This window comes from Cottoperca gobio, chromosome 3 (genome assembly GCF_900634415.1).
Source record: "Cottoperca gobio chromosome 3, fCotGob3.1, whole genome shotgun sequence".
Lineage (NCBI taxonomy): Eukaryota > Metazoa > Chordata > Actinopteri > Perciformes > Bovichtidae > Cottoperca > Cottoperca gobio.
Window position 1 is genome coordinate 22074512 of NC_041357.1, and position 71786 is coordinate 22146297.

General features: G+C 39.1%; 6 protein-coding genes across 10 annotated transcripts; 2 read left to right on the top strand and 4 right to left on the bottom strand.

Moving 5' to 3' along the window:
- Positions 1–9749: 9749 nt before the first annotated feature.
- Positions 9750–14678, bottom strand: LOC115024443 (protein phosphatase 1 regulatory subunit 3E). Its single transcript, XM_029455990.1, has one exon. It carries the CDS (start codon positions 14345–14347, stop codon positions 13424–13426), a length of 924 nt encoding a protein of 307 aa, XP_029311850.1. The 5' UTR covers positions 14348–14678; the 3' UTR covers positions 9750–13423.
- A 200-nt stretch (positions 14679–14878) lies between these two features.
- On the top strand, positions 14879–18139 carry LOC115024428 (uncharacterized). 3 transcript variants are annotated; one of them, XM_029455967.1, is made up of 3 exons: positions 14879–15336; positions 16031–16258; positions 16551–18139. In XM_029455967.1, exons 2-3 carry the CDS (start codon positions 16064–16066, stop codon positions 17400–17402), a joined length of 1047 nt encoding a protein of 348 aa, XP_029311827.1. In that variant the 5' UTR covers positions 14879–15336; positions 16031–16063; the 3' UTR covers positions 17403–18139. The 3 variants fall into 3 exon arrangements, with proteins under 3 accessions (XP_029311827.1, XP_029311835.1, XP_029311819.1); XM_029455975.1 differs by having other exon boundaries at positions 14879–15252; XM_029455959.1 differs by lacking the exon at positions 14879–15336 and having other exon boundaries at positions 15557–16258.
- A 406-nt stretch (positions 18140–18545) lies between these two features.
- On the bottom strand, positions 18546–26323 carry atmin (ATM interactor). Its single transcript, XM_029455945.1, has 4 exons — positions 25960–26323; positions 23509–23634; positions 22578–22777; positions 18546–22449 (listed from the first exon to the last, which is right to left on the bottom strand). Exons 1-4 carry the CDS (start codon positions 26188–26190, stop codon positions 20682–20684), a joined length of 2325 nt encoding a protein of 774 aa, XP_029311805.1. The 5' UTR covers positions 26191–26323; the 3' UTR covers positions 18546–20681.
- A 755-nt stretch (positions 26324–27078) lies between these two features.
- cenpn (centromere protein N) lies at positions 27079–30693 on the bottom strand. Of its 2 annotated transcripts, none has more exons than XM_029425505.1 (10): positions 30362–30693; positions 30068–30113; positions 29885–29944; positions 29482–29555; positions 29191–29364; positions 28999–29100; positions 28352–28406; positions 28080–28189; positions 27778–27901; positions 27079–27439 (listed from the first exon to the last, which is right to left on the bottom strand). In XM_029425505.1, exons 1-10 carry the CDS (start codon positions 30530–30532, stop codon positions 27369–27371), a joined length of 987 nt encoding a protein of 328 aa, XP_029281365.1. In that variant the 5' UTR covers positions 30533–30693; the 3' UTR covers positions 27079–27368. The 2 variants fall into 2 exon arrangements, with proteins under 2 accessions (XP_029281365.1, XP_029281357.1); XM_029425497.1 differs by having other exon boundaries at positions 27079–27490; positions 30362–30688.
- Positions 30694–31250: 557 nt separating this feature from the next.
- On the top strand, positions 31251–33769 carry cmc2 (C-x(9)-C motif containing 2). 2 transcript variants are annotated; one of them, XM_029455175.1, is made up of 5 exons: positions 31251–31593; positions 31878–31954; positions 32564–32634; positions 32719–32790; positions 32888–33769. In XM_029455175.1, the coding sequence occupies exons 2-5, from the start codon at positions 31918–31920 to the stop codon at positions 32969–32971; spliced, it is 264 nt and encodes an 87-aa protein (XP_029311035.1). In that variant the 5' UTR covers positions 31251–31593; positions 31878–31917; the 3' UTR covers positions 32972–33769. The 2 variants fall into 2 exon arrangements, with proteins under 2 accessions (XP_029311035.1, XP_029311043.1); XM_029455183.1 differs by lacking the exon at positions 31878–31954 and having other exon boundaries at positions 31257–31593; positions 32512–32634.
- A 2285-nt stretch (positions 33770–36054) lies between these two features.
- cdyl (chromodomain protein, Y-like) lies at positions 36055–59327 on the bottom strand. The gene is made up of 7 exons (XM_029454452.1): positions 59149–59327; positions 48258–48864; positions 43812–44029; positions 38652–38824; positions 38351–38561; positions 38059–38202; positions 36055–37968 (listed from the first exon to the last, which is right to left on the bottom strand). Exons 1-7 carry the CDS (start codon positions 59170–59172, stop codon positions 37810–37812), a joined length of 1536 nt encoding a protein of 511 aa, XP_029310312.1. The 5' UTR covers positions 59173–59327; the 3' UTR covers positions 36055–37809.
- Positions 59328–71786: the final 12459 nt, after the last annotated feature.

Genomic DNA, 71786 nt, shown 5'->3' on the forward strand with positions numbered 1-71786 from the left:
CACACACACTAGAGCTGTTCTCATCTACAGGGTAATCGTATGCAGTCACTCACTGTAGATAAGTATGTATTACATACTTTCCACTGTGTTGTAATCAATCAATTCATGACTGTGGAGCTATTTTTGCAGTCAGCAAACACAAATCACCCAATTTTTTTAAAGCTGGTATATGGTACAATGAAACAATAACAAATATTTTGGTTTGGTTCAATGACTGAATAAGTAAGCTCTACTACAACGGAAACTGGAAACATCATTTCAGCTAGACAGCCTACAAATGTAAAATTACATGAAATGAATGCTACATGAATGCTTATCCAAACTCTTTCCCCCATTGAATGAATACATCAATAATAAGCAGCCCAGCCCTGGTCTATAAATATGAAGAATAAAAACAGTTTTTGGCAGGCTGTATGAGCTAACACTGCATGCACTCATACCAAGTCACAACCACTGTTTCTTTCTCATTCGTGTGTGTTACAATAAAACATAAATGCAAAATGCACCTGTTACCACATGCCGAGGCCTCAAATACAATATAGCTCACATGCACCCCTTTGGGGATTGCTATCCACACAAGTAAAAAAACATGCACGTACACATTAGGCAATGTCAGGAGGACATCAATACAAAGACAGAGCACACTGACGTCAGTGCAGCAGCGCTTTTCATATTTCACCCTTTTCCAGTCTGTCAAGTTTGAATGAGGTCATTATCGCTTCAACACATTGCAAATGTCTGGTGATGATTGAGATGAATGAGGAATATATCTCATTATTTAAATCCTAGAATTAATGGTTTAACATCTACCATTTTAAACTTTCCTGCAAAGGGTCTGTTCCAGTAATGGGATGGAGTATTGTTGGTAATTTAGTCTGTCTGTCTGCTGTCTGCTGTCTGATGTGTGTGTTGTTGAAATCCTTCCCTCTGGATCTCTCTCTGCTGCCCCGAGGCTTCCCAGCTGAAACAACACTGAGTAGAGGACATTTAAGAGCCCTGCTCTATCCTCTCTCACACACTCACACAGCACCGCCAAAATCATAAGCCTTCCACTTATCTCTTGCCAAAACCTCTTCCTCATGGCACGGAAGTGTCGGCTATGTTTGACAGCTGCTGTGATGAATAAGCGGAGATTTTTTAACTTCATTGTATGTATTAACCTCTCTACTGCTCTTTTGAAAAAGAAATACAGATAGATCCACCGGTGAGGTTAATCTGCTGGTATGACCACATATATTCACCTGACACATAATCGGGAAGATCAAGGTCTCACCTATGATCGAGTAGCAGGTCACCATGTCAACAGTCAAGTCTTTAGACAGATGAAACCAAATGAGTCAGAGGGAGACGGGGAAAGAAATAAGCAAATCTGGTGAAAAGACGTGCAGTCTACTCGCTGTTGCTGATGGACACATAAACATGTCCGCATGTCAGTGTGAAGTGACAAGGTTACTCTCACACACACAAACACACACGCGCACACACACACACACACACACACACACACACACACACACACACACACACACACACACACACACACACACACACACACGCACACACACACACACACACGCACACACACGGACCGTAGAGAAGAGACCAGATGGAGTGTGAGAGGGTGAGAGGGGAGAGAGATTGTGTCCTTCAGACAGATGGAGACGGTGATGCTGTTTCTGATGACGGGGCCTCAGAGACAGGAGCAACCGCCCGTGCCTCTCTGCAGCCAGAAGGCTCATATTCTGGGCTTTGTTCCCTGTAATCTGCTAACCTGTGGAGCATCCGCACAGATGAGACACATTCAGAGGGTTGTGAGCAAGAACACAAGACTTCCAATGGGGCACCAACAAAGCCTCTTTCATTAACCTGCCTTGCCTGAGGATTTACACCATTTTATAAAGGATTTGGCTGTGTGTGTGTGTGTGTGTGTGTGTGTGTGTGTGTGTGTGTGTGTGTGTGTGTGTGTGTGTGTGTGTGTGTGTGTGTGTGTGTGTGTGTGTGTGTGCGCGTGTGTGTGTGTGCGCGCGCACGCGTGTGTGTGTGTGTGTGTGTGTGTGCGGTACGGTGTGTTGAACAGCAAATGTGGCTTTTGTAACGTCAACAGCATTGTAGGACTAAAGACAGTTATTAACAATAAGGCCTTAAATCATCAAGACTCAAGGTTTTACATGAGAGCAGATTATGAATTGAATTATGAAAATACTTTCTCACTGCTGTTACTGATGAGTTCTAAAACAAAATCTTTTTCCTGCAGCTCTTGAAGTAACGTAAGGTTATACAGACAATATTGTTTTCACATGTTTGCACAACAGAGGGCAGCAGAGAGTGAGCTCCAAACCTCAGGAGTAGAAGTCACCATATGCAGAGTCTCGGTGCACACATGCATGAAGTGCATCAGTTTGGTTCATCACACACAAACACTTTCTCCTTCACGTGTGCATGCGCTTAAATAACCCTAAAAAAACACATGACACTGTCGTTCTGCAGATGCTCCACAGTCCTGACGTGTCCTAAAGATGGGGTTTAAGCACATGCACGCATACACACACACACACACACACACACACACACACACACACACAAACACACACACACACACACACACACACACACACACACACACACACACACACACACACACACACACAAAACAAAACATAGTTGTATATACTGTGCGTGTCATGTGTTTATGAAATTGTTCTTTTTTCTGCTATGAGTACAAACATACATACATATCAGTCATTCAGTGAGTAAGTAAGTTCTCTTCTATAACTCTTAATTCTTAACTAATAATGAGTCTTTATCTGGACACATTGCAAAAAGCTTTTGCATTTTCAAAAAGGTTTAGAATATGATTTTAAAAAATCGAAAACGTTAAATTTAAATGTTGAGCTTGATTCTGAGTCCATTCTTAATACATTAAAATGATTGCATTTACCGTAAAATATGTGAGGTTATTCAAATGCTTTTATCTTGAGAAGTGATTTCATTGGATGCCATTGACTAAGCTAATGGACCAGCTAGAACTACACACCTACACACAGACTACACCCAGGCACGTACATGGGTGGATAGATGGATAGGTGTTCATGAGTGAGGAGGCTGTATCAGCGGCTGAGCTAAGGGTCACTGGTGAAGGATGACTACAGCAGGTCCAGTCACACATTCGCTCCATGTGACCTGTCACCGTCTGTAGGAGAGAGTCAGAGAGTCATAAGAGAGTGCTGTGGGATAGAAGCCAGACACACAAAGAGGTGTGTGAGAGTTCAGCAACATAATTATTTCATGAGACCTGTTGTGAGTGCTCTGCAGTGGACCCGAAGGCGACAGGGCTTATAGAGAAGTAGCCACAAGGGTGAAAATGATCCGATTCAGGTTACCATAAGGGAGACACACAGGGAGGGCAACCTAAATATACACACAGCATTCCCTACACAATGTATGTATGTGTATGCATAAATAAACTCGCAGGATTTTCATGTTCACGCATGACCGCTGCTCGTGCCTGGTACATCTCCAGTGCCCATCTGCTGGGGGAAACGCCCCCTAACAAGCTAACAAATATTTGTCCTGACAGCAGTCACGTTTTGCTGAATCACTCACGCACCCTGTGCTGCTCCTGAACAGCAGGCAGGGTTTTTATTTGGAAATAAGGGCGGGAGTGTGAGTCAGTGATGTCATTCCTGGTGACAAAGTGGCCATGGCACCCCTGCAGGGGTGACAATGGTTAGGCGGAGTATTGAGGTGCTTATATTGAGCATATACAGAGACACTCAGTGAGAGACAGGCTGGCATCTTTGTCTCCTCTTACACACTGATACATCCTATCTAAGCAATGTTGAGTATTGTTTAGGGTGACCTTCTCCATTGCTGCTGAGTGCATTCTCTCTTTCACTCTCCATGGTGGACCCCTATTCCCTTACAAACACACACACATGCACACACAGTGTATCTGTGTGAAGCAGACGGCTAATCTAATTGAATGGTTTTACCCACACAGTCCCGGGGGACTAAAGTCTGTCCCAGCATGCATTGGGTGCAACTACGACTACCTGAAAAATGTCATGCCAACAAACCAGTAAACAACTCAACAAACTCCGACATTCTAATATTCTAATATAAGCTTCTATAAAGACTATTTCATTCACTCTGCACTATTCCTTCATTCATGGCATCATCTCAGCCACACCTCTTGTCCATTCATATATTTGTCTGTTTCTTGAAATATAAGAAGTACCTCCTTCCTATCATCCGTTCAAGTAAGCCCAATGCTACCGCTCCTTTAAATTATATCCAACATCCAACCACCACCTTCCACCACTGTCCACATATATTCGGTCGGTGGTTGCTTTTCATGGTTTTGGCCTCTGAGATCCAACTGAGAGAAATCCTAATGATACAGCACCCACTGTGCTTTCAGCTTTGTAGCAACAATCATGGGCCGGCCCTTTGCTGTTTGACATGACAATAACGTGTGCAGTAGGTAAATAAATAGTTTTCTGTGTTTAGAGTGGAAGACCTTGACTGGCATACAGAGTGCCCTGACCTCAACCCCATCTAACACCTTTGTAGAGAACAGGAACACTGAGTGCAGGCCAGGCCTTATCACTCAACCTCAGTGCCAAACATCACCAATGCTCTTGTGCCTGAATGGGAGCAAATTCCTGAAGCCAGATTCTTGTGGAAGGCCTTCCCAGGACACTGCTATAGCAGCATAATAATTGGTTTAGGTAAGAGATGTTCAACAATTACATATGGGTAATTGTTTGATATTCCACATATAGGCCATGTAGTATTTTATCATTGAGCTATATCTGTAAACTGACCGGTAAACATTTACTAAATGTTCTGTACCATTGTGGGTACTTTATACACTTCTACCACCAATGTGCCACTTATAACTGACTCTGTCAAACATGTATTTGTCACCAGAATTTTCCAACAGTATTGGCTGAAGCGAGAATTCTTCCAATGTCCTCAATAACTCACCTGACGGACAGACAGGCCATTTTTAGAGTGGCAGTGGCAGACCTGTCAGCTGGGAACTGATGATGCTAAATGTTCCGCTGATTATCTCCTCTCACCACATGGTCCTTCTGTATATGTGTGTGCACCCACTCGTGAGTATGCTTTTTATCTACCACCAAGGTATCCTTTCTGTTTATCCTTCTTAGGCCAGACTGACATGATCCACAGCTGGAGAGAGTGTGCAAGCAATCTGGATCAGTACATTATTTATGAGTGTGCCTGTGGCCCAGAGTTCTTCCCTGGTGCCACTGCAAGAAATTTACTGTGTCTGCAGTGGTCTGAATGCACATTGCTTGGAATATCAGATACAGTGTAGAAGAACAGTGAGAGCATAGAGTTCGAGTGAGGAAGGACAGTGAGCTGTGAGGTGAGAGCGAGAAGGAGAAGAGAGCAATGAACAGAATGGGCCAAGAACCATTTCATGTATTGGAGAGCTTCAGCAAATGTATACGATGAGAAGCACATAAGAAACTGAACCGCATATAAAATCCAAAAGAAATGAGAGAATGAAGAGTGGAAGAAAAAGAAAGGCATTAAACATTTAAAATGAGGAAGGAAATACAATGCTTATGTAATCCTTTTGTTTTATTTAGCGTAAGAGTCACTGGTGCAATTACTCCTGCTGTTGACACAAAGCGTTGGTGTTTTCTTACACAAGGCATGGTCTCCAGATCAGCAGCATATACAGTCATTGATGGTGGAGAGGACTGTCTACACAGCTCCTTGGATACACATGTCCCACACAATGTACAAGATAACTACTCTTCAAGATACCTTTCAGTTGTTCAATATCGGGCGTTTACCATTTATTGCATATTAAATTGCAGAACAGAATATTGGATAGCATGAGTGCTCTTGCAGACCTGTGCAAACATTTCATGAACTAATATACAAAATATACAGCACATTTTACTAGTTAATGCTTCATAAAGTAAGTAGGTTGTTAGTTATGTAAACAGGCAATAACCTAACTGATTCTTTTGGACCCTTGGGGGCATTGGATACAAGTTGTGAACACGACATTGACACATCATCACTTTGTAAGGTTAAATGGCAAACGTGTTAGCACACAGTTACTAATGTACACATATAGCCATTACAGAGCAACATTATCATTCATGTGGAGTTGTTCTGGCCACCTGATGAAATCCAATACTCACTCTTGTTTAGCTTCACTTTTGGTTGCTACCAACTCCAGAGGGGACATATCTGGCCCTGCCACTATGTTCACCAGCTAGTCCCTAACTGTGTCTGTCTACTGAAAAGATTGTGTACAAAGGTTTTTAAGAGGTTTTTTCTGTTGTTGCTGAAAACAGCTTTCTGCTGCAGCTGAAAATGCCACTGTGAGTGAACTAGAACTAAACTTGAGCTGAAGCTTGCTATAAAGCAGAGGGGAGCTGCAGATTCAGGTGACGTATTCATGTAGGCTCAACACTACAGTTGTTATCCTTCACACAGTCACGTCGTTTTCCCATTTAATTTGACATTGCTATTAAAAACAGTGATTATAGCCGCTTTAAGCAGAAGTAATATTGAAGTATTCTTTGATGTTTCCAAGCATTGCTGCAACATTAAGAAAATCTCCACAGCATTAGCAAAGCACGCCCGTAACGACACATGGGTCAATTCTTTGTTTCTAGGGAGGAAGCTATGAATCACACGGTATGTGACTTTGGCACATGGCCATTGTTTAGTTGTGAAAGCATTTCCTATGAAACCTCTTTAACCTGTTCCCTTTACCATGTCTAAATATGGTGTGTGAGGAAACATTTTTCTGTCTCATAAACAAGTATTTCAAGATAGTGGAAACGTCCACTGAGAGCTCCAAGTCAGGAAAGCTTCCCACAGATACAGATGCACCCAATGTAGTAGGATTGTTCGGTTATTTGTCCGTGTGCTTATGTTAGTTAGTTTGTCTACCTTTACCTAACAGGTTTACGGTTGAACTACGGTACTAATAGGGTTTCACATGAATGGGACAAAAAGCTAAACCTGGATCTTCTGTAGTCAGCTGCACTTCTTGGGTTGCCACCTCCATCAATGTTTCATGATCCTGTATCTCTATGTGAACTGTTATACAACTCTAAAAACAACGTGCACGTGCGATCTAGAGACAAATCCATGAGACAAATTCACATGAGATACGCACGTGCAGCTTTTGGACCTTTCATGTGTGAAATGTTTGGGCTCATGAGGTCTTTTCATAAATATTTCACACAATTCCAGGAAAAGACATGAAAATGCATTAGCATTAGTTTGCAGCAACACAATTATGTACAAGCTTAAGTACAGGGAAAGACGATGACAAAGGTGGGAAGCTGGCAGTTTGACAAAGATTCAGTCTGACTCCTGCCACATCTGATTTTCACCTCTTTGTGAATGAGTGAATGTGTGTGCATATTGGGAAAGAATGTGTTTTGAGATATGGGAGAAAGTTCCGTTTTAACAAGAGGTTTTGGGGAAATCAACATGATGGTTAATTTACCCTTAGGAATATAAAGAGGAAGAATGTAAAAGAAACAGCTGCCGTCAAAGGAATAAAAAAAGTAATCTCGGTGAGCTGTGCGAGCAGACGCTTCAACACAACAACACTCATTTTGCAAAGTTGTAAAAGACCATTTAGCCAATTAATTATTCAGGCCCAGTGCTCACTGAAATGACTTTATAGCTGTATCCTACACTTCAGCCCTGCATGGCTGCTGAGTCAGGATTAATCTCATGGCATAGCCTTTCTCTAAATGCCTCGCATGAATTTTTCAAACTAGAAACCATGAACCCCATTCGTGTGCGTCGACTTGACCACGTTATTAGAGCCGTAGGACACACTTTGGATGAGGACGTGAGAGGCTACAAAGGTGGGATGAAAATGGCTGCGTGGATGCAGTGTAATAAAGCCAGGCGCCTGAGGGAGACAACAATCAAAACGTCATCGTCACATGAATACAGCAGTTATATAAGCAGCTGTTGTTACACAGCATAACAATGTTTCCTGATTACCACAGCTTTGGTTTGTACACAGACAAGCATGCAACACGTACACTTCGGCAATGTAAATGGAGTGATTGGATACACATGCCAAAAGGCAACTTTGCTGTAAAATTCTTAGTTGATATTTAATGCATCTTACAAATAGTCAAATACAAATCCAGACAAGACAAATGTGCCACGTTGCATTTAAATCAAACTGTGCATGTCTTAATTGCTTTACGTCGGATATTTTAATCTCTCTTTATCTGTATTCTGGGGAATGATGTGATTTTCCGCTTCAAGCTTGCTGCTGAGTCGCTCTAATCGTAGAAACAAATTGGGATCTCACAGCAGGTTTTTATTGACTGGCCATATGGATTCACACTGACTGGTTACTAAAAGCATTGAGCTGACATGCAGAGCAAATCAAACGGTCAGGATGCCTTCAACACAACTATAAGTAAGCAAAGTTGAACTCAACTTCCTCTGACTGTAGGTCTACACAGCTCAGTCATCACTGCTTTAGGTTAACCGGAAGATTAAGCAGGATCGTGTTTCTAATCTGACACAGAGGCTTCAACCGATACAACAGCTACACAACATACAGACAAAGCTTTAAATGCAGCACATGTTCATTGTGTTAGTTTTCCAAATACAAAACCTTCAGTAGGAGAACTTACTTCCCATCAATCAAGAACGCATTAAATTATAGTGCAATTATCAGCCATTTAATTCCTTTAATGAAAAAATTGGAGGCTTTGTCGATGGGCTCTAGAGACTGTGGTTTTTATCTAATTACACGCCAGTGCGCTCATTATTTATCATATGAGAACGACTCGTGCTATTTAGAGAGAGCTGGTGTGCTATGTGAAGAGATTGTATATTATTGATTGTATTTTGGTATTTGTGACTACAACCGTTAACAGCTCAGAAAGTGATTGAAATAGAACAAAACCACTAATAAACTATAAACCTTAGGGGATATACTCCACATATTAGTTTCCATGTCATGTAATGTCGATGTATTGAAGTGAAAGAAAAATTGACTCTTCACTTTAAGTCTTTAACAGCTGATGAGAGAAAAGCTCAAATCAGCAGCTGCATTAAATGGATTTACAGTTAAATAGCTGCTCTCACTCTTTGTGCCTTTAGGACATTCTTATGTTTCCAAGGAGGTGTAACCTAAAGTGATAAAGGTTAAACATACTATGTCATCATGATCTTTTAGATACTGCGTATTGCACATTTGCTCAGCTCTCCTGCACTTCTTCCTGCTTCAAGCTACAACCTCCCCCCCCTTCCATAAACAGAAGGGGGCGTGGTGTCAGACCGTTATCAATTCAAGGACATGTCCGCAGCCATGTCTACAATGGCGGTGGCTACAGCCCACTGCAGTGTGATGCTTTAAGAATGGGGGTCAGCAGAAGTCCTCTGCACACACTGCACATAGCCTATATACTGTAATATATATATATATATATACATTATATATATGTGTAATATATATTTTATATATATATATATATGTAATAAATATTATATATATATGTAATTAATAGTATATATATATTATATATTATATTATATATATTATTATATTATATATAATATAAAATAAAATAACAGAAACTGTGGAGTTTTACTAGACTCTAAGAGGTGTGATTTTGGAACAACTGATTATACTATTAAGCAGATAGAAATAAAATAGAGGCTACAGAGATAACGTTGGGCGATTTTGAAGTACTGGCACAGTATTCAGTTTCCATCACAAATGCCTTTATTAACCATTGCTTTTAACAAAATATAGGTTACAATTAAAAACTAAACGTAAAAACAAATGTATGTTACTGCTGTACATGCAAACATGGTTAATGTTAAGGTTTACTGCAAAAGACAAATTAAAAGACAGCACACAATATAGATTAACACAGTCCGATGACATGTTACAAAACAGGAGGGGTTGCATAGGATTCACCAAACCAAAGAAAATCACTGAAATAAGTGGTATGCCATACAATGGTTATAAATAAGACAGATGTGATTCAGGCTTTCCACAGTGAGAGAAAAGAGCCGTAAAACGTGACAAAGAATGGAAACGTCTTGGTTAGTAGCTATTCACAGGAGATTATTTCATTCACAATATACAGTGACTTTCAACCCTGACCCTTTCCTTACTCTCACTCAAAGTGCATTAGACCTGCTTTGACAGAGTCTGCTCCGTACCAACTACAATCATAAGTCGTTCATGCCAAAAGTTATCAAACTCCAATGTGCATTTTGGGGCAACTTTCTTGCCCAGATATGTCCCTTTGTCATTGTCTAAAATCCACACATTTCTTCTTAACAAACAAGCACCTGCATTCTTCCATCTTTGCTCCCTATCTCTAAGTATACTCATATTTTAGTAAGGCAGGGTACACGTCTCGGTGTGCACATAATGTTTCCGAAGTATTCATTTCATTGCTCACATTTTGGTACATATTTCAGGGAAATTCTGCAATATCTTACTGATCGAATCACTTTCAGACAAATGATCACAGTTAGTTTTATTAATAATTTAACAAGCAGCCTTATTTTTAAATGATATTGAAGAAAGGTTTGATGATTAAATCTAATATTAAGTGTGCTTTAGGAATTTGTTGAGTTTGAGCTCATATGTTATTCTCCAACTACACAGGATCATCAGTTACCATTCACATCCCTCCATTCTGCTTTTAACATGTTTCAAAATACACACAACGAAGAACAGTAAGAGGAAGACATTCAATATGAAACATTAACACATTTACATACATATCTACGTATATATCAGTGAGTTCTGATGTGAAATGTTATGTATACATTGAGGTGAAACGCTACTCAAACCAGAAGCCCTTCGTTTTCTTTATGGTAGGGATGCACCAATCACAACAGCAGATAAAACGGAGCACTGGTATCTTACGGTGTCCACACTTTTGGAAACCACAGATTCACATGTGATGGAAAATAAAGAAAGCATCATATTCAGAGAGTCATTTACGTCAAGCGATCTCAAACTGTACATTGTTCCCTTAACAGAGCGCATCTTGTCAGGACTTACTAAAACCCAATTTTAAAAACACCATCTGTGTTGGCAGTGACTAATTGGTATTGATACATCTCTCAGTTCCCCCATCAGCCTCGATAATTAATGCTTTCTGGTATTGCACTGCATGAATGCTTGAACAAAGTTTACACAGGCCAAAGCAGACAATATGCAAATACTCACCGATTAAAAAAACATAACAAACAGTAAGCTCTGGCGTGGCCAGACCTTTTATATCCACAGTGTATTTAAATGAACAAGTGATAAAATGCAGGTCTGTATATGTGATAACAGTAGAGAAAGCAAATATAACTCAGTGCTGGCCATTTCCCCCTTCAGCAAAACTAATCTAACAACATCAGGTATAGCATTGAACATCCCATCAGGTTTATAGACAAACATTACTGATGGACAGTGGAACTGCTCCAAAAAACTAAGTGGTTACAGGAAGAGTCTTTATCCACATCCCAACCTGATGGCCTCATTAAATGGAGAGCTTCCCTCTGATGCCATGATGATGTAAACACAGGACAGACAGAGTGATGTTCAGATTACAGTCAGAGCACTGGAATTAAAAGCATTTCGACTTTTGTTCCTCTACTTTCTGAACTGGAGTCTCAACGTTCTACATGGCCTAAAAACATTGATAATGTAAACTCTTACCCTAACCCTAACCCTAACCCTAACCCATACACCTAAAATGAAGCATGTTGAATATTTGCATTGTAAGTCAACTCATTTGCATATGACATGCAAGCCCGTTTGCCACAAAGTACATGATCACAAATGGTCAGGAGCAGGTATGGAAGACGAACCCGCAAGAAAGTTAAGGATGATTTTTGGAGAGAGCAGACCGGTTGTCAAACATCAATCAAGGCTTATGGTTTGGAAATGAAGTAATCGGACAACAGTTTGCCATCTAAGGATGGAAATATCCGACAGTAAGGTGGTTCAAACCATTTGGGGTGTAAGGAGCAGCACTATTCTTGCACAGTGGTGACCTTTACAGCCGGTTAAACACAGTGTGCAATAGTTACTTTGTCCATAGACAACACTGCTCTATGAAAAACAGATTTACATGGTACAATCAAGAACGTTAGAAATGAATACATATTGTGTTTTGAATCTGCAAATGTGCAATAATACTTTTCTGTTAGAATGTATAGGTTAGAAAATAATTACTGTGAAAATAACATCTGTTTTAAAAGGATCAACCTGAAGAAGAAGAAGAAGAAGAAGAAGAAGAAGAAGAAGAAGAAGAAGAAGAAGAAGAAGAAGAAGAAGAAGAAGAAGGTCTGTAAGTATTCTGAGGTAAATTTAACATTGCTACTAGATGTATTGTCCTTGGTGGTACAAAAACCACCCTCAAGGTGTTCATTCCTTTCACAGTACAGAATGAGATCATCATAACATTTATGATTTGATGGAATATTCATGATGCTTTTGTAATTTGGGAAAAAATCTGGGAAGTTTTTGATTTTCGAATTTGGCAAAAAGAAATATACAATAGGTGCAAATATGGTTTGCTAATGACTTAGTATGGTGTCCCTGAATTGAAAACCTACAGATATATGGACACTAACTAATTCCCAGTGCCTAATGGGCCTGATTTTAAAATGTAATCAAATGCATTTTGTATATTCAAGCATAATGAAGAACATAATGCACAATATTCAATGCACAACTTCCCACATCATGGCTTAAAATAAGGCATTACAGCATGACAGTGGGGAATTATACATTGAAATGTTTAATAAAATAACCTTCCACACCTTTCTGTCTGTCAACTCAGTAAAACATTGTGTGTTTCTCCCAGCCTGCAGGAGAATACTAGAGAAATATGCTACAATAAGTTTGCTTGACATCCATATCAGCCAAAGGTCAGATGCTTTCTGCCTCCCATCAAGCCGATAGTTTTGCATGCATGCAAAACAAACTGATAATTTAAACATCTCCGTGCCAAATCATTTTGCAGCATCTCTTGAAATAACCAGTGTTGTTTGGAGTCGACATTGCCTGGCACGTTTTCCGTGGCACGTGTTTCTAAATTACATAACGTGAACATGCCCTCTCAAAGGGCACCAAGCTGTACAGGGAGCCCTGACATCAAGGCAAATTATCTCAGAACATCCCTCACCAGGCACCTATCAAAGGCGCATACTGTAGACTTCGCCACTCAATCTGTTAACACAGCGGGACAAATATTTGAATTATTGTGGTGACATTTTCAGTGTCACAGCATGTAGCTGGCAATGGCTGAAACAAAAAAAAAAATCTTTAACAAGCTACAGTCATACTTAAGGTACCCGAGGATCAGTTACGCGCAAATGTACGCACACGGTATGCTACTGCAGACGACACAGCTCAGATAAAATGAATCCATCCATTCTCCCATTCCCGCGGTGGGGACATCTTGAGCCGGTGACGCCGCACTTTGTAGTTGTTCCCATTATTATTGTCCCAGAACTCTTGCCCGCCGACGCAGTATTTAATTGCAAACTGAAATGTGCCACCGGTGTCGAGGTAAGTAGGCATGACGATCTTGAAACAGAACTTATCAGTGTCACTGTTGCTTGATTCGGGAACATAGGACGCCAGACTGTCCATAAATGTTATCCAGTTGTTTAGAGAATACCGCAAAGAGACGCTCTTTTCGAAAGCCAGATTCAACACGCGCACAAACCCTGAAAGGTTAAATTCATCTGCCTCAACGGTCTCTAACAAGACTTTTACCTCCCTCACTTTCAGCTCAAAGTCGGGTAGGGTGCCTGGGTTGGTGAACTGCAACTCCATAAACACAGGCTGCGCAGGGGTACGTGGGAACTTTGTGTCCAAATGATTAAGGTGGAGATGGCCTTTGGGTAATTTGGCCAATATGCGCTCAGGCACCTCTGGCTCATCTGTATCATTGAAATGCTTCACAGAAATAAGCTCCAGACCCAGGGAGTCGGCGAACCGGACCTTCTTCTGACTGGTTGGACTTCTGCTGCGGGAGATCTCTAACTTTGCTCTCTCTGTAGGTGTTGGCAGAGACTTGCATCTCCGACGCAGATTTGGACTCTGTGGAGGCTTCAGGGAGATCTCCCTGCCCCGGGGTCTCTCTTCTACCACGGGGCTCTCGGTGGTTTCACAAATACCGTTGGTCATCTCAAAATCTTCCCCATCATCAAGCCGAGGGTTTGCCTCTGCCAGGCTTCCGAAGAGCCCGGCTATGCAGCTGTAGTTCCTCGGCAGGCAATTCTTTGGGGGCAACATGATCACGACAGGACGCACAGGATCTGCTTCCATAAAACGCAGCAGTTCCTGCACTGCAGAGCCGAGGTGGTCGTGATGGGGAAGACCGGCGTGTCGAGAGATGGAGCCGTCAGGTGTCAGTGTCCCCCTCGCGGATAGGTGCTCCGGCTGCGTCAGAGATTGACACTGTGCAGCTCTAGACCAATAAACCAAGTCTCTGATGTTCGTGCGCCAACAAAGTGCGCGTTTAGCTCCAGCAGATCACTTTAAATGAAGTGCGTGAAGAATATATTCCACCACTGTGTAGTCGTTGCAAAAAGAATACAAATAGAATACTTTCCTCTCGGCAGCGACCATCGTCAACCGACGTGATGAACATGCAGTGTCCTCTCACAGCTGACGTGCATCCTGCGTGGAGCACAGTTTGACGTCTACTGTAGCTCTACGTGCAGAAGTGAACGTTGCAACTAACCAACATGGTTTCCTCCTTCACAAATAACCGGGTTAACTTCCTCCTTCTTTTTTTTTTTTACATTGTGACATCATAATGACAGGTTAGCCCACATAAAATAAATAAACTGACACATTTAATTAAATGTGGGCATTTTTCTGTGACGCAATTTGACAGTTTGGCTCATTCATACCAGCAACATCCAATCACAGGTCTCGATTCTCTTCTGTTGTACTGTAGAGGATTCTACCACCGGATTACCGGGGGGTACTGTGTAGTTGAAGATTTATTGCATAAGAGGGAAGCAATAATTCATCGGACTGGGCTGTATCAGCAGCGCGTGCAGCCCTCCCCTCTTCTACGTCACATCTTCCCCCGTGCAGCCTCTACGGGTTGCTATGACGACGGTGTTGCAGCTCGTCCCTGAAGGCTGAACTCAGCGCCTCTACACTTCTGTTTGGGAAAACTCTGTCGACCAGAAAGATCACAACGATAGGTAGCAGCAGATGTGAGTGAATGGTGCTTTCTGATATGGAAATAGTGATTCAAAGCCATTTAAAATGCAACAAGGACGACAGATTGCTCCCTTTTGGTGAGTGAAGTCTGGCGTAACGTTAGTTTACAAGGTTTCTAACGTTTAAAACAAAACAAGATGATATGATTAAGTTGACTTTATAGAAATCAATGTTGCTAATAATTACAGGCAGTGGTGGTAACTAAGTACATTTACTCAAGTACTGTACTTAAGTACACTTTGATGTAGGCTACTTGTTAACTTAATACTTCTACTCCACTACAATTCAGAAGCAAATATTGTACTTATACTCCATTACGTTTATTAGATAACTTTAATTACTTTGATTCCCTAAGATTCAGATTCAGATTAATAGTACACAATATAATCAGCAAATCATTTGTCATATATTATAGGTTAAAATAAACTTTATTGATCCCTTGGTGAATTTCATAAGCTTTCCGGCAGTATATATAGTAAAAGAAAAAGCTGCAACATTAAAGTGATGAACACATTAATGCATCAATAATTATAATTAAATACTATAACAAATTCTTCTGAAATGGGCCATTGTGCAAAATGACTACTTTAACTTGTTGTACTTTAAGTATATTTTACTTAAGTAAGATTTTGAATGCAGGACTTGTAACAAAGTATATCTACACTGTAGTATTACTACTTTTACTGAAGTAAAATATTTGAGTACTTCCTCCACCACTTATTACAGGTTATTTTGGTTTACTTTTATTTTTATTTTTTTCATTCTTTCTAGATATCACCATGAAGCACATTTGTTAACTACATAATGTCAACCTTAAAAGAAGTGGATGACACAGCTGTGAACGGATCAGACGAGGAGCTTCCGACATGGGGGGAAACAGTTGGAGAGCAGACACCAGAGAGGAGACATGCTGATGCCCTTTTAGCTTTTAGTGAGGAAGCCTCCATGAAAGAACGGGAGCCCTTTGAGTATCATTGTTACTCTGGTTGGGAAGAAGCTGTACGTATCTTCTTACTGCAAACCTTTGTTTCACTGCCTGCCTTTATCTGATTTAGTAAAGTGAGTTATACCAACAGTCCATGTTGATTCTAAGTAAGTGCCTTCTATCACAGTTTCTATTAAGACTTTCAAATGAGAAGAACTACTTCAATGTTTACTTATATTTCCAAGTGTTGATATAACCCTTATCTATGTAGTATTGTTCTCCTGCTTTTGGTATGTAATCTACCAATATTAGCATCATTTCAAAACAGTTGTTTTCATATTAACATTATATTTCATTTGAAAACAGGTCCGTGGTTGGGCCAGAGTTGCTCCGATGAGCTGCATACTGTTGAATGATAAGAAGTACAGGAAACCAAAGCATAAGGAGGCCGACAACCCAACCCTCTTGTATGCGGAGCGAGCGATCCCTGTTGCAGACATCTCAGCCAACATAGCAGAGCACCAGTGTGAGTCTCACGTGAGCCCCCATAACATCTTTAAGAAACCCATGCCATTAAACCAGCAAACAAACCATGAGACGGGATCCTGGAGCAACGCTGCTGCGGAATTGGCTGCCCTCAATGTAATGCAGAAAACCATGTCTAATCTGTTACTCAAAGACAAGACAGAGGAGGTGGAAGGGACGCTCAGAGAGACCCCTTTGCAGTCTCACTATGCCCTCTCAAAATACTTGGAGATCAGGCCGACTAAGCCTCAGAAACACAGGCACAGGCCCAATAATATGATGGTTCCCATTACAAACTTGACATTTCTACCACCAATTCTACCAGCACATCTGAATCCTCAGAAAGTCTGTGGCCACTCCTGCAGCGGCAAGAAGGCTCCTCAAGGAGAAACCATGGAGGAAAACTGTTTGATGTTTGATAAGAAGAGCGGGACAAGAGGAACTAGAGTGGACTCTATCGCTAACCCAGAACTTCCAACTTACTCTGCAGCCCTGAGCTCCAAGTACCGGACATGTCAGCATAACCCCTACTTGTTCTCGGCTGCGAGTGTCTCTACACAAGTACCGGCGTCTTCCAAACCTGACACAGTGCACGGCACTAGCTACTCAACGGGCAAGAGCCTCACGCAGGACCTCCACTCCAGCACTGCAGCAGGTGCACAAGCTCATACGCAGCACAGCAAGACTGTGTGAATGTAGTATGCAATTATTTTAAACTCTCAAGTTCAACCAAGTAAAAAAAACAACCTGTTTTATCTTATTTTGTATCATGCATGTCTCAACCTCACTGCATTATACAATGTTTCCATCAAAACAGTTGGAAAAATAAATCAAAGTATGAGATGTTCATACAAGTAACTTATTGCAGAGCATGCATGTATGTAGAACATACTAAACATAATAACAATAGAGTAAGCAGAACATTTAAATGTTAAGCTCTTTAAGTCATTTGGGCCTTTATTTTTGTTCTGACCAGTTCCCACAAGTGCTTCTTCAGCTGTTCTAGTTACCTAGCAACGGTGCAACGACCTCATACGAAGCATGGCAGCGCGCCTGCCTCACACTTCCTACTGTTTGAACCTCGGCCACAAGCTACAGCTCGGTCAGCGTTGCACTGTAACCTGCGACTCTACGTGATGATGTAAACCGTTGCCAAACTGCATTTGCTGTCAAATTTAATTGTATACAACTTTAGTTTTTATATCAGTCAGTGGATAATGTTTCCTGGTGATTGTGGATGGAATTTGGGTTATGCAATATACAAGGGATATCAGAGAAACAAAATGCTAACTTCAATTATACTGCATGTCATGTTGATCTTCAAAGGCCAGCCAACATTATTTACAACTGGGATGATCTTGTTACTTTGCTTTATTATACTGTACTACCTCTTTGTTTAGCTTCCCTGTAAAATAAAAAATGATCCATGATCTGCTTAGTGGGATTGTTGCATAATCAAAAGAGCTGCAGTGTTAGACTTAGACCAAACCTGAATGTGCGTGTAAAAGAGAACGCTTCGGTAGATCTTATAAGGAGTTGATATATCCAGCACAAGCCGGGATTCAGCAAGATGCAAAGTGCATCAGGGTTAAAAGATTAAAGACAATTATTTTATAGTCGTTTTCTTTTCATTTAAAATCAGCTCTCAGTTTAGTACAGGGGAACAAAATGTATTGCACATTGAAGAAGACATCACCGAAACATCTGTGCATTTTTATTCCACTATGCTCAACTGAGAGCAATCGTGGTTACACACCTGTTTTTAGTATTGGTTGAGTGCAATGTCTTTATTTCTTCCACTTTTGTTCTATAATAACAAGGACAAGGAGCACAATATACAGTTTCCAGCAGTTTATTAAGAACATCTGTAGTGTAATCTTCAACAATTAATCAAGGCAACCATTAACTCTACACACATAGGCAACAGAATCTCAAATTCTGCTAAAACAAATATTTTATGATGGAAAAATATCTGCATGCACTCCCTACAGAGACAATAAAGCACTGTAACTGACACTGGAGACCGACGAGGCTTCTACATTTTTCCGTTTAAAGCAAGGCATTCCCCCGTGCCACTAAACCAGCAGGGAGCAAGCTGTATTTGAATTCAAGAAACACAAACTAGAAGAACTAATCTCAATACAAGACATTTTGAGATTTAGTAAGGGGTTAAAAATCCTTATTAACACAAGGAAATTATCCTTAAAATGTTTGGTGTGTGCAAATAATAGAGCATGTTATACTTGGGCACTGTGTCATGTTCTGTACATTCTTCAGTTTCTACAAATATCTATAAACTGTAACAGTATTAAGCAACAGTCAATAAAAATAGTCAGATGTCGTCAAACAAATTTGATTCAATAAAATGCTGCACAGCATTATTATTATTATTATTATTATTATTATATTTGACAGAACACACATCTTTCCATAGAAACTATGGAGAACAATTGGAGACAGTCCAGTATTTCATGCAAACATAATGTATATACCGATACAGAATGGATTAAACATGCAAAGCAACTTCTTTGTTCATTTTCCAAAACATATTCTAGTGTAATTCTGATGATTAATTGTTTTTAAAAGCAGCAAATTGTAACAGAACTAAAGCGAATACTTGGGTTAAGGCACCGACGTAACACACTGAACAAATAATCAAGGCCTATAGCTCTATAGTCTGCGCGTGGTGCCTGTGGGGTGATTTTCCGTACAACAATATAACACAATCAAAACATTAAGTTTAGTTGCTTGGTGAAGAAGAGATTTAATAATAATAATAATAATTCATTAATAAATTAAAATACTGCTTCCGATTGTGATTGAAAACCTGATGATTTAAACGGAAGATATTCAACAGGACAAGATCCGGCGCTGAATACGTACAATAGCTCTGTGCTAATGTGTTTCTGTACAGTAACACAGTACTGCTTCTGTATACTCTTACACCCAGCTAATGAATAAGTCAGAGACAATGACAGCCTCTTCTGCTTACTGACTTGACCCGACTGCTTAGCTACAGAGGCCCAGACACAAAAGTGTTTACGCAACATCAAACTTCACAATCACAACTCAATGAAAGGTGCATAACAATAAAAGATAAAACAATTAGTTGTTTACTTGAGCCACATAAGCAACGGTACGTTTCAGAATACAGCCTAATGGCTATAAGCGATGCCTTGTTCACTGTTGAAGGCTTTATGGGTTTGTATTATGGAAAACATAAAGCAGACTTCTGAGTTCTCAATGGTCAGGTTTTCCAATAAGCGGGCAAAGCTTTCAGGCTGCTATTCAGATTTTATAGTCTCGCCGACGCCGACGCTGACGAGGCAACATCAACGAGGCAGCCATCAGACGCACAAGCTGAGAATAGATATTTGATTTTTCTGTGCTGCTGACCAAGTGAAGGCTTCATGCACATTACCAAACCTATACGTAAACTAAATGCACAATGTCCTTTGATGTACAGCTGAGATTAAATTGTTTTCATGCAGTATATGCACATCTGAAAGCGGTCATAACTATTTTATAAGCCAGTTATTAGACGGCCACGCACAGGTACGGTTGTCATCCTTTTTGAAGTGCATATCTAACATTTTTAAACCGCAAGACCAAACAGTAAGACCATAGAGTGAAAACCAGTGCGAGTGGTTATGCACTGAAAAATAGAAGTACACTGACATTTTAGACAAGACACATACAATATGTTACTTTGTGTGCAAATAAATATGTAAACTGTCACAGGAGCTAATAAATCATGCCCGTTGAGCTAATAAAGTGCAGGAGAGCTGTCAGGATATAAACCTGGAAAGGTTCTGGACAAGATGTCTACAGTGGAATGTTCAAAGACATTTTCGCAGACTTCTTACTGCTAAGACTGTGGTCCGCTGGAGGACAGCGTAGACTGATTCCTCTTACAGGAACAGGCAGGCATGAGAGACCTGTACTGCAGAAGCAGCTTCACTAAAGAAGGCTTCAGCTGTTGGGTTTCTCGGGGTGCTGAAGGAGAGCGCAGAGCTCCTCACACGTCTGGGTTTCCACAGAGCTGAAATGGGACTCCATATTCCACGCCAGGTCTGCTGACAAGAAGTCATCCATGACAGTTTGTGTTTCGTTGCTCGTTAGGAAGAGGTGTCCCAGGCTTTCGTCCTGGCTGGTCACAGTCTGTGTCTCCGTGCTGTTCAGCAGCCTCGCATGCTCGCCCTGACTCACGGGAGTCGGAGCAGAGAGACTTGTGGAAAATGATGGGAGATCTGTCTGTGTTTCTGTATCCGAAGACTCGGTGCTCATGGAAAAGCTTGAATGTCGTAGGATGCTGCTCAGGGGCATGTGGCTGCCGGCGTTCAGCAGGAAATTGAGGTCAGTCTGAGTTTGAGTATCGAACAGCTCCAGGTCGCTGGCTTGACTTCGACTTGGTCCGTCACTTTGGTCCAGTTCATCCATCAGGAGGAAGTCTGTCTGGGTCTGGATGTCCAGAGACTCCAGTGGCGTGTCACCCCCCAGTCCTCCCAGCTCACTCTCCTCCGTCTGTGTCTGGATGTGCACAGCATTGAGAAACTCTTCAAAGTCAAAGTCAATGCCATTGTGTTGCTCCTGAACAGATCCCAGACCTGACCCACAACCTGCGGAGGCTACTGTGAGCACCTGATGGCCTGACATGCTGTCAGACAGAATATTTTCTAGGTCATTTAACAAGGTCATTGTTTGGGTCTGGTTATCTGCCATGTTGTTTGAGTTGAGCTCATCTGTCTGCACCCCGAAACACATACCAACAGCTGACTTTGAGTCCTCATATAGACTGCTTCCTGCAGCGGTGAGGGTGTCATCCATCTCCAGAGCAGTCTGAGTGGAGACACTGAGGGAGTCACTGTCGAATAGGTCGGAGCACATGATAGCCTGGTCCTGAGCCTTCTCCTCTGATTGTGGCAAGGCAACATATGTCTGTGTCTGCCTGGTTTTGTATGGAGGCATAGATGAGGAGGAGCAAGGATTTTGATTCATGCACTGGCTGTCTGTCTGAGCTCCAATAGAGGATGTGACTCTGGAACGGAAGGAGAATGTCTGGGTTTCAACACTGACTGGCAGGAGCACTTGGGCACTCACGCTGATATCGGTTTGGGAGCAGGACGACACCGAGGACTCACCCACAGAGCACAATGCCATTCCCTCCCCAACTCCCAATCCTGTGGGCATTTTGGACAAGTACGATTTGTCCGTCTGAATGTTGGTTGAGGTGCTTCTTCCCCGTTGCCCTGCCAGGTTGGCTGAGTCATCTGTGCCTAAGGGGTTCAGACTGACCTGTACCCCTGTGCTAATGGGCCTCAGGCTAGAGCGAGAAGTAGGCATGCTATCCTTGAAACACAAACTCTTAGCATCAAGTTGGGGAACCACAGCTCCAGTGGTTTGAGGCAGCAGGTGAAGGGTGCTGACGGAGCCATGGCTGTCTACTGCCAGCACCACAGACCTCAGAGCCCCGCTTTCTGTAGAAGGAAGGAGGACAGGCAGGTGGGCCAGGTGCATCACAGGAACACTGACCAAAGCCATCTTAGGCTTTGGTAGGAGCAACTTCTGGAGGCTCCTACGGGGGTTGGAGTCTGGGATGTGAACAGTTGTATCAGAAGTGAGAGCGGTCTCTGTCAGCTCTTTACTAAAAGGTATGATCTGACAGGTTGACTCGTTGGTCCTAACCTTTTCAGAGTCACTCAACAGTTTCTCCATCTTTCGCTTTTTTACTGGCGGAATTCTGTAAAGAAACAAAACAGATACAGAGAGAGCCAGCCAAATTAATATTAATCTTTAGCCAATGCTGAAGGAAAATGTCATAACAAATCAATCTGGGCCATGCAGGATTGAACATGATTGAACACATGCCTGTGTTCTGTAGGAATCTCATGACCTGTCCTGTAGATGTGCGAGAGTAGAGCAGCTCTACTAGCATAGGGGCAGCCACATGTACAGTGGTAGGTCTTCCCACAGTCTTCTATGTGCCTCTTGAGGTCCCACTCTGTACTGTAGCCATTGTTGCACTTAAAACACTTGTGTTTCTTCTCTGCATGCATCTTCATGAAGTGCTACAAGGAAACAGATACAAGAGCAAAGAATATATTGAATACAATTGTTTTAAACCTTTTTTTTTTTTTTTTAAGTTGGCTTGATTTTTTTCAAGAGGCGCTAAAGATCTATCGGTATTATTAAGTACAAGTAGGCTAACAAATAATGCAATCAGTATTTAGCAATGATCAAGACATGGCAGTAGAAAAGTGTTTGGGTATAGACAAAATACCAATATTACATAATTCCTGTAAAATCGACTTTTGTACCATATTTGGTCGAAGAAGTATTGGGATATTTGAATATAAATATATATATAAATATAAATATAAATATAATATATATATATATATATATATATATATATATATATATAAAATAGTATTGGATTGTAATTATTGATGCATTAATGTGTTCATCACTTTAATGTTGAAGCTGGTAAAGGCAGAGATCATTTGTAATGACTTTATATACTGCTGTGTAGCTTAATCTATAATAGAACAATATAGATTAAATAAAATAATCTGAATCTGTAAAATAAATAAAGCTGTCAGACAAATGGAGTAAGAATGTAGAAAGTAGCACAACATAAAAACACTTAAGTAAAGTACAAGTACCTCAAAATTATACAGTACTTTCCAACACTGGTACCAAATAATACATTGTGAGCTATTTCACAGAACTGAGACCTCACAATTTTACTCCATTGATTGCAGGGACAGGATTACAGATGATGGGAGGAAAGGCTTACTTGTTTAACCAGGGAGAACTGAGAGAAGGGTCTGTTCGGCCCCCTGGGACAACCCTCAATTGGACAGCAGTACAGTTTCTGAGAGCCCTTCATGTCCTTTCTGATAGTAGGATTGACAATACCATCCTGAGGGTGACAAAGAGAGAGGACAAAGCAGATACATATTTGAATTTGGGTGTTTATATCAAACACTTGGCTTACAGTGAGTGTTAAACAATTCCTTGATCACCATACATACAGGCCACCAACAGAAAGGCCTGTAGTGCCTTTCTGCTGGTGGTGGTGGTGGTGGTGATGATGTCCTAGTGGTCTGGCTTCACAATCAGAACAGTTGTGAGTTCAATAACAGGGCCGCCAACATTGTGCCCCTGAGCAAGGTACTTAACCCGTAGTTGCTGCAGGGAGACTGTCCCTGTACTTAGTTCACTGTAAGTTGCTCTGGATAAGAGCGTCTGCTAAATGACCTGTAATGAAATCCCTATGAGTCATTTCAAGAGATTGAGCAAAGTTTTAAATTGGCAATCTAACAGGTTTAACTTGTGACTCACAATCAAGTTTTAGCGGATAAACTGGAGTTTAACTTGACCTACAATATTTCTTACAGTAACTGTTCTCAAAGGCACTCAATGCTAACTACACTGTACACCTAAAACTCCAAAATGTTGTCTTTTTGTACCAATTCTTATTCATTTTTCACTATTATGACAGCTGAAAATAAAAGTGATGGTTGCACATTACCTTTCTTTCCTTCCTCAGTGTAGGTAAATATGAGTGTATTAACAAAATATTATTCAAGAAACCACATTTCCAGACTGCTTTGCATAACTGACATAAGACAGACTTGCTAAAGCAGCTGTCACCACATTGTATAACATTATATATAAGTCAATGGATCGCAAACTACTCATAACAGAAATCAGCACCCGTTTTGAATATACGCTGCATAGTTTAAACAGAGAAAAACATCAGGCTCCTTTATGGCCATTATTACTGCAGCCTTCCAGAGGCCAAGGTCACCTCCATCCATCGGCAAGTCAAGATGCACCGTCTTTGCCACAATAGGTTCAGTCCACAGCCTTTTAAGTGGCCATTGCCTTGCTTGTGTCCTTCTTCTGGGAGACGGTTCAATACAGTGGTAAATCAGAGTAATAGTCTAATTATGCTTCTCCTTGTAGCCAAGGTCAGCGATATAGCTAAGACATCTTAAAGCCAAGCCCAACACGGTCATATTAAACTTATGAAAGGAGTCTGAACTGGGCTAAGAGGACGAGTTCAAAGGAAATGCTTTAGATTTCACGACAAGTAAGAAAACGGGTAGTGAGCAATCAGCAAATATACATTACTTTTGTGCAATGATGCAGTAGAGCTACTGATGTGTTAAAGTGGACGTAATAAAAACAGATATGGTGCTTCACATCATGCCTCATTCTTGCAGTCGGACTTCATGAATAATGCAGAGGAAGCATAGAGTGAGCTTTTGCAGCATACCAACCAAACAATCAATATCATTACTACTGCTGACAGAGGTTTTACATAGCTGTGGATTAGAAATAACATGCTGCTCTTTTTTTTTTCTTCCTCTCTTTAAACCCCTTGAAGGCACAATCTATGACGCAAGTGTGGCTGAGCAATGAAAACAATGAAAACACAGGATTGGAATCTGCCTTTACTCTCAAAGTGACTCAAATTTTCACATATACCTGATAGTAGTACATCACATGTCTTACAGCTGGACCTACTGCATGAACTACTTCTAATTATCATATTCACCTATTTTAAAACACAGTGCAGTGGACAAAAAGGCAGCCTTTCCCAGCAAAGAACTCCATTCATGGATCGGGTCAAAATCAGACTTTGGTACAATTGCGTTGACTGCCTCCACTTTGCTGACTCCTAAGTATTTGGTATTAAGATTGTATATTAGACTCAGACAATCAATTGTGCTCGACTCTTACCTATTAACTTAACATGATAAACAGGTTAACGTAACTAACGTAAAACCAAGCAATCATCAAATTCCTGTCCACAACTACACACACCACCAAACAACGAAATATAAGGGTGTAATGTTAACTAGACCTGTATCGAAAATAACTGTAGTAACCTTATGTTAAGCATCTTCACGTGCGATCCAAATCAATAATTGATAACATACGGTAGCTAGTTACAATGTAGCTAGCTCGCTAACCGCAAATGTAACCGTTACGTACGGAGCTTCACTCGCAGAATAAACAAGGAAACTTTTACCTAACGTTCACGATAAAGTCGTGTTTGCTAAGCATCACAACTGTGTGTTATGTTAGCTAAAATTAAGTTGTTATGGATGACTTGCGTTTTCCAGTTTGTTGACTGCGTTTTTCACGATAATGAGTTAGCCAAGTTAGCATTGTAGTTACGTGAACGGCTAACGTTAAAGTATATGAACACTAGACAGGTTTAGTAAGCGTTTACCTTTATTCTGTGTGATTTAACAAGATGCATGTTCAATGCAGGTGTGTTGGGGAGAATCTTGCCACATCCTTCCACGGTGCAGAGGATGTTCGTCCTTACTTCTTTGGTCAGCTCCGTGATGGTAGGTTTTATTATTTCCCGTGACTGCGACAGAGACTCTTCATGACATTTCGGACTGTCTTTAGTAGCGTTATCTCTGTTATTCGCCTTACTTGTCGCAGAGTCAGCCATGTTTCTATGTTGACAGTCTTGCGTTCGGCACTGAGCTTCAGCAGCAGCATTGAATGAACATTGTCATGTCGACCCTGAGCTTTGCCTGAAAGGCTGCTTCGCCACCTTACACGATTTGGACGGCTTAGACGAGAAGTGTCCAGCTGCGGCCTTGCTGACGGTATAAACCACGCCCACTACAATTTGTTAGCAGCCAATGAGGAGAAGTAACGCAGCGACAGTCCCAGCCTCCTGCAAAACACGCCCATTTGTAAACGACGCTGCTAGTGGCTGAGGAAGAAAAATAGACCAACAATATATTGAAAATGTTTTTAGATGTAGCAATTCTAGCTACTATTAAGCAGACATAATGCAAAAAAACCTATGAACTGTGAGCCTAACTGCTAATATATATTTGGCTGGGAAAGTTGAACTTATGTCACATCCAATATAATAATATTGTATTCCCTAAATTAATGAATATAGAAATATTTGAATTCAATACAGGAAAAGTAAATTTAAGTTAAAGCCATTTTGTTTTTTTACTTTGGGGTGGTATCACAGATCTACTGGGTAGTGTAGTTGTGTTGAGAAGGAATCTCCTCTCTCAGTATGGACAGGAGAAACCAACAACTTCAATTTACATAAAAAGGTAATTTGTGTATTGTTTTAAGACCTGAACAAATGTGAATTTATCCTTTAAAAATGTTTTCGCACAGACCGCAGAGTTTAAATTAACCAGGACTGTACATTTATGAGGGGCTAGATTACTGAAGTTATCTTTCACATGCCGATAATCCACGACAGTTTTGTAACACTAGAGATGAAAAATGCTGAAAAAACATGGAATGATCACTAGTGTGTGAGATGAAATGACATGAGGACAAAAGTTACAAACTTCATACAACATATTAGAAATCCTGCTTTTTTTATTCAATTTGGACATATAATATTTCATGGCAATAAAATTCTTCCACTTAAACACAAATAAAAATAAGATAAATTGACAATTATCTATCGTCAACTACTGGGATATTTGCAACTGTAAGAACATAAAAAAAGGTAAAATAATTGCTACTGACATTGCGAGAGCCATGGCTCTAGAACAGGAAGATCGATGAAAGAATGGTAAAAGCAATGGGTGGATCAGACATGTCAGAACACGCTGAGACTCCTTTAAAACAAGGGCCTGTCATCCATTAGTTCTGTGGTTGGTCCGTTTTTGAGGAGGGTCCAGGGCCATTGTCTGTGATGACAAAATAATTCCTTCCTTTTAGGGGGATAGATGAGAGCAGAGGTGTGACAGGGGTGGAGGCAATTCCTGTAAAATATATAAAAATTACTTAAATGAGTTAAACTGACGTCAGAAAAAAAAAAGCACTTTGAATACACTGATTAACATATTCATGAGAAATTATGTTGTAAGAGCATTACAATGGGAAGATTTCCTTTAGCGGATGTATATGCGTGTGCGCCCTCTTGTGGTCATTTATGGAATTGTTAGAATTGTTAGAATTGTAAATCATTCAATATTGTTTACTGTTTTACAATGAGAGTATAATTTCCTTTGTAAAACACACATGGCTGTGGCTGACACATTCTTGGTACCTGAAGATGCACAGTTTCTGAGTGACTCTAGGAGGTTTGTGCTTGCAAACTTGACAACACATTTGAAGGGCTCCTCTCGCTCTGTCATGGTTTTGTTGGTTTGGTCTCTGAATTTTGTCTCCAGCTGAGTAAAGATCACAAAACGTATATCAGATGATCACATCACAGAGTGATACCAGAAAAACGTTAACTGATATTGTGAGACAGCAAGCTATGCCCGTTGTTTTGTTGACTTTGATACCCAACCCAACTATTAAAACTGAAACTCAATATTTTACAAACACAAGCATGCCTCGGGATACCTTGTAAACGGCAGACTGTAGCTGAGGTAACATCCCACCACCGAAGGCCTCACAGGCCATCTGAAGTCTGTTTGCTGCAGGCTCAGCTTGTTCTCTTCCTATGTGTGGGTCTGTAAATAGAAAGAAATCCCAAAAAATAAAAATCACAATTCAGGATTCTACCATAAGTACACATCGGCCAAATACATTAAGCTAAACAAACACCGTTGAAGTATGTGCAACATCATATACAAATATTAAAGTATCTTAAAGTAAACATTTGGTAAACATACTTGAGACTGTTGGATTATGTTCTGTAAGAGGGCTGGGATACTTGGTGGGAAACACCTAGAAACAAACAAAAGTCAAGTCCACCACAAAAACTAAATTCACAACAGACAGTTCAATCTTTTTGTAAATGATCTTCCATAGTTGGGCTTTTCATAAGAAAACTTATTATAACCCTTGTTGGGGGTTAACACAAAGCGTCCTTTAAGTTCAGTGGCTCCCTCAACATATACTGTGACATTGTGTAATCAAAAACATTTTGTTGCCGTAACATCCAAGAGATGGTACTGTAATGAAATGAAAATTCTGACCATATCCAATCAGTTAGACAACTTGTAAGGTTACAGCAAGCCTCTTAAACTTTATCATCTAAACTACATTTGACAGTGATAATATTGTATACACACACACACACACAAAAAAATCTGTGCAAAGGTCAAACTTGACTTGACTTGACTTGACTCGAGGTCAATAAGATAATAAAGACAAGTTAACTGCAAAATCTGAAACTCTTCGGTCCATAATGGCAGAGTTCTGTGACAGGACAAAATACAAAAACACTCTGATGCTTATGAGCAATGTTTGATTAAGTGGGGAAGACGGTGCATACAGAGCTTTGAATGTTGTGTGTGTGTAGTTAGAAATGGTTTACCTGTTGATATTGCCTCATCATCAGGTCCCTAATAGCAGTGAGTTTCCGTCCACTTAGGTTAGCATCCTTGATAGCTTGATGTCTGGTGGACAGAACCAAGGCCTGCAAAGTACATCACTCTCTTAGAATATACTGGCAACCTGGCAACTGTACAAACAATGTCATGGATTGAATATGAAACTCAATGCTTACTTGGGATAACAGGGGCTTTTGCTTTGCGGTCAGGCTGGTCACAAAGACATAAGGGGTTTGAAGATGGTGAACAACATATGTTGGTTTAAGATGGTTGGGCCGAGAGAAGGCGTCTCCCCATGCAATCCTAATCCATACAGCTTCATCTGTGTGCTTCTTCATTTTAACAGACACCTTGAATGCAATGTCAAAAGCAGACTTTTAATATTAGGATGTTGAACATAGATGTCTTTCAATGATGCAACTATATCATTAATAAGAGTTTTGTGTGACGAGGAATAAATGGCTTACTTGTCTCACAAGCTCTCTGATGTGAGATTTAAATTGTTCCTTGAACTGCGTCAACTCTACAGATTGAGCATCATCTGGAAAACAGAGCAATTTATAAGAACCATTAAATGGACAATATGGGTTTGACTAGTAAACTTAACTTCATTTCATAATAGTGTTTCATTCCCCGAAACTAATAGATACAGAATATGTGTGTGACACAACCATAGAGTCCAAAAATATTACTTTAGAAATGAAAAACACATGATGACCCAGATTCCAGCAGGTTAATTGACTAATTGATTAAAGTTACCACACTTTCAATCACAAAGACATTTCTGATTCCACAAGCAGCTGTTTTGTTTCGTTAGAATACAAAACTGCAGACTTCCACCACTTAATGGTACAAGTGTTTTTAACATACCTTCAGGGTCCATGAGCTGGAAGGTATGCCACATTCCTTGGTTTGGATTGTCAATGATATCTAGAGACAATGACACAACGGGACACAAGAAGCATTATTGGATTGGCATGGTATGATGAACGTTAGCTAGGTTGCCTTGGCATTACTCTCGTCTAAATGAAAAAATAAGTTAACTTTACTTACATATCATCTCGAGTTCTGTGAGGTGTTTAACTTCCAACTCATTTTCCTGTACAGATAACAAGGGAGGTTAAAACGATAGGAAATCCACACCAAGTCTAGCACGATACAAATTAAATAGATTCCTATGCATATGTTCATCTTCAGTGGCATTACTGGTAACACTAAACGCTAAGGTTGTGTACATTACAATGATAGAGAGAACGTGCCGTTTGTTACGTTAACTACCAGGTTGTCTGTTTTTTAAGCTGTATATTTAAAAACACCAAATTATATTTTAGAAAAGTTGCCGCTTACCTCGCAAATAGCGATCAGTTTTTCCGTTAACGCCCATTTTGACTGAGTCAAATTCATGGACTTTAGCTGTACCTCAGTCAAACGGCCCCACTTGCCCAGCGTTGTTCTTAGCATTTTAATCGGTATCCGTGACATGAGTCGCTGTATTAAGCGTTTGTTAGATGTATCCATGCTTTCCTCAGATAGTAATGATATATATTTTAGCAGTTGTATCGGATAGTGTTTGAGTTGATTTAAACCGTTGGCTCTTTCCAGCTTGTACGGCGGCAGTAGTACAATTCTAAACAAACCGCCTACCAAAGACAACACGAATTGACCAATCAGATATTACCCGGATATTACCCGGATATTACGCAGTCTCTTTAGCGCCCTCTATTGTTTTGGAGTGGTATAACTTCTAACACCGTACAGTCTATGGTTGCTGCCATTCCATTAATGGAAGGAGATAAGAAGATAAGACAAAGTTGTGAAACACAAATGCGTTTTCATTCTTTGTACTTTTCAGCAGTCTTTGATTTTATTGTAAAACATTGGATAATTTGAACAGTTATTTAAGTGAAACCATTTGAGGGGTTTATATGGGAAATCATTTTTCTTCATCAATCTTAATGAAAAGTAACTTGTAAACATAGATTTCAAATACATGTAGCGGAGCAAAAAGTACACAATTTCCCTCTGGAAGATATACTGTGCCCAGGACACTACCCTTTATATTTTACCATTGCAGATGTAGCCTATATGAATATTATTGTATGTTGTTGGATAGAGCATCTTTGGTTAATCATAAGCAACAACGGAAGTACGTCACGGGGAAACATCTAGTTTCTCATGTAAACTTCCGTCATCAAATGTCCCGCCTTTAATAAGAAGAACGCATGCCATTGGTGGATTGAGAAAACACGCTGACGCTGATTCGCTGTTTCCCGTGGTTCGTTACCAAACAGTTACGAAAGCTAAAAGTGTTGTAGCAGACTGCATGTCCTACAGGTCCTTGATTTTTGTAGGTTACAGTCATGTTAGTTATTTACAATAGTACAATATCTATCTGAAATTGTAGAGGAATTATAGTAATCTGCGTTGTTTTACGGAAGACCGAAACCCTACCTTGTTGTACAGTGGTTGAACGGATTTATGCTGTGATACAAACGTTAACGGAGACCTCGCAGTTAGCTAACGTGACATTTCACCAAGGTTTGCTGGAAAACGTCTCAGATGATACAGCCTCCCCACTGGTAAGTATCATTGTTACCTACAGCCGGCAGTGCACAGTGTAATTAAATATCTTATCATTAACTAGTAGATCTAGTATGTGTAAGAACAGTTAGCCAATATGTTACAATTCTAAAACTCAACTCGGTGACAAAACACCTCATAGTCTGTTAAAGCGAGCATGTACCCGGATCCAGAGTCTTCTAATGAAGGCTGTATTGTCAACATGATTCCAGAGGATTCAGGGTGAATGCAGGTAGTTTGTCACATTGTTGTATACTCTCCCTCTCTCTCTCTCTGTCTGCAGGTAAGTGTCCGCTGGGGGAAAAAAAAAACCCATCATCACAATGACAGCTCAGGAAGGAGAGGGATGGGGAGGCATTAGTATCCTTTAGAAAATCATCTCTTTTGCAAAAGTGTAACAATGCTGAGTTGACATGGTGTATATAAATTAGCGCTGAAACACTTAGTCAACCACAATTTTGTTCAAATCGATTGCTTAAGCTATTTTTTTTAATGCAACAATGTCAAACATCCACAGTTCCAGTTTCTCAGCCATGAAGATAACCTGCTTTTCTGTAATGCTTTTTTTTTTCCTTTTGTCTGTTAGCCAGGCAAAACAAACAATTTGGAGACGTCACCTTGGGCTCTGGAAAATTGTGATGAGCATTTTGACACATTTTATAAACTAGATTATCAATTAAATGACTAAATACGAAATTGAATAATGAATAATGAAAATAACTATTTGCTGCAGCCTCAGTATGTTCAGCACATTTCCATGTAATGGAAAAGTGCGGTACAGCAGAAAGCAATGGTGTGTTAATGGCAACTTGCAAATGTGTTGCCACCAAATGACATCTCTAACATTAATTACAGTAATATTCAACAGTAATTGCCATCTCAGTGCTCCTCAATCAGTGCCCCTCTTGTTTGTGAAGTTTCAGTATTGCCGCAGTGGTACAGTAAACCCTTAACTCAGCATGCACCCTGACCTGTCACCTCACCTGCACACGGGCGAGTGTAACGACCTGATAACTCTTCTGAAGCAGTGCCACACGGAGGTATGTCACTCTCTAAATAATTGTATTGCTGCATGCTTCATATACACAGAACAACTAAACAATCTTGTTTAATTTTACCCTCAGCACAATGTCTTGAAGTTCTTTGGCGAGTGTAACGACGTGGACCGCCTTATGCGTCAATGCCTGAAGAATGAGGTCCGTCAGTTATTTCTATGCACTTTGTGAATGAGACGCAACAAGCACAAGCATTCTTTATATGAATGTTTTCTTTGTTTTCCTCACCATTCAACAGAGACTGGAAAAGCGGGAACGCAGCAAGCAGCATGCAAAAGACATGAAAAAGAGGCTGAAAGAAGGGCTGAAGGAGGAGCTCTGAAGGACATTTTACTGCAACTCTACCTCTACTACATGACAGTGTGTAACAAGCCTCGTCTGCTGTTCTTATGTCAAGACCGAGAAAGAGTCATAACTTCTGTCTCTTTGTAATGTCATAAGAGTGCGGATTTTATTAGCAATTTTGAATTGACAGGTCTAAGTGTCATGTGCTGTTATTAAATTATTCTGATATGAGTTGACAGGCAAGGTTATTTAAATGTTGGGATCATATACCAGCAATGATGTGGTTAAGATGCTCCACTCACTCCTATATTTACAGTGGTGTGAACCCTCCTTACACACATTTGACTTTTTCTATCTGGACAAACTAGGACTCGAACCGTTACCAGAACGTTTTAGGTCAACATAAAAACAGCATGTAGTACTTTGGATTAAAGACTGCTGTCAGGATAGTCATTCATTTCCCCCTCTGCTAGCAGTACTCTACGGCGCCGATGAAGATGTGAGTGTTAGCCGTTGGCAGAACCCTTTCATCAAACTATTTAAGTTGGCAGGACACCTCAGGAATATTCTGGTACCTGTTCTATTCAGGAAAACATGGGGGGGTCAGTTTCAGGGTATCGGAGATGCATGTAAAAAAAACAAAAAGACCTAAAACGGGATGAGCAGTGGCTTTACTCTTAATGCCAGCATACACACATGAACATGCATATTGAACACACTCATTGTTGTTTGACTGTTTATTTGAAGGGGGAATCATGTTGATTCGCTACAAGTTTAAATGCTTTCTAATAAAGTGAAATCACTTGATTTAAAAAAAAAAAATCCATACTTCCAATACTGTGTCATCATTGTAAAACAAAGTATCAATCACTGTACTAAAAGCATTTACATATTTCCTCAAAAGAGGACTTAGAAGACAGTGAAGTCATAAATACTTTCTCTTAGCTGCTGTTGGCAGTAAAAATGCTCATACAATGTTTTTGTATCCGTTGGTGGGATGTTTGGAAATGTTACATCTATAAACTTCAAGGATTGTTGCGACGGTGGATTTTGCAAGCAGGAGGTCACTACTGCTATCTGTAGCTGTGAAACATGTCTGTTTTAGCAAACAATTGTATTATAAATATTGTTCACATGGTATGACCCCTAAACAGGTATAACATTTAATTATATGCAATTAAGAAAGTTTCAAAAACACCTAGATTTAACTTGATCAAGGTGTAAAGAAAATCTAAGCTCAAAGGTCGAGTTATTCAAATGTTAGATATTTCAACTGCATGTCATGGTCTTTGTTCAGCAACTGGAGCTGGTAAAGGTGTCATCGTGTTACCTTAAGTCACGTGCTGACTGTTGGTCATATGATCCCTCTATTGATGGATGACCTTGGTGTTTACCTGACTGAACGTTCACGTTTACGTCACAAAATGACACCTGAACCGTCTCCATTAGCTGAGTCAATACCATGAGATGATGTTGAGGACTCAGAATCATAAGTGGACCTTTAATCGTGGATCCTCTACACCAGGGGTCCCCAACCACCGGGCCGCACAGAAAGAATACAACGTTTTTTGTTGGTAATATTTATTGTAAACATTTTATTTACATTAGTGTGCAGTGCATTTTATTTTTGAAATAAAGTGCATAATATAAAATGGAATAATTACATTTACATTATATATGTAATAATTAAATAATATGTTTCACACTTTGTGTGTTTTGTTATGACAGGCGCCCCGTACACCTCGGGGGTGCAAATAGGTTGGGGACTGCTGCTCTACACCATATAGGTTATTATTCCCAAAGGTCTTCTGTGTTTTTATTTATATATTTCAGAGTAGGCCTGTACATCAATGAGAAAGACTCTTAATTCCTCAGAACCAACAGGAAATAGCAAGTACCTTTTGACTGTAAATTATAGAAAACTATAGACACACGCAGAGATAGTAGTTTGAAAACATTGTTTCTTTATTTGAAGCAGCTCACTCTACCCATCACAACGCATGGATCAATCTTGGACATATATTTAAATTGTAAGGCACCCCAAGGTGTGCTTCGAGACAATGTGTGCAGAAAAAAACATGGATCACTTACACATACATGGGCTATATATATATATATATATATATATATATATATATATATAAAAAACACACACACACAGTACAGGAATTTCTGGTTATAAAAGACAAAAAAAACAGAAGCCTGTCAAAATGCAGTCATTTGCAATAAATAATAGAGCAAATATGAGTAGTATTTTTTGTATACTTCAAATGTTATTTATTAAGCGCACTTCAAACACATGCTGAGGAGGGAATTTGGATTCAGCGGCTAAAACGTAAACTAGTAGTTCAAAACAAGTAAAGAAAAAAACATTTTATATCTCAGGTGACACACTGAAAAGCATTTGTAATACTTTACAAATTAAAAATTCAAATACATAAATACATAAAGACTCATGTCTTGGGATTAACACTCAGTGATTTGCATTCAGTAGCCACATTAAACAGGTCCTTCTCACCTCTTCTTGGGATTCAAAAGCAAAGCAAGAAACGATGACATAAGTGTTATTTACCACCCGACGAGGAATATAGTCAAAGAAGTGAATGTAGGGATCCCTCTTGTTAAATACAAACAATGACTGATTATCTAAGCCTAATGGAATCTTTGGTCACAAAACTGCCTTTTGTTTTTTGATTATATATATGGCAAGTTAATATAATGCAACAGCACATGTTTTTAGTTTTCATGAGTGAAGATGTATTGTTGCTTTGTTTTCATGTCATGACATGCTTCATCAAACTATTATTATAACTGAACTGGAAATAATTTAACAACCTCATGGAACATTAGAGTTCAATATGCTCCAAGAGTCATTTTATTGATCATCTGTTCATATTTATAAAAAGCTCAGTAAAACATTATTATAGATTAAATTATCTGACATGCCTTTGATCATTTACAACTAAATATGTAATCTGACTCAAGTGAGAATAAGGTTTACACATTTTGGTTTCGCAATTATATATTATATTATATATATATATATATATATATATATATATATATATATATATATATATATATATATATATATATATATATATATATATATATATATATATTATCTGACACATTTTGTTCATCAGAGTTTTGATGGGAGTATTTAGAAAGGGGGGCATATGGAGCAAATAAAACCAAATGGCACTGCACATCCAAAACAGCTGTCTCAAAATAAATAGAAAAATAAACTACACCATTTCTAACAATACTTACAATATTTATACAAAACATACCCTGAAATATAAAAGGTATTCAGACAGGCAACACATTTATATGTACAGTATATTACATGCAATTAGTAACACAAAGCAGTCGACATTATATATTATTCTGTACTGCATGTGCACCACTGCAGAACATGTCCAAATATCTTCTGAGTTTTACAAAATGATTTTCACAGACCTACAAAACAAAATGTATCCCTACATGTAATACACATCGCAATACAAAATGGATTTGATCTTGAATCCTCACATGCAGATAAGGACGAAGTCGACCACAGCTACACGACTGTTGCATTTTCCACGATATAGATCACTGACAATTAGTGTAGTCACAGTGTGATTAATATGAGGACCAAGCAGTTATCATCTCTTTTGTGTGCTCAACAACAACAACAAAAAAAAGTAAGTAAGCAAAAACTGTCCACTAATATCAACATGATGATCACACATTCCACACAATAACATCTGCATTGATAACTGGAAGCCGTGTTATACATATTGAACCACCGCAGCACTGCATGTGCGGCTACTAAATGTAGCTCAAACTAACTGGGATGAAATCTCTAATCCTTCCATGTGATACGTGCCACTGATTCGTTAAACACCTCAACTCATTTTGTACTCCACCCAAAATGCACATTTGTACATGTAGTGCTGTGATTCACATGAGGCTTCGAGCGTTGTCCATTTCCTCTCATCTTTCTGATTCGCATTTCAATTCAAACAGGTCTCCCCTTGAAAGGAAAAATCCCCCCCAATGAGATTTCATTTGTAGGAATAAAAATGTAATTAAACTCTTGCCGTTTTTGTCGCAGGTGAAAACAACTAAAGACAGATGGATGTTGACAATATGAGGGTGATACTTATGTACTCATGTCATGACTTCATGTAACAGAAGCAACCGCATGGGGATTATGATAATGATAACACATTTACTGGCAAACTGTTATGTGTCATAAAGACATTTACAGTACGAACAATGAACAGCGTGATGAGAAATAAGCGCACGTTTTCTTTTGATGGCCAGTTTTCTTCTGTCTGTACAGAGAGGACGGAATGTGCATATAAGGAGCAACAAACAGTGTCCTCATGCAAACTCTGATTTTACACTTTATACTCTAAAAACAATGAGCAGACTAAAGAAAATCATTATATTCAGAAAGCAACCATTTTACACGATTTAAATAAATATATTTTAATATATATTATCGCCTATTTAGCATGTGCTCTCAGACATACATTGATTTCATACATCCTGATAATTTCATAAACACACGTCTGGCATACGTACGTACAGAAACACTCTGTACCTCCCTGAAGAACCACCTTCAGTGTTTATCGAAACAATGCACGCTCGGCCCTTTGCTCTTTGATTTCTAAAACATTAAACATCTGGGCAGTTATGGGTCCAATAAATATAAAATAGAAGTTGCTTTACAAAAGAAGAAGATCATGAAGTTGTTGTTGGTAGACATGTAAGCGAACTGAGAATCCCCTCTTCTGATGGATGGAAACAAAGACCCTTATTGTAACCTTTTCTTACGTTTGAGATCGCGTCTCCACATGGATCAGTTTTCCGGGTGTGGGTTGATCACTTCTCGTACGCCTTGTTCTGCAGGTAACTGAAGAGTGCCTCTAGTCCTTTGGTTGAACACCACAGCTGCTTCAGCATCTGACACTCTTTCTCATTCACTTCCTCCAGGACTGACATGAGGATACTCCTCACCAGACATTTGGATTCTTCTAAAACCTTTACAAAACACACAGAAATGGTAGATGATCATTTAGGTTATATTCTCGCAAAAGCTTTGCCCTCTAGGTCATCTAGATCAGGACCTACCACGGCATTGCACGAGGCCATTTCCTTCACACGCAGCATCACTTCTTGGTTAAATGTCGTTGGCCAGAAGACCTGCGACACCAGACCTCGACTGCATGCTTCTTGTGCCGTGAGTTTTCTTCCACAGAACAGCATCTCGTTGGCCTGCCAATGGAGACAGGAAGGGGGTCAATTACAAAGCCTTTTCAATACGTCATGCAATCCAAATGTTTCGGGTAAACAGGTGGTTATAAGAGGTATTAAAGTAGATTAAGGGGAATTTGACAAAAGCCTTGATAGGGCTGGGACCCACCAGAGCTACGCCCAGGATCTGGGGAAAGGTGTAAGAGGAGCATCCAGAGGGGGTGAGGTGGAGGGCTGCACATGGAGTTTGAAACCAGGCCCTCTCACTGGCCCACACCACATCACACAGAGGCAGGATGGAGGCCCCTAAACCCAGAGCAGGTCCATTTATTGCTGCCACAATGGGTTTCTTGAAGTGGATGAATGCCAACACAAACTCCCTAAAAGGGGACACAGAACGATGAGTACCAACTCTGTCTAGTGTAATTGCAAGTGAGAAAAGAAGTCAGTGTTGAAAGATTTCTTCTCACCGTACGGCATCTGCGATGCGGCTGCTCTCTTTCCTGCGGTCAGTGGACAGACGACCTATCAGGTACGACGGCTCCAGGCCGCTGCAAAAAACGGTCCCAACGGAGCTGAGCAGTAATAATTTGCTGTCATCAGCAGCTGCATTACCAAGAGCTCGACACACTTCCTTCATGATCTGAGGAGAAGTAGGAGGAGATGTGTATTACATTCTTGACTCACCTGACACATGAAGAAAGGTTGTGAAAAAATGTATAAAATATATTTATTAAATCCTAAGAGTAAAGCTTCACATCCACCCAAAAACATTTTTGGCAGCCAGACAGGACTATAAATAATAACAAGAACTGCAAGAATGCTTATTTCCATTCCTACAATACTGACAGCTTATGGAAAAGTTAATTTACAATAGTGCTATTCATCTAGTGTTTGACATTTAGGGGCCACAGAGTGTCAGGAACTAGATTTATAAGTGCTGGTGTTAAAGTGACATATATATTATTATTATTATTATTATTATTATTATTATTATTATTATTATATAATAATAATAATAATAATAATCTTTATTTGTATAGCACCTTTCATACAAGAATTGCAGCCCAAAGTGCTTCACAGCAGAAACATAACAATTAGTACAACAATAGACAGAATAAGAGCATTTACATTACAATCATCACAGTGATGATGTAAATGAGTGTGAAGTACCATTATAAAAATAGCAGAATTAAAATAGTATAAAATAACATTGGCACACCATTCTTATAAATGTTTTAAACTAGCAGGGCCATATTTTTAAAATATGAGATCAACAATGGGCCTCTGTGGCCCTTCAACTGGTTTACTCCCTTTGCTACACATTCCTGGTAGTCTTTGTATTTACGTTGTATTCACAAACAAAATGGTTTAAATTCTCCTTCCAGTGCTTTTAATCATCTTGCTAAATGTATAAATAAAATAATACTAAAGGGAAGATCGTAATGCAAGATTTCAGTTCCTTGTTACGTAGAACAATAACATTCTTTCAGTTGTTTTGCACGAGACAATATATCTTATTTTACCAGGACATTGAAAAACAACAAATTCATTCAAAAAAGTGGAGTGAATAAGTAATGCATCAAGAAATAAAAATAAAAGCATACTTCAAGGGAAGAAATATATATATATATATATATATATATATATATATATATATATATATATATATATATATATATATATATATATATATATATATATATATATATATATATATATATATATATATACATACATACATACATACATACACACACACACACACACACACACACACACACACACACACACATACATATACTTATATATGTCACTGATTTGACTCTATTTTGATAGCAGCTACTCCTACTGGCTATAATGTGGGTACAAAGTCGTCTGTGCAAAAAAAAAGACAATCAATAAATGTTCAGCCTTCAGTTGAGTACACTAGCAGTATGATCCCTCGACAAATGGGACCAATATAGCATCCTGTGCAGAGAGACAGGTTTCACTGTGCCAGTTAATATCAGCAGTCAAGTGTATGGAATTTGTCTCGTGTGAAAAAGGGAGCAAGCCTGTCAGAGAGATGACCTGATAAGAAGTCATCTGGAAACCCACACTACCACATCACTACCACCACCACCACCACTCTGCAGTCAATCTACCCACTCTTTTGCTGCATTTTAAATCAGATTATCACCCTTGACCCGTATTAACCATTCAACCACAACGTGAATTTAATTCTCAATGTCTCACCAAGCACATAATCTGTCCCCAGTTTCAACTGGATGTGGTCTGTGAGTGTTTGAATACGAGTGACATTATTCTAGCAAGGTGAACAGAAAAATCATGCTCGGATACAAGAAGCAGAGATGCGCAGATGCTGGTTCCAGTCTGTGAAACAGAGAGGAAGAAGAGTGGCGTCAAAGTGACATTTGTGTGCAGTGAGAAGATGCCTCGAGGACAAAGGTGGTATCCACAACAAAGAAACTTGCAACCGCAAGCATCAGCTCCATAGTAATGAAATCACCACCTCTAAGGGTGGATAGCAGTCAATTAATCTTTTATTTTATTATATTATTATTATTAATTTTATTTTTTAAATAATAATAATTATAATAATTTTTTTTATTATTAATTTTTTATTATTTTAATAATAATAATAATAATTATTATTATTTTTTTTTTTATTGAATAGGTCTGACATACAGTTTCAGTTATTTCCATGTTTCCTGATGCCTTTGGATATTGTAGGATAAGAATACTTGCATTCTTCTGTAAGGCACTTTATGATTTCTCAAAGCAGGAACAGCTTGCCTTTTTTCTGGGGGTATATATCTGAAACCACAAACCTCGTTCACTTATGTGCCTGCTCCCTATAGCACGGACAACAGTTTACTCTAGAGAGCAGTAGAGTGCCATGGAGATACTTAAACTCAAATAAAATTAGGGACAGTGAATGTGATGCACCACACAGTGGACACGGACCACGTCGCTCAGAGAGCTCTACCAAAGTTCTACATTTCCTAATGTCGCAGTAAGAAAAGCACAGGTAATGACATTCATGAGAAAGTTTCAGGGTCCTGGTATTATGCATGCTGGCTCACTGTCACTCTATCATGGCTTACTGTGACATGTTTATTTTAATAGTAACACCTGTGCTAATGTCAAGATGTCTGCTGTGAAAAAGGCCTGTTGGGAATCTTTCGCCCTCTTAATTAGTGCTTTATTAAAAGGCAGGTGTGCAGGAATTAGACTTACATATAAAGTATTTACATACAAATAGACCACATGCGACAGATGCCTAATGAGAGCGATCAAGATCTAGGTCATTAGATCCAGATCATTTCCCTATACAAAAGTGAAATTCTTCTTTGTTCACTCATAAGTCAAAATATAATGTCAGATTCTCGTTGCATTTTGTTGCTTGATAAACGTATCCAAACATTTGAGTAGCAGTATAGCACAGATGAAGAAAAGCTCCTGTGTGTATCCTGAAAGGTGACAGGAAAGAGAACCAGTTAACAGCTCGGGGGACTTTGTCACCAAAAGCGAGCTCGGAGCGTTTGGATAAAAAAAATGTTCAGGGATATTTTTGAAGATTTTCGAAAGCCATTCAGTCGGCTCATCCGCAGACTCTCTTGTTCCTGTAGCTTCAAAGACTGAGCAACAGAGAGGGAGCTATCAGAGCTGTTTGATAAAGCCCAGAGTTTACGGGCTTACTGTCACACATGAAAGTACACACACACATGTGCACACAGTTTGGGCCACTTCGGTGCCTGTGAAGTACAGGCTGCCGTGCACATGGCACTGTATCAAAGGGAGAACCACCCTCTGTGAAATATCTGAGACGCATCCTACAATCTGAGGGGAGGAAAAACCTGTTTACTTAGATTTATGATCCAGAGGTGGATTGTGGCATTGTCTGTGGCTAATCTCACCATTATAGTAATGACCTCTAAGGAATCTGTGAACAAACATTCAAATTTAATTTCTTTCAAATGTGTTCAAAAGAGTGAAAAAGCATTTATGGATAATTCCAAAAACTGTTTGTCGTAGTGAGAGATTAAAAACTAACTACTGGTACAAGAACACTGTAATTCATCAATTATAACTTCATAAAATGTAACAGAACGTGACAAAGTGTCACTGTGTTCAGTACAAGAAGTCCAAAAGCGAACAGACTGGGGAAAGCGCTACTGAACTGTGAAAGCAAGTTACTGAATACTTCCAGGGCAATTCTTTTTTTTAAATGGAGCAGCTTGTTGTTGATTGGAGTGTGGAAATGAGCAACCAATCACAAGCTGGTACTTTCCTGCAGGCAGCCAATTCTACAAATGGATCATCACAATGCAAGCTCCAGCATCAGAGCAGACGGCCATTAAACTGCATTCAGGGTCGCGCACATCTCAGCATTATGAAGATGTCATGTTTTTTTAACATGATGATAGAACTCGAACGTCCCTGTCCATCACGGTGACAAATTACAATAAATCACAGCGCAACTTCTAAATTAAGAATGTACAGTTTGATTAGACTAGATGTTTGATTGACATGGAGTTAGCAGGTGATCCACAAAGTGCTGAGGAGACTGTGAGAAAACATGTCAAAAGACAGGAAAGACAGCTTGTAGATTATGCAGCCTAAATGCCTGTAGAGAAGACTCAGCTGGTAGATCATCAGATCTAATCAAAAGCGCTCCTAAAAATAGAAAAATGTTTACATGTGTCCAATGTTATGGTAAATCAGCAAGCGTTGTGTTGTTAAAGATCTAATTTTAATAAAGCATGAACATCTCATTGACAAAGCAAAATTCAAACTTATTTTAAAAGCTGCTATTGCAAAAAAAGGTAACAGGATAACATCGTAAAAGTGGCGCAAACAAGTCATCAAATAGTTTGGGATTCTTTTTTGGCACGTTAAATATTATATTGTAGTTATTCTCCAGATGTTAGCGATCACTATGCGTTCTTGCAAACTTCCTGTTTGTACCGAATTAACTGACACTACTTGGACAAAAAAATTAAAAAAGTTATATCTACATAGCAACTAGTGGAAATGATTGGACATGTAGAGTCTCCTGTTGTCTTTCATAATAATATATAATAATAATTACATAATGCTCTCCTCTATGAACCTTCTGCATAATTGTATCTGTAGTTCAATTGATATTTTGCTGCAATAACAACAGGTGGCATAACACTGGATTATATGCACCTCTAATTACTCTACTTGCAGAAATCCTGTTTGGCGGGAGGCAGTTTTAAGGAAATTCCGTGTCAGTAGTATATAGACGGAGCCTACAAGCTATTTCCTAACCTTTTTTTTTGTTGCAATAAATACTTTTTTTCCAGCATTGCCCAGTGTCAGAGTCATGCAGCTAAACATATTCATACCTGGCAGCTGTCAAATAAAACCACACTTTTCTAAAGTTGTCTCCTGAAAGCAGCTGGGGAGTATCGCATAGCTCCAGGGCATCTCTACAGCAGTGAATGAGGAAAACTCTTCTCATTTAAATTTCCCAAACAGAGCTCCATGGCAACTGAGGTACAATGGAAAGTTACATAGATAAATGTCGGTTGTGATACATCGATACACACCAGAGAAACACAAACACATAGGGGACAGGTGCACATTCCCATTCTCACCTCTGGTGTCAGAGCGTTGTTGTCTGTGGTTTGGCTGGAGAGCAGGACGTGCGTGAAGCCTTCCTCCTTCCTGACCACGATGTCTCGGAATCGACAGTTGCTCTCGTTCTGCCGCACGTTATACCTGAGCCGCTTGTCGAACACGTGGCCTTTCTCTTCAGCCAACTTCCGCTTCACTGAGCTGTGGAGATGCATCTTGCCATTAGCCAGAGGGGAGCCTGACACAGAGCAGGGATGACAAAACATGTCAATTTGTCTTCTCTTTTCAAAAGATCTTTCACTATTTACTTGTTTTTCTTAGAGAAAGGCTTGTGATTGGTGCTTGGTTTGACTTGGTATACAATATATTTGCATATCTGATAAAAAAAAAAAAGTGTAATGTGCTATTTAGCGACTTTTAGCTATCAGACACGTTTCGCCTTACCTGATAAAAGGTGCAAGGTTTCCTAAAAAGAGTCTTACAGAAGAGACAGAAGTTTGTCTGTGTATAATAAAAATAGGGGTTGAAAAGTTGAACAACTACTGCATACTGTATTTGCAATAAATAATTTAAAGATATTCCTAGATAGCTTTTCAGAATTTGCGAATTTGTTCATCATGGAACATATTCAACTCGTACACTAAAACATAATCTGAACTTATTAGAAAAGGAGGTTTGTATATGTGTTTACAACTAATATTCTTTATCATTAAATAAAACTTTGAATGAAGTCAGATACATGAACAGCAAGTGTATTGTTTGCAGGAACTGTAGCTTTGTCAAGGATGTTAATTACTTGTATAATGGACATTATAATGACATCATTATATGGATGTTCTCTTAGCACCCTCAACACTCACTGACTTCCAGGGTCTATTAAATAGGGGATTGCATGGTCATCCAACATCCAACAATACTTTCTCCGCATGATATCTGAGCTGTCACAACAGGAATCATTAAATTTGAATTTTTGTTGATTGCATTAACATTTCTAGCTTGAATACCGCACGCAGAGCTGAATCTGTTTTGCTGTTGTTTTTGCTGAACTTTCACATTTGAAAAGTAGTCGTCATTACTTTCCCTCATTTTCACACAGAGAGACATGAGAGCAGAGAGAACAGTGCAATCTCTGGAAGGTCATCATGAATCCAAAAACTGTTTCACTTACATTGATAAAAAATAAAAGCTTTCTGTGAAAGCTGACTAACACAATCTCAGTTGAGCACTTTTATCAGCTGGATGGATGAAAGAAGAAAAGAACGTAGAGTTAAGAAGTGCATGAGTCCTTTAACTGAGATCTAGTGATGCAGTTGTAGGAAACAATAACCCACAAATAAGCCATACGTCACCCAGAAACACAAGCACAGTTTCTTTCTCACAACAAGTGCTGTGATGATGATTTTTTTTAAACATTTCAGCTAACAACGTCAATTATGAGAATACAAATACAAAAGCTGAGTTTTTAAACACAAACGTCGGTCTTATATATATATTTTTAAAAACTACCTATGAGACTGATGAGAGTGTCAGTCTGTGTTTTTAAACCATGAGTGATTTCGAACATGAATAATGCAGTGAAGCTGTAGAACCAGCCGGAACTTCAAAAATCAGTACATCTTGACCTTGAAACAGTAATAGCAAACCAAATGACAAAAAAAAGCAGGTTGTAACTTTTTATAGGGTATTAAGGAATGGTAATTTAGGCTCAATAGATGAGAAATTGACATTAAATAAAATGATCAATCATTTTTCTCAAACTCAGGCCCAACATATAACAATTCAAATGACAGTTTAATCTAATGAATGGGGGTTAGTTCCACCAACAAACAGAATTATCAGGAGTTTGACTCTGCTATACAAAATGTAATCAACATGGATTTTCAGATGAAGAGTCCGTTTCAATTCAATCCCACAGAGGAAGACCATAAACAGAGATTAGCCTGGATACATGGGCTGTCTAATGGCAGCAGTGATTCAGAGTGGTTGTAAGACAAGAGGCTGTGGCTTCGGTCTTACTGACAGCTCTCTCAGATACGTGACAGTCCTGTGCTTTTACATTTCTGGATAATTAATACGAGCTGTCGGAAAGTGGTGCAGAGTGCTACCGTAGCTTATTGTGTAAGAGAGGCCAGCATCTCAATCATTGTGGTATAATTAATGAAATTTCCTGTCTTTGATCCCACAATTCATTGAAAGGCAATATTATAATGGCATTATGAATTAATACCTCCCCTATCTTGCTGCCAGTCAACAATCACAGAGGCAGCAAATTAATGGGTGGAGCTGAGGGTGCTGAATGAGGTAAACAGGTAGTCTTTCGAGGATTAGGTAATTAAGAAGCATAACGGCTGTTAGGTTGGTAGCCCTAACGCCCTCACAGAGAGGAGATGAGGCCTCACTATCAAGTTCTGGTGATTTGAAAAATGAATGAACAACTGACGGAGCGTAATGGAAATGTGCTATTTTCAAGTTCATGTTCTGGTGTGCCTACTTAGACTTGGTGATGTCACTCCAAAAGTACACTAGCCATCAGTTGGATTCATTGAATAGCATGACTGACATTGATGGGAGCTGGGTGATCACAAACAGCAAGGCCAATCATCATCAAGAGAGCACAACAAGCACATAATGTACATACCAATACGCACATATTCTGTGTATCTGAACAGAAGTGCCTAGCACGCACAACAGGGGACAAAACATTCCTTTAACAGGTATGATGGACAGTGAGAATGGACAAAGTCCAAATGAATCATACCGCTGACACGTGTACAGTGTACAAAATACAGTTGCAAACCCAACCATTCTGATCTGGACAAGTCGAGATGACTTTTTGAAAACGTATGTAATGATTAACTATAGTGGTAAAGGCCCTGGACTGTGACCCAGGAGTGAAATTCAAAGGTGTTATCAGCTGCTCCTGTAGTAAAGAACCATAGTTAGAGCTTTAAGAGCTGTGTGTCGGCACAAGTCTTTACAGTATAAAAGTGTGCCCGCTAAAATATACTGTAAATATTAATCAAACAGAAAATAATCATCATGGAAATATAGTTTTCTTTGAAAGAAAACTGCTATGTATGGAGTTGCCTGGTGTGTGAGGATTTGTTCAGTACCTGTATTATTCATATCCATGTAGAGAAGTCCACCCTCCACTACATTCTGCATTAGAAACAAGCAGATACATCTGCATGGCTGATACTAGCCATTAGCAATTTTTAGCTTCACACACACATACGTATATCAGTATGGTATCTCTGACAGCTAATAAGCAGAAATACCAAAGATATATCTGAGGTAGTTTAGAAATCAAATGGTCTTAGATGGTGGTATTGATTCGGAGGCATAAAACCAGACAAAGAAGGCACTGAGTACTTAAAGCACTTAAAGCACTGAAGCTTATTTCGTATAACTGTAAAATGTCTCCCTCATATCTTCATAATTCACAGTTATTTAATAACTAAATTAAAGACCACATTAAAGATATAAAGATGTTTCCTAATGTTACTTATTTATGTTAAAAAACTAACATTGGCCGAAATACATAGAGCAGGAATCCTGACATCACATGTGATTTTAGCAACGTTAAAACAACTATTCCCTTGTAAGCATGAAAGAACTACAGCTCCCATTAAAATGTACCAGCATGGGTACTTACATCGTCATCATGTGGTTTTCATAATATTCATAAACACTCTCTTTTAATGTCATTTTATGAGCTTGTGGACTGTTTAGCTGTAAGCTCTGATGTCGATGAAGTACCCCATTCAGTCCTCTCTCTCAGGCTGTTATTAAAGAAATGTCTGAACTAACCACGGACACTCAACTCGATTCTTTTGTCAAACCGTGACGTTTAAAAAGGTAGAATGTCACTTTTAAAAGAAGAAAAACAGACTCTCCCTCTTAAATAGTTCTAATAATTCTTGAGCAAAAAAGACACACCCTTGTTAAACTCAGTACTCTCACAGATTTTGCAACAGCTTTGCTGGGTCTGGTCTGGCCAGTAGCTTAAGGTGGCTAATGTTAGCTCATGTTAGCATACTTTAGGTAGATATTCCTGTGTAACTGACATTATTGAGTCAGTTGACTTTATGACTCTTCTCTACTTGTGCTACTGTTACATTTCATGTTAACATTTACCATTATCCTGTACTGTAATTGACACGTGTGGTCAAGGCGGCCAGTGTTCAGCAAAAGCTAGTGTCATTTGTTAAAGGCTGCTAAAACATCTAAAACATGTGGAGTAAACTACTTGCCATACTGTCGAGTAAGGTTTTGTTCGAAGGCTGGATTAATAATTATCTTCATTACTACAAATATGAATGCAGTTTTGAATGAGGTTTTCTAACCTCGGGTACAAAAACCCAGGAATTTGTGGTTTGCTTTGGCTCTATATTGTTATATTTGTTATAAATATCAATATCTGTCTAAAAAAAACCTAGGCTGAGCTGTTTTTCTTAACATCTTACCTAGCTCAGTGGTGAACTGTTGTCCAGTGGTATCCACGCCTCCTTGTTCTCTATCCACTCTGTCCAAGGGCAGTCTATGTGACCTTGCTGCCGTCCTGTACACGAGAGGATCCATCTCGCCATGCTGGAGTCCGTTATGAGGAACCCTCATTGGAGGAACAAAGTGAGGCCCTGCCGGCGGAGGAGCCTTGTACGTCATGGCTTTGCTAATTCGGTCCCCTAAAGCAGGTTTCCCAGGTCCAACACCCACCTTCTTCGGCTTCTGAGTGGATCCTGAACCTCCACCTCCAATCCCTAGAACAGCTCCTACTCTAACTCCAACAGCCGGGCCAAACGTCCTTTTCTTCTTTCGGGCCTCGGACCGAGCTCTGGAGTTCTCTGTGGCAGATGGCTGGCTGGTGATGAGGGGCTCTTGACAATTCTTTGGAACCTTGGGCCGTTTGTGTGAATGCAGTCTCAAGCTGTTGAACTGGTCAATGAATTCCTCGCAGTGCAGAAGGTGGTGCTCTGGCTCCCATGTGTCCTCCTTACTTCCATAACCTTTCCACCTGATCAGGTACTCCCACTTACCCTTCTTGTTCCGCCTCTTGTCCACGATCCGCTCCACCTGAAGGCAACATACAGAAAAGTAGCAAATTAGACTGAAAACATTTTTAATACATGGATTTATGTTTTTTCACTCCCAAAATTCTGCTCTTCAAAAATGAGGAAAAATAAACTATATGTACTGATAAACTGATCAGCACAAATGTGTACAGTGCATTAGACAAAGATATACAAGGTAAATCATAAAAAAAAGACAAACATAATATCAAAATATGTTCATAAACAGCTCATAAAACAGTTTTATGTTGCTGAAAAGCAGGGTCCTTTGGGAGTATGTGGCCCCCTTGTGGGTTTACTTTATTGTCAAGAACCATACACAGCTGCATTGTGGGTCCGGCAGACACAACATTGATCCCCTGAAGATAAATCCTACATATACTCGCTCAATCTGCTCCCCAGTGGCATTCTGTCCTGGGAGGCCTGCTCAAGTAAAGTCTTTATGTGGGAAACACTGACATGTTTTAATTTATATAAAACCAACATACTTCAGTGTAGGCCTAATACGTCCTCACGCTTACAGTATATCACAGGGGCCGGTAGAGGTGGAGTGTCCATGCGATATCAGAGACAATGTGCACATCTCTGGAGCAAGCACAAAAGGTGTTTTTGCTCAACAAGTAGTTTGTAGTATTCTCCAAATGTTGTGGCAGTCAGGTGTGAAAAACCAAGCGTGCAGAGCGGGCACCTAGTTACAAAAATTCAGAAGCACCGCAACAACTTGTGAAGCCTTTGCATTTTACGCAAAATGCATGAGGAAGTCCCTTTTTGCTCTCTCTCTCACACCTCACACCACACACACACACACACACACACACACACACACACACACACACACACACACACACACACACACACACACACACACACACACACACACACACACACACACACACACACACTACAGTGGGCGACCACTACAGCGACCATGAACTACACTATAGTGCTCTCTGCGCCCTCTCTCCCTGCAGGGAGGGATGGGGCCCCCCTGCTCCCAACGCGGACTGTCCTCGTGTCCCCGGTGCATGGTCTGCTGCGATGTCAGCAACCAACCCACTCTCGTTTACCGAGCTTTGTGGGGGCTTGCCTTTTTAGCAGTGTCATCACCGTTCAGGTCTATACAACCACTGTGATTATGATTACATTGTTTACAAGAGCACACATTTCTTTATAGATCTAGCCTCCTCATTTTTCCCAGATTTACAAGATTGATGCATTTCACTCTACAATGTACAAAATGTGCAATGGTGATCTCAATTTGGAACAAAATAAACTTGGTTTTTGCTATAATCAAGCAGCTCATTATGATGTACATTTTAATTTTGAATAGTATTTTGATTGCCAGGGAGTGTCAAATCTTAAAAAAGTTACATTTTGTTGCATTTCAAGTTTAAGATAGGGGTTATTCCCTGCAGTCGAAAGATAAGAGACCAGAGAGGAGCCGAGATGAGCTGCAGGCTATCATGAAGAAAGAGTAAACATTAGCTTTCGAGGTCAAACCAAAGCAAGAAAAGCCTGTGTGTTTTACACTTACGTATATTAGACCAGCAGAGACCATAACGCATCAGCAAATGTTACTATTTGACACAGGCACTTAATTACGTGCAGTAAACCCAGTGTAAAAAGTGACACTAGTCAGAAACTACACAAATTCTTAGCTTCATGTTAAGCATGAAATAAAAATACAGAGAAAATAAACATCTCTAGTTAAGTGAAAGAGAATAGTGACTACAGTACAGGTGTCCTCCTTTGTCAGTGAAACTACTTGAATTAGATAAATTATTGTCTGTAAAACACCAAAAATATACATTTTAATTAAAAAAGAAAGTTGTTTTTAATTAAGGCAATGACATCTTCCTTCCATCAGAGACACTGCTAATGAACGCTGCTTCACCAGAGCCCAGAACATTATAAAAGACCCCACTCGCCCCCACCACGGCCTGTTCTCCCTGCTGCCCTCTGGCAGGAGGTTTTGCAGAATAAGGAGCAGAACTACCAGACTCTGCAACAGTTTCTTTCCCCAAACCGTCAGACTGTTGAACCAGAAATAACTTTTCCTCCTGAGCAATGTGATGTGAACTCCACTCTAATGAACTCTTAAATGTATATATTTTTTAGTGTATATATGTTATTTATATAAAGTATATTAATATTTTAAGTACACATTTTATTTTATATTTAGCATCAGCACCACAACACTTTTACAGTAAGCCAGGACAACGAAATTTCATTTTGAATTGTACATTGTATAAATCTCCGAAATGACAATAAAGTTTTTTGATTGATTGATTGATATATATTGTGACTGGGTATCATAACTCTATTAATGGAACTTCTGCTGGTTTTTTTACATTTTCCAGATTTGGGTATTGTGAGAACATTAGCTTTTTTGATAAGTTGATTATTTTAAAAATAAAACTCCAAAAATCTGTTAATAAATGCAAATCAAATTAAAACACCGACTACAGCATGTGCGAGTGCACAAGGGGACGGAAACAGGAGTAATTGAAGGAGGTAATAAATGTTTATTTATGTCAGACCATGGGCCCATTGTAAAAACAAATACAATTCACCAACACATCATCACATCTCAAAAAATTGATAACACACAGGACACATCCTCTCTCACACACACACACACACACACACACACACACACACACACACACACACACACACACACACACACACACACACACACACACACACACACACACACACACAGTAAACTGTCAGCACCACCCACTCAAAATGTACAAGTCAAAACCTGCATCCTTGTCGACACATCTCAGACATATAACGCGCAGATTTTGGTTGGATATCTATACATAAGGTTCTTTGTCGCTGCCTGACAAACAATGACTTGCACTATTCAAATCACATGCTCAGGCGTCAAGTAAAGGCTGATTTTACACTCTCTTACAGTTAAGTTACTCTGAAGCCAGATTTTTTTTTTGTCTTTATTTTAAGACTAAGCATACAAGTAAGTACAAGAAAATGTTTTAATGAAGGAATGTTTAAAAAAAAAATAGTCATAAGACATTCAGACATGGTTGTGTGACTGATTGAAAATGGTTGGAAGGTTTCATCAGAGCCTCTAGTGCAACTGTGGTAATAACTGCTCATCATGTTCTCAGATGTGCTGCGCACATTAACAGGAGTAAACAGCCTTTGATGGGTGAGTCGCAGGGGTGTCACAGAAACAGAAACAGACAATGAGGTTGCTTACAGTTGAAAACAATGTCACACTTAACAGCATTGCAGAGACACACACATGCAGATAAAAGAAGACAAGGAAGGAGAAAGCGTGGTGGTTCACAAACACTTGATGCTCAAGTATGGCAGAGGATGAGTGGGGCAATAGTATCCTCCAATACCAACCATACGGTACTGTTTTCATGGTGTGTATGAATACAAACTATCAGGCGGCAATGTTGACCGAATAGAAAGGCTTTAAAAACATTTTTTTTAACTATTTTCGTGTGAAACAACTTGCGTCAGTTTGCAGATTTTTGTAGAGACTTCTGCGCACAGTGAAACTCCTGAACAATCAAAAACAGCAAATATCTTTCCGTTCGTCAATCCTTTATCCGCTTTCCAATTGGCAAACAACAAAACTGAGCATCACAGCCAACATTTGGTAAGTGGGACAGACAACACAACTTTAACTGGAGGAACACTATTCAAAAAGGGGGAACAGACTTTCACATAAAGACCAAATAAACTAACTCTTAAATTACTGGTTGCGATGTCGCCTGATAAAAATCAGCAAAAGTATAGATTATGACATTGTGTGTTTTGCTATATTGACATTTAAAATGAACGTTCAAAGAGTGTTGGAGGCGATTAAAGCCTGTTTTCTTAAGTTTCCTGCTACGCACACCCCAACCCTGACAGGGCAGCTTACATCACTGTTTTTCAAAGCATCCGTTTTCCCAGAACACACGGAAACACCATGTTTTAACATTCATTTTTTTTTTTTAATCTACATTTTTTGGCAACAAAAAGCTGCATTATATTGGACGAGGGCTAAAAATGAAAAGGAAAAAGTTGCATTGACAAATTGAACCGCCTTTGTGTAGACACACTCTTCTGTCTCCCACCCCAATAAGTTCAGAAAAATGCACCAGTTGAGTGAAATGACATCAACATCCAAGCCAAACTAACAACCTAAAGTATGACCAAAACCCTGAAAACGTTTAGCCCAATACAATGACCATCATTTGGAAGTAAAAAATGATGTTTTGAGCATGCTCAAAATTACCGAACGTACCCGACGTGTGCTTGATAAGATATGCAGACGTTACGTTACGTTAGACATACGTGAATACGGAATACGTACGTGAATATTTACCTACGTAAATATAGTACGTGAATACCTACGTGACTACGTTAGAGGTACGTTAGATATAGGCTACGTCGCTGACGGTGAATCCTACAGCCAATGTATTGATAACGAGTGGATACCCTATTCCTACACTATGTTAAGATGATGCCTGACGACGGAGTAACTTATTAAACGTGTTTCTACAGTACAGCTAGCGTTCAGCATGTTAGCCGTTCTCCAGCATCAGCATGACGTGAACCAGATGGCACTTCTCCAGCTCCGTTGGCCAGACGCTCTGATACGTTTTAAATAAGTAAGTGATACGCTATCAATGATTGACATACGTATAATAATTTGTTATGTACTCGTTATGTATACGTCAGCTACAACACCGCTGTGGAAAAATTGGACGTATTTGGACCTTTAGTCTGCACTACATATGGCTACTTCCTGTTTAAACTTTGACCAACTGTACGTACCGTAGTTTTGTACACACAAAGAATGCAAAGAATGTCCATGCTGTAATAAACATTTTGGTTGAAGTTACTTTTGGTATCAGTTCCAAATTAACCTGGGATCAACAGAGGAGCTAAAACATGTTGGATGTAAAGAGAAATGCATCGCTCATAGTGATGAGCCCACTCCTCCGAACACGTTAGAACTTCATACGGTGATACAATATTAACGTAGTGTTTACCGAGTGTTGTTTTGGCCGGCTGTGGCTCAGCAGGTAGAGTGGTCGTCCACTGGTCGGATGGTCGGTGGTTCGATCTCAAGCCCATATGTCCTTGGGCAAGATACTGAACCTCGTTGGCTCCCGATGGCCAACGAAGTGAGTGAGTGAGTGTGAATGGTTATCACTACCGACGAGATGTGCACCTTGTATGGTAGCCTCTGTGTGAATGTGTGTGAATGAGTGAATGCTGACATGTGTTGTAAAGCGCTTTGAGTGATCGTAAAGAGTGACCAAAGAAAATCATGAATGCAGGTTTAAGTGTAATGTTGTAAATGTTGCGAGACGAACATTCATTTGCAATTATTGATTAAAGTTAAGTTTCTATAAATATAAATATATTCAGTATTGCAGTATTCAGAAATATTTAAAGGTTTCCACTTCTGTCTCATCGTCCGTCTCATCTTCCATCGTAGACTGAAAACTCACCTGTACAGACTGCGTCCATGAGAACAAAAAAGCAAATAATAACAAGACGCTTATTTGATGAATGTTATGTATTCGCATAATTCTTGCACTTTTTGGGTTGTATCTTCATGGTTGAAATGCACCTAAATTTTCTTTGGATAAAAGTGTCAGCTAAATAAATGTAATATAATGTCAAAAGGAAAATCAACTTTCTCTTTCTTTGAGTGTGTAGTCTGTATAATGGTTTCCTTTCCTAATCAACAGATGTCAAAAGAATATTCAATATCCATTCTAAACTTTTGATATTGGATGTAATTGAATGCTAAGAGTAACTGTAAAACAACATCAGTTATTAGTGGGAATATAATTACAAGTGACTCATCAGCATGCTCTCATCTCATTGGTCCATCAGTATTTATTGGTCAACGTTAAGCTTAAGCATTTATAGGCATTACGGCATAGCTTCAGAGCCTACGCACATAGCAGCTGTAGGTGACATAGCACCTCCTCAAAAAGGTATCTACACTTCAGAGGTGAGGTGGCTGTGGAGTTACCACATACAAGAAGTGTGTTTGGTCCGCTTGGGCTGCTTGTGTTTTCTTCGGCAAGTTTGTGATGCCGGTAGAGCGATAGAAGTACAAAATAAAGGTTGTTGAATGAATGAGTCTTTTACTATTCAGTAACACACAGCTAGCAAAGACATGCCCACTACAAAACTTCAGCTCACATCGATCCAACACTGCATAAATAGAAACCTGCACTGTGGGTATCTACAGTGAGACTCCCTTTAACCCTTTGCGTCTACTATAAATCCAGATAATACAGGGAAGTGTAAAAAAATGCTGTGCTGGATTCCATCAGAAGCCTGCTTGTTCATATGAAAGGGCACAAGTGTGAACATTCATGAGATCAAGCAATGTGTCTCCCTTTGCAGGCAGTAGATATGTGTATATTCACTTCAGTGGAAATTAGAGGAGACTAGACATCGCCTACTGTTTGTTACATCAGATACGTAGGATAGTTGAACATTTTTAAAGGAGGGTATAATACAGCTGTGGTAATAACTGCACAGAAGTTCCTCAGAAGTTTTGAGCACATTAAACAACCTTTGATGAGTGAGCTGCTTGGGGTTTCATTGAAATGAACAGAATATTTAAATGCTTATGGTAGCCGCTAATGTCACACTTAATCATATATCAGCATAGCAGAGACACATGCAAAGAAAAGGAGAAGCAAAGTGGAGGAGGCAGATAGAAGGGCCGAGTTGCATGCACAGATTAAAAGAGGTTTAGTAACACTTGGTGCTTCAGTAGGAGGTGGGCATCTCCTCCCTCAGCAGTCAAATGTCTTTTCAGCATCATCCAGACAAAGCATAGTGAGAAGAACATACATTGGTCTGTGAGGGATGTCAAGACAGGTGTGTAATGTACACCCTGAGCTCACTTTGTGTGGTTACAGGTGCGACAGAGCACACGTCTGACCACGCCCATCAGTAATGCCGAGTCTGCACTGGAGCACAATTTGCACCACTTAACTCCAGTGACACTCACAAGACCAGGAAGTAACACTCTGGAAATCCAGGATAACAGAAATGCAATCTCTCCTCTCCTTTCCTGCGCTCTGTGTGTGCGCACGAGTGTGTGCATAACGTCTTCTGCCTCCATTTAATCGTTCGCTACAATATGTTGGATTCAAGTGAATGTGTATTTAAAGACATTTAAATGTGTGGGAAAGAAATTGTTTTAAAAAAACAAACAATTGTTTAATAAAGCAAAGATTTTGCGACCCCCCTGCAGTACCTCTGCGGACCCTCTAGGGGTCGCGGACCCCCTGTTGAAGACCTCTGGTGTAAGTAATTTGGATACATGCGTGTTCACAGCTTTCTTCAACAGACCACGAGATCTATCAAATATTTACTGATGCTGAAATGGAGAAGACGCGTTTTGCGTTCAGCTACAAATAGAAGTTTACGAGGATGCAAAGCTTGTAATATAAAACGGCAGACAATAGCGGGCTGACTGAATGTGCAAGTAGCCTGAAAATATACATTTACTAACCAGTGCTCTTAACTGAAACCATCATAATTATAGAATTTGGAAATGGTTGATTGTGGTTGAAGGACTAACTAATCACTTGCACAAATGAACAGCTCTAAACTTTGCCTTAAAAGTGAGCAGTGGAAGTTAATATGTTCCTCAGGAAATATACCATGAAGATTAATTATAACCACTAATCCACTAATATTATGTGCAAATCTCTCTAAGGCTGGTGGTATAATGTCAATCTTGTAGAAATACTTATTAAGTGTCGTATTTGTAGCGAGACCCAAACAATGTACTGCCTCAGAGCCACCCTGGCAACGTAGTGGGTGTTACCTGAAGGACTTCCACACCATGCACAATTCCTGCTGTGCAAATTGATAAGAGTTTTACAGAATTCACAAACTGTAAGATGTCTGTACAGCACACACAAGAAAACTAATGGAATTGGCAGAGGTGAAAATCAAATATCACAAAAAAAAAAGAAGGAAGTGATCGTTTCAATTCCCACTGTAAGCATGTCTGTAACACAATGCATTGTTGTTGTTTTCACTCCCAAGCTGCCAGCAGACAACTGATCCTAGTAAAATAAAAAGGTCAAACCACTGTACCGCTCTACTCTATCAGCCATTTCTAATCATCTCAACAACTGCAATAATACATTCATCAAACCTTGAACAGCAGTGTTCATGAACACAATAGAACAGTAACAATGACTATTACATTAATAATTATAAAAATAATAAAACTGCACGAATGTTAAAATAATAAAAGGCAGTAAACTGAAAGTTAAATAAATACATGCGGTATTGTAATGCAACATAACGTACAATTCAGTTTTTTTACTTATACAGCGCTGTCATAAATATGGACAGTAATATAACATGTTCGTTTGTTATGATTAAATTACATCAAAAACTAGAGAGTCTACAACTTTGCTAACACAGCCAAACATCAAGCAAGTGCAACAACACAACTTATAACAACTTAAATAACTAACCCGGCTCCGGTTCTGGCACAACACCAGTGCCGCTCAACACCAGCCCCCCTACACACTAGCAATTAGACTATTTAAAAACCATATATCTGATTACTGTAATGCAAACAAATAGTGGAAGTTCTTCAGCGTGAGTGAAGAAGACATTAAGGATGCAATTCAATTATTTTTACCTGCATACTTTAGTCAGCTTCTCAATTTAAGTCACTCTAAACAGAACTGTCATCCAGAGCTGTTAGTAGGTAAACAAGTGAGTATTGATGAGCAATACAAGAAAAAAATCATATTTTGCGAGCGATAAACCAGGAACATGTTCAACGATGATCAGTCAACCAGCTCCACATTAATTCAATCCAATGAATCCACTTCCATTGAACACAGGGTAATAGTACAGGAGGCCACATGAGGCAGTTTACACACAAAACCAATAGCCAAGGTGGAATAAATAGCATTTTCAATCTAGCAGTCAGATTTAAACACAAAAAAGTACAATATAGTCAACTTCTACTTCATTGATGTAATGTCACATTCGAGCAACTCTGAATAACAAGTGTGAGGCATTGGAATGGATTTCCCAAAACAAACGTATAAATGCATTTGCAAGAAGCATAATTAATAAAGCTGAAAACATAAATCCAAATCCATGTTGTGAAATTAAAGTAAATAAAAATGCCAATAGCCAAAACACATGAACACAAGGGGGTAGGAATGTATTAATAAGGAATAAGGTAACATTTAGTCGATGGATCCTCTTATAACAATATTATTTTTTAATAAAACAGTTTGTGAAAAGGCATATACCCACTCCTTCTCACTTATTTATTATTGTCTTCCAACAGAAGTCCTTCCTCGCTCTTCATACATTGTTTGTCAGTGCTTTGAGCAGATAATGTTATCTACTTGAACACTCATGAGAGGAAACCCAAGTTTCTACTCAGACCGTTTTTTTTTGTGGCATGTTAAAAACGTGTACTTTACTTCAGAACATAGAAAACTTGTTTTGTCTAACTATAATAGTTTGTCCTTGGAAGTCATCAGACATTCACAGCCGCCCCCATCTCTCTGTCACCACCATGAACTGAAACATATGACACCATATCAGCATAACAAAGGCTAATGGCAGTAAGTCAGTGAAGCTGATGTAGAAACATCATGCAAATTCTGGCACCGGTTCCAGAGTGATGTTGCGCACGAGGGCAGCGTGACCTTCCTACCATCGATTTGGGCAACTTTTACGCCCAAAACTGTCGGGAGTCACAATTTCACAAATTCGCACATCAACCGTGAAAGAAGCTCTCACAGACTTGTTTACACCGCTCGATAAAACAAATTAACTGGTGTCTCATCTTATGTGCCCAACAGACAGCAAAAGCAGACACACATCTCTAAAAGGCTGTGATGACTAAATACATTTTGGCATATGTATGCGCACCTTCAGAACCATCACTCCGTCTGTAGCTATTCACCATGTCCGCTCGCACAGCGCTGCTGTCACTTTACCACGACTTTCAACTCGGCGACAGACTGAGGAGTTCAGCCCGCAAATGACATTTTATCTATTGACCACAGTCGTGAAGCATTATGTCAAAGTATATCAGAAGCGACACAAAGTATGAGCAGAAATTAACCAACCTTGTCTTTGCAAAGCATGAGAAGGGTTAGTTTCGCCCGTTAAAGGGCTTAGTACACTGCTTTTTACATGCGCGACGCCCTCCCCTTTACTTCCTAATTCCATTATTCGTCAATATTACAGAGCATTTTTCATGGACAGGGTTTTATCCTACCTCGTAAAGGTCTCCTGAAGCCATTCTGGGGTGCGGACTCCGGCGGCGCGGCGATCTTGCCTGCCTTGTTGGCTTTTTTTGGACCCTACTCTCTCGGTGTTTCGGCGAAAGCCCCGATAGACGGGAATTAGCGAGCAGCCGTGTTATTCTGAGCAATCCGCAGTAGCAGATCAGCAGACAGTGTCAATCGAGCCCGGCGCTCTGCGATGGATCGTTCCACACTTAAAACAAACAACCATCGGGGCGGTGCTGTTTACCCAGACCCAAGTCGAGGACTGTCTGAAAATTAGTCCCCAGCTAAGAATGCACAGCCTGATGGTCTGCATGCGCCCTCTGTTGCAATCCAACTACTCAACGGGAGATGATATGTTTGATGTCCTGTGTTCAGAGAGACCAGTTTAGACAGTTCTCTTTCTATCACCGACTCTACTTCCACTTTACTGTCAACAGAAAACCTGATTCAACCTTAATCCAGACTCATTGCGAAACATCCAGAACAAATTCTTTGGAACTATTTATAATGACTGATGACTTACTGAAATACTGTGCTTGTTCATGTTCAAGTTTACCCCCTTTCACTGAGATGTCACCACAAAATTGCCATCACATTTTCAATATTTATTGAGACATGATTAACATGATGTCATGCAAAAGTACACAATTAACAATATCTAAGAGTTTTTCCATTACAATCATCCTGTTGCACCTAATAAAACTACCTCGTTCAATAAAGACACCATAGGGCTTTTCATCTATACATTATTAGTGTTGTACTCTATAGCATTATGGTGGGCTTTATGGTAATGATGCATATGTTAAGTCTCCACGTGAATAAGCATGTCATCATGACTAATTGATTATTTGTGACTCTGAAATGATGTGGCTCAAACTAAAATGTTGAGAAGTTCTTAATCATTGAAGGTTAAAGACTGATAGTTCATGTAAACTATACACACACCCATATATATATATACTTAGATACATACTATAGATCAGTATGAGCTGACATGCTGTATGTCTTTTTCCTTGTATTTGGTTCCCCCTGTGATCTTTTTTAATCATAGTACTATCTGGAATATTCAGAGAAACTCATTTTCGTATGGCATGCACTATATAAAAATCTATTTTTTAAAAGGTCAGCTGAATTATGCAGTGTGGAAAGTAATTATCATCCTTATTCCTTTTGATTGATTTTCTTCCTGTCATTCATTCTTTCTTTTTTAATTTCAAATGTTAACCACACATGCCTCTGCACACATGATCGACCACAACATCAACAAATCAAGGAAAGCCACACTTCTAAGACACTATACAATTCGGTAAGGTATTCTGGTATTCAATTATGTGTCTTGGAACAGTTTTATATGAAAACAAATGGCCACCCGCTTGACATTATAGATACTGAGGTCTGGGGAAAGGAGCTCAGCGCATATGATGTGCAACTGTTCTCCAGGGGCCACACTAGTTTGGAGCATACCTGTTCCTGTGAACGTACCACAAAGTAAAACTATCTCAACATGCTGAAGAAAATGAGCACGTCGTTTTAGTTGAAAACACTGAACAGGCCTTGCTGATATCCCAGCAGAAGTGTAAACTATTCCCTTATTTTGCCCTTCATTTAATATTAATGTGCTTGGTTAGACACATTTGGAATACTGCACAGAATGGCTTTTCGCATAATAAGAGATCTAAGCTCAATTTTTATTTTCAAAAATGTTGGTTGGTTCAAGGGCATCCCATAGGCCTAAATAAGTTTCTGGAGTGGCTCAACCTAACTATATGCTTTAGAATGTATTAACATTACCAACAGGAATAGAGTGGTCTTGTCTGTAATGCTGGAAATAACTTTATTTGAATATCATGGTAGAGTCTGCAAAGTATTATCAAGAGCTTACCATTGCTCAAACACTTCTGTGTGTACATATGCAATTCTTGTTCATGACTTGCGGTCATTCCATCATTTCACAGAATACCTACGGGTCTATATATTTTACAAGTCACTGAACACATTGTTTAGTTTGGTTTTAAGGTTAAGGTTAGAGCAGGGTTAGGTTCAGTTTAGAGAAAAGGCATTTAGTTTAAATGGTTAATGTTAGGGCTGCAGGCTGCCAAATGCATTGTGTCAACCAAGGTCCTCACAAGTACAAACATTCTAATGTATGTGAGTCTGTGTTTGTGTGAATGTTTGATCCCATGACATCATTTATTGTGTCAAGTGAGGCCTCTGTTATAGAGCACTACATGTTGGGATCCCCTTTGAAAGCTACTGAAGATTTTTCCTTGTGTTTTATTCAGCCGAGGAGGGAAATGTTCTTGAATGGGAGGAAAAATAAACACAGGACTTTCCTTCACAGTGGCAAAATTCAAAATTCAAAACAATTGCAGAAAGCTAGCTCATGCTGTTTCAGGCAAGTTAAAACCACACAGTTGTGTTTTCACTACAGTATATACCATACCTTTGTCGTGTTTCGTAAATTAAAAGCAGTTTATACTGTAGATATGCAGAAAGCATGAGGAAATGGCAAAACAGGAAGTGTTGTCTGGATAGATTTCAGTTAGCTGTATGTCAGAAGACGGTTAAAACACAGTTGCATTGATGTTTTCCACATCATGTTTCATAATATAGTCCAAATGCTGCATTTTGCCATATATTCTTTGAATTAATTATTTACTTTTTTACAATATGTTTACGTTTAATTGTTTTGTAGAGTTTTTTGGAGTGAGTTACTGCCCCAAGCGAAGGAGTTCAAGTATCTCAGGCTCTTGTTCACGGGTCAGAGTAAAATGCAGCGTGAGGTGGAAGAGCTGTTTGGTGCCGTGTCAGCAGGGGTGCAGGAATGGCATGGGAATGCCTCGGGGTACCTCAGGAAGAGCTGGGAAATGTTGAGGGGGAGAGCTGGAATACCTGCTGCCCCGGATAAGATGAAAATGGACGGATGTGTGACACTTTGTCCCTTGGTCCCTCCTCTTCAGTCACTTCCCTACTTCCTCACTTGTAGTAGTCATTCCCTACCTGTCCACCAGATGCCCCTCAGAACTTATACCAGTCCACTTTGTTGGTTTATCGTCTTTGCTGTATGTAGTTTCCGTTACCTGTTTGCATGTTACCTACATGTTAACTGCCTGACGTTTGGACTCTCTGCATGTCGGCCATTTTCAATAAACACTGAATTCCTCCTGCAGCCTCCTCATCTGTTTGTGATTGGGTCTTTCTCCTGCTGCCTGCACTTCCTACTGTGACAGGATAATTAGATAGAGCTCTCTGGAGATTCTTACAAATCAAATTGAACTTTCTGGTATCCAAACAAGAGAACAATTGTTTGATAATGATAATTTGCAAGCGAGTTAAACGTACAAAATATGAGTTACTAGTGCAGTGCAAGTTCGGGATGTGCCCGTGCAGCTGCTTCTTAGGTTTGGACGTGAGTCTATGCATGTTGCTACCGTCAACGCATCATGAGTGAAAAAGCTCCCATTCAAATGTTATGATCTCAATAAAGTCAAAGCCCCATTAAATGTGTATGTCTGCAGGTTAGATGAAGACTTTGGAAGAAAATTAAAGTTCAGACTGGCAACAAACACACAAAAATACCTTTTTGGCCACTCTGGGAACCTATACCGTAATGGTATGGATAAACATGCAACGTGTTTAACACACACACACAGACAAATACACACACCCTTATTTGTATCGTCGGTAACGTAATGGCATGTTGGGGAGGGGAAAGGGTTGAGGAGATAATCGAAACTCAGATACACACACATATAAACACATATACACACATATACACACATACACACACAAGGATAATATAAAGTGATTATTTTTGAAAAATGCTTTGACAGGTTGGATCAAATTGCCCTGAGTGGACTTATTTTGCAGTAATGACCAGCTCCAATTACATTGTTTATCATTCAATATCTAATGTCTTCATAGCTCACATCTTAAGAAAGAAACATCCTTAGTCCTTGGAGCTAATATTGCTGTTTTGACATCCGCCCTCAAAATAACTCCCTCCAGTTGGACTACCACCCCTCTGGCCTCCAACAGTCCACACTGCAAGCTTTGTCCTCTTTGCTGTCCTTGTAATCAATGCTACAGCTGATGATCTCTCACATATTCTCTTCTTCAAATTCTCTTGCCACCATAGCTGACAAGGAGGACATCTGGACTCCTGTGGTTTACCTCCCATGCTGCCAACCCTTCTCTCCGAGGTGGTGTAAGACATTCCCTGTGTTTTCTGTGCACACTGTACAGTTACCTAAAACTCATTGTTGGGCGTGTCCACGTAGCTGTTTGCATGTGATGTTGATTTTATAATCGCTGACCTACAATCATGTAAGGCCAGTCCCAGGAAGAATGTTATACTGCACACAAGACACATAAACTGAACCAGTTCTTTCCCATGTACTGTATGTCAACTAGCATAGCCTATTCAGCACTGGAAGCTTAAACACACCCCTAGTGCCACACCCCAGGGTTAAGGCTATATATTTTACTAAGACTGGCCATGTAACATGAGTGAATGTAGTAGGATTACTGAAATTATCTTCACTCTAATTTAAACCAGGTTCATCCTCAAAAGCGATATTTTATAGGAGAGAAGATATATTCCAATGTTACACAGCTTTCAGACAGCTGTCAATTAAAACCATTTTGGAAGTTCATTCTAACAATCATCCTGACAAACTCCAGTCCAGCCATAAGCACGACAAGTTGACAAAAGCTGACTAAAGCTGAGTTTAGATGAATCATTGATCAACAGCCAAATAAACTAAACATTTTCTATCAATTTGACAAAATGTATGTCAAATAACATTTTAATTCACCATCATGTTTTATCTAGTTGCACTGGTCTTACTAACAGCCACTAGTTACTAACCCATCTGGTATGAAACAGTTTTCATGAATTATGTCCCTTGACCAAAGAAAAGAACACGGTGTCAACGGGATGTTGTGGGTGAGGCAACTCCACAAGGTCATCAGATGGGCACCCTCTCAATAACTGGTGTATTGTTGATTTAGGCCTATGATACAGAGAAGGTTCAACAGTATGTAGGTATAGGCTACTGCCTGTACCCACACACTCAACACAGACCTCACTATCAAGTTATGTTTACTTTTGTCTACTGCATCACTAGCTGCCATCATAAGATAACAACATGCTAGCTAACAACAACAACAACAACAACAACAACAACAACAACAACAACAACAACAACCAGAAAACACCATGTCAAGCACACCGGCAGCATATTGCTCAACCCACAAAGCACCAACCAAACAATCATCCTCAGCTAACATGCTATGCTAACTAGCATGCAAAGCTAAACAGAATGCTGAAGCGTTCTGCCATCACCAGCAGCAATACTGCTCAATCCACAGAGCAAGCCTCTTTCAGCTACTTCATCCGAGCAAACAACAAACCATAAGGTTTGTCCACATAGGTTCTGTAAAATGTCTTACATGCACATGAAAATAAGCTTTTTACTATTTATATGTAGACCTGAAGTTAGACGTTAGAAAGATAATGTAACCTTTTACTCCGTCGACTGTATTAATAATTGATTGTCTAACCCTACCATAATCTAGTTTTTGTTAGAGGCAGCCCTGACAGTTTACAAAGTGCTTTACAGAGAGAAGAACAGAAAATACACAGTGCAATTACGAAATAGAATAAAACAATAGAATACATTCTGTACAGGTTTGGACAGATCAGTTGTTTGCATGGTTGTGTGTTGCCCCTCCTAGTATGGCTTATTTACACTATTATTTCGTAATGCTGTGGATCCTCTTGCGGTTCCAAAGTGTCACATTCTTGACTTAAGCAAGTCATGTCCCTGTGAAGCATGCTCAGAAGACTATTTTCAGGTCACCTTGTTGATCATATCACTCTGGCAAATTGCATTTTAGCAGTGTCTATGATCCGTGATTGGATGTTTTCATTTATTTTTATTTCTATTTATAAATATGGTTTATTTAATAGGGAATGATACAATATATATGGACAAACTAAAAACATCTATGTACGTACAGATGCAATATATCATAGTGTTATTAGCGGATGCTAGTTTGCATCCTATTATAGTGACATTGGTTACTATGACTGCAGGGAGTCCAAAGACAATGACAACGGTTGATGACAATAAAGTGTGAGATAAGAAGCTCTTTCATATACAATTTGTGAAAGGCTGTTATCTCCCTTGCTAGCTCCCACACTTTATGCTTACATATCTTGCAACAGTGCACAAGTAAGAGATCTTAAAAGAGAGCAACACCCACATACCCCCTGCAGAAAACATGTGCTGCAGCTGTGGATAATGGTGTAATAGACCTTTTCCAATGCTGGCATTTTGACTTGTCACAGCTGTAAATAATAGACGTATACAATAATAGACTCTGTTCTATTCAAGTGTGGACCATGACAACCAGAAACTGAAACTAAAGCAGCAAAATTGATTTTATTATTCACTCCTGTGCTTTTCCTGTTGTTTTTGTCAAGTTTTACAGTGATTTCTATTTAAATCAGACAAACAACACTGTTCATCCAGCTGCCAGTGCATCATGTGACCTGCAGTTCTGGCTATGGCTACTATGTCAAAACATTAGTACAGCCCAGTGCTGGTACTGCGAGTGAGGACACTTCTTGTGGACATGGCTAACACAAACCCATTTGAAAGCATTCAATAATAGGGTAGCTGTGGAGGGTAATGTCCCCTAAAAATCACTATATGGTGTTAAAATGTGATATCTAAAACAAAAAGAGCAGTAGATTTATGCAACACTTCATCTAGTCAGTCTGATCATCTGGAGCCACAGTAGGTGTAGCATGGACTGATGCCAAAGTTATAGTCAGTGCAACTTCATCAACCACTGTCAGACCTAGGTGTAGCTGCAGCTAGCTCTCCTGGGTAACAACAACAAATCTCCCCCTGCTTCACCTCCAACCCTAACCCAGTGAGCCATGTCCATGTTGCCACAAATTATACAATGACATCTCACTTGCTGTGCGGAGCTATAATGTGCAGCTGAAGAGAACGTACTGTAGTCTGATGCAACAACAAAGACAAATAGAGGGAGGGGGATTTTGAGAAATTTGCCAAAACAGATAATTACTTGAAGGACATAAGGAAAGATGAGCACGGCCAACATTATAGTCTTGTACTGTAATATACGAATAATTAACAGTTCACATTGATCATTTTCTATTTTAAGTTATTATAATTGAAAGTAAACTATATCTTAGAAATTATGCAAAAGCTTCAAGTGGTACCCCAGAATTTCAAAATACATCCCTCCTCCTGCAGCTACATCATCACAATCGTGACTTTGATCCTGATAGCGTTAGCCTATATAGCACCAATTTTATGATAATTACCAACCTGTGTTTGTTGCAAAATTGTGTGCCTGTAAAGCAATTTGAGATGACATACTAGATTGGCGAAGCATTTTAGAAATTGAGAGGGAAAATGTTGCTAATAGTTTAGCCTGCTGCTTAGCTGGCTACGGCTAGCTCACAGCTTATGGCTGCACTTGTGAGCTAGTGGTTAGCAGAAGGCTAAAACATTACCAATATTTTCTCTCCATCCGACAGACTCTCATTTTGAGAAGTCCGTCTTACTTTTTTCGGTTTGCTTTGCAGTGTAGGTACAAGTGGTATAACAAGACACGGCGGGCTGGGGCTAGCTAATGAGCATGCTCATTTTATATCTCTGTAACACAATTGTTTTAACTTCATTACTTCACATTATAATAATAATGATAATGTTAGTTAATTGTTTTATGTTTTAAACTAAACATTTTGGTCATATCGTAGCCTACATATTGTCACCCAGTCTGTTACACTAGCCCTATGGTAGGCCTAATGCCTAATTTAGGCCAATTTAACATTTTAGTGAAAAATAATGTTGAGAGATAACACAAAGCCCAAACAGTGTGATCTTATATATAGCATTTTAATAGACCTTTTTTCATGGCAGACATTTTGACTTCTCATACCTGAAAAAAAGAACAGGTGTAACCTATATAATTAATGAGGGATCCACCCTTATGAGCCATGCAAGTTCTTGTCTTGCTGTGTCCAAATGTCTGCCGTAAATGAAAAAAAAAGGTCCATTATGAACACTACTTGCGCATATTTTTACTATCATCACCACCGGATGGCAATGCTGCACGCATGCAGACTGAGTTTATGGAGGATGGTAAAGCCACATAGGAATTTGCTTTGTCTCGTTTGTTCATTTCCAGATGATTAAATTTGACAAATCAAACATGGATGGATGCACGGTGGTCAGATGAAGCGTTATCTATATAGTCCTACAATGCAGCCATTTAATATTGCCACATTTATTTCTGCTCTAGACATCTGATATGTATGGTTTCTTTGCAAACGGTATGCATTTTATGTTGGCTACCAATGTTACAGGTTACATGCCTTTGTGTTCTACTCTGTTGTTGTGTCCACTGGACACGCTGGAGTTTGTGTTCCTCATGTGTGCATGCTCATGACTAATCTACTGTTGTTGGAAATCGTCTGTTTGAACATTGGTGTGTTGTCTAAAAGAGTATGAGTTTGTTTATACTTTTGATAACCTTGATTAAGTTGTGAACGCTTAAAAGTGCAGATTGTGTAATTTTTTAATATTTGCTTTTGAGTGAGACATTTTTTTAACTATGCATTTTTATTTACTCAGATCCTCAAATGAGTGAATGAATAGCTGCAGTAGCCCACATTTTACTGTAGTTACATTTTAACATGTTGCTATGTTATTCTCTATATATATCTATCTATATATATGTGTATATATGTGTTTATGTATAATATATACATACATACATACATATACACACATAGATAGATATATCTATATATACGCATACATCTATCTATCTATCTATCTATCTATCTATCTATCTATCTATCTATCTATCTATCTATCTATCTATCTATCTATCTATCTGTCTGTCTGTCTGTCTGTCTATCTATCTATCTATCTATCTATCTATCTATCTATCTATCTATCTATCTATCTATCTATCTATCTATCTATCTATCTATCTATCTATCTATCTATCTATCTATCTATCTATCTATCCATATATCTAAACTCATGTATATAGCTGGCAATGTGTTCATAATCCATGCAAAAGAAAGATGGTATTAATTCCATTCCAGACATCCCAAAGCTGAGTATTAAACACATAATCTCATGCATTTCTTCAACACAATCTACATGTTTCTTATAAAATAATATCACATGTCTTCCCCTTTATCTGTTACCAGATAATACAGTAATAGAGTGTAATACATGTAGGAAGGACTAAAGACATTCATTAAATAACACACTTTCATACATTAATAACACATACAAACAATAATGTGTTTAGGAGTTGGATTAATTGAGAAGTCTTCACCAAACATTGATGCCTGTTTCACCTCCACACGTTAACTAAAGACATAAATGTTTAGTTGCATTAGTTGTTTAATTACCCTCAACAGAAGTTCTTCAGAACTTTTAATGCATGCACATCTATCTATCTATCTATCTATCTATCTATCTATCTATCTATCTATCTATCTATCTATCTATCTATCTATCTATCTATCTATCTATCTATCTATCTATCTATCTCTCTATCTATCTATCTATCTATCTATCTCTCTATCTATCTATCTATCTATCTATCTATCTATCTATCTATCTATCTCTATCTATCTATCTATCTATCTATCTATCTATCTATCTATCTATCTATCTATCTATCTATATATATATGGATATGGATATGTATGTGTATATATATATCTATATCTATAGATATAGATATATATATATATATATATCTATATCTATAGATATAGATATATATATAGATATATCTATATAGGATTGATTTGGAAACGATAAATAAAGAAAAACAAATATTATAAATGGCTGTCAGATCCAAATTACCACACATTTAATTGCCCCTTAAACCGGACAAGGTATTTTGTTTATACAAGTGTCTAGTGTGAATATATGGCTAAGCTGCAGGTCAGCAAAAAATAAGTGTATAATTAAGAGATACTTGTATTTATTATTAATATATTTTGGAGCGTGTAGCCTATTCCCTCTTGCAAGAACCAAACTCATTCATTTCTGTTGCTGATGCAGAATAAATAGCCTTCATCAACACATCCCAACACATCCCTTACAGACTACACAAACATCCTCTCCAGACAAGAAAATATGAGAAAGCACTGTATAACACATGATATTCAATCAAATTTGTTAGGGAAAAAACACCCTCCGAAGCACAATATCACCTGAAGTGATTATAGGTGGGTTCCCATTTTAAATCGTCAAATTATTTCAGTTTACATTATGTTCATGTACAAGATTAGAAATCATGTCATTTTTAAATACTGAATCTACCCCATGCTGTGGTGTACATGTCATAACACAGTTTGTCCTCCAGATAGAGCTCTAAGCTTACATTGACTTGTGGTGTGGTTCAAGTGAAGAGAGTGGGGAACCAGAGAAAATGTCAGAACAAGCTACACATTTATTTATGGAACTTCTTATCACTGTTCTCTGTTGGGTCTTTCCAAACACGCTGAATAGCCTATACATTTATATATTAACTTCAGGCTAAGTGAATACAGACAAACTGTATTTTGGTGTGTTTTGTGCAAATTATAATGATGTTAAGTTAAATATATTGCACCTTGTTTGCTTGAATTTAATTCTGCAGTATTTATGTTGCATTTTATGCTTATTGAAGTTGCCACTGCTATCTACCGACCCAATCAGCACCACGGACAGGGCTGTTAGAATTTCCCCTATTTTGCATTTATCAGTGTTCAGCGGTTGTTTGTTTTTCTAAACAGAATGTCTGGAAGTTGCGTATAAAAATGTTTTTATTTGTGTCTTCACATTGTATCCAGTATGTATGTATAGTATAGTATATATATATATATATATATATATATATATATATATATATATATATATATATATATATATGTATGTATGCACAGTATACTTCTTGATTTGATCATGATCTTTCAAATGTCAACTTTGACTGTGATGTTCTTCCATGTTATTTCATTGCTGTCAAATTCATAACCAGTGTCAAAAGCCAAACATACACACTGGAAATAACTTTATTTCTAAATTAGGCAGGCCATCTATATGCCATTTGAATCCAAAAGGAAGATGACTATCTTTTTAGATGAGATTTTTCTTAATGTGTGCATTGATGATAGTAACACAACCGATATAAAAGGCTGTTGCCTAAAAACATATATTACTGAAGCCTGCTGCAACACGGTATCACGGCTTGATCACCCGTCTGTCTGTCTGATTCCCTGATTAACACGGACATCTACAACATACAGGATGGCTTCTTTAGACTATATACACCTGTTGCTATGACTGTAAATATGGAGGCCCTGACTGGACTGCACATACCTACTGAGAGGTAACAGTAGTTGTAGGCTTAACTGTTCTGGCTTTTAGAAAAATAACATAATAAAGTGTGTTCAATGAACTAATAATGAACAGTATAGAACTCACCAGGGATGCAAAAATATAAAATGTACATTCAAATCTGGCCTTGACACTATAGTGAAATATATTGTGTCAAGAAATCCCTTAAACCTAATTATAAATATTCTGTGATAATCATATGGCTATGCTAGAGATCTCTTTATACTGTGGATATAACATTAAAACATTAAGCAAAAAATGTACCAAAGCGTTTTTTAAAATTGTATCACTGGAAAAAAACTGTGGGGGCTCATTTGCTCTTATATAAGTATGAACAGAATAACAGTTAAATACTATGTAATATTGATGGGTTGAGCGGAAGAGATACAATAAACTAACTGTGGTGGAAACATTAGTTGTGTGCATCGCAAAAAGTTCACTGTTAAGAAAGCTACATAACAATAAGGCCACTGATCACATTAGTGCTCAACATCTAAAATATGATTGTCAAAACATGTTTCCCCGATCAGGCTCTGAAATGACAAATGTAAACATTTCTACCGGCCACTCAATATTTGTGTCGGCCACTTGTCTGATCTCTTTGTGAAAAGCTTTAGAATTGTGAAGACTGAGTCAGTGATACCAAACAGTAGAAATATAGAATATGTCATGTAACCTTAATCCTTGACAATTTTTTACTTGCTTTTTAAAAATGATATTTACATAATGTCACGGTAGCAACCTGGTGACCTGCAATTGTTACCTGCCACAGCCACCGTTTACCCTGTGTTTGTCAGGTGGCAGGTGCAATTATAACTCCCTGCCCCCTATTGCTACTTGTTTTAATTGATTTTAAGTTCATTACATTCTGTCTGATTTCTGAGCTGTTAATTACTTTAATAAAATAGGTAAAATAAATAGTACTGCTAGTTATAATCCTACAGCATGACCTAGTATCATTTTCAACGTGATGTAGACGACTCTGATGGATAGGTTATAACTGTAACTGTCATGAGTCAGTTTGGCAACAAAAATGGTCACATTCATAAATGTTAAGATGAGACTTCACTCAGTAACACAAATATATCATGGATATCAACTAAAATACATTTCCCATAACTCTCAGGAGGTTTTTTTTTTACAAAACATGTGTTCCCATGTGATGC

What these genes read in the sequence shown, in the direction of transcription:
- LOC115024443 (XM_029455990.1), bottom strand. Translation starts at nt 14,347, where the DNA reads ATGGAAGCAGATCCTGTGCGTCCTGTCGTGATCATGTTGCCCCCAAAG.
- LOC115024428 (XM_029455967.1), top strand. Translation starts at nt 16,064, where the DNA reads ATGTCAACCTTAAAAGAAGTGGATGACACAGCTGTGAACGGATCAGAC. An exon ending in ACTCTGGTTGGGAAGAAGCT is followed by an intron (nt 16,259 to 16,550) that starts GTACGTATCTTC and finishes ATTTGAAAACAG; the next exon opens with GTCCGTGGTTGGGCCAGAGT.
- atmin (XM_029455945.1), bottom strand. Translation starts at nt 26,190, where the DNA reads ATGGCTGACTCTGCGACAAGTAAGGCGAATAACAGAGATAACGCTACT. An exon ending in TTAAATCACACAGAATAAAG is followed by an intron (nt 23,635 to 25,959) that starts GTAAACGCTTAC and finishes TGTCACCCTCAG; the next exon opens with GATGGTATTGTCAATCCTAC. An exon ending in GAGATTCCTACAGAACACAG is followed by an intron (nt 22,450 to 22,577) that starts GCATGTGTTCAA and finishes GTTTCTTTACAG; the next exon opens with AATTCCGCCAGTAAAAAAGC.
- cenpn (XM_029425497.1), bottom strand. Translation starts at nt 30,532, where the DNA reads ATGGATACATCTAACAAACGCTTAATACAGCGACTCATGTCACGGATA. An exon ending in AACTGATCGCTATTTGCGAG is followed by an intron (nt 30,114 to 30,361) that starts GTAAGCGGCAAC and finishes TTATCTGTACAG; the next exon opens with GAAAATGAGTTGGAAGTTAA. An exon ending in AAAAGCCCCTGTTATCCCAA is followed by an intron (nt 29,101 to 29,190) that starts GTAAGCATTGAG and finishes TGTACTTTGCAG; the next exon opens with GCCTTGGTTCTGTCCACCAG.
- cmc2 (XM_029455175.1), top strand. Translation starts at nt 31,918, where the DNA reads ATGACAGCTCAGGAAGGAGAGGGATGGGGAGGCATTA. An exon ending in AGAGGGATGGGGAGGCATTA is followed by an intron (nt 31,955 to 32,563) that starts GTATCCTTTAGA and finishes GCATGCACCCTG; the next exon opens with ACCTGTCACCTCACCTGCAC. An exon ending in TGAAGCAGTGCCACACGGAG is followed by an intron (nt 32,635 to 32,718) that starts GTATGTCACTCT and finishes TTTTACCCTCAG; the next exon opens with CACAATGTCTTGAAGTTCTT.
- cdyl (XM_029454452.1), bottom strand. Translation starts at nt 59,172, where the DNA reads ATGGCTTCAGGAGACCTTTACGAG. An exon ending in CTTCAGGAGACCTTTACGAG is followed by an intron (nt 48,865 to 59,148) that starts GTAGGATAAAAC and finishes TGTTGCCTTCAG; the next exon opens with GTGGAGCGGATCGTGGACAA. An exon ending in ACAGTTCACCACTGAGCTAG is followed by an intron (nt 44,030 to 48,257) that starts GTAAGATGTTAA and finishes GCTCTGTGTCAG; the next exon opens with GCTCCCCTCTGGCTAATGGC.